The sequence below is a fragment of the Salmo salar genome, chromosome 17, assembly GCF_965601325.2.
Source record: "Salmo salar chromosome 17, fSalSal1, whole genome shotgun sequence".
In the NCBI taxonomy this organism is placed as follows: Eukaryota; Metazoa; Chordata; class Actinopteri; order Salmoniformes; family Salmonidae; genus Salmo; species Salmo salar.
In genome coordinates, this window is record NC_138307.1 from 30,446,456 (window position 1) to 30,507,403 (window position 60,948).

Genomic DNA, 60,948 nt, shown 5'->3' on the forward strand with positions numbered 1-60,948 from the left:
TCCAATATCCCTGTCCACGTGGAAATTCTGTAAGCGCTATATGGAGGCCAATTAGATGGTGGTCCGATCGCATTCGGTCTCCTATTAATACTTTTGATGCCAGCAAGAACAAGACTAGGAAGTAATCAAGACGGCTAGCTTGATTAAGCCTCCTCCATGTATAACTCACTAGGTCAGGGTTTTTCAACCTCCATATATCCACTAGTTCTAATGTATCCATGATCTTTGTAATCTCCTTAAATGCTTGAGGGTGATAGTTTGTAGAATGATTTCCTTTACGATCCATTGAGGTACTTAAAACCGTATTATAATCTCCCACCATAATAATAGATTATTTCATTGCTTGTGAGCTCAATAGATTATTACATACATTTTTGAAAAAGTGTGGATCATCATTGTTTGGCCCATATAGATTAATTAGCCAGATCTGTTTTTGGTCCAATAGCATATTTAAAATAATCTATCTTCCTTGCGGTTCTATTTGCACAATTCGGATAAAAATTTGTATTAATTAGTATAATCACCCCTTTTGAGTTTCTTTGACCATGACAAAAATATTTTTCTCCCTCCCAGTCCTTTTTACACTCAACCTCATCTATATTTGTAGAATGAGTTTCCTGTAAACAATATATATTATATTATTTCTCTTTTAGCCATGTAAAAAATACAAAAACATTTTATGAATACTTGACCAGTCTCAACGTCAAGAGTGAAGAGGCGACTCCGGGATGCTGAGACATATCTGAGACTGGCCAATAAAAATAAAAGATTAAGATGGGCAAAATAACACAGATATTGGACAGAGGAACTCTGCCTAGAAGTCCAGCATCCCGGAGTGCCTCTTCACTGTTGACATTGAGACTGGTGTTTTGCGGGTACTATTTAATGAAGCTGCCAGTTGATGACTTGTGAGGCGTCTGTTTCTCAAACTAGACCCTCTAATGTACTTGTCCTCTTGCCCATTTGTGCACTGGGGCCTCCCACTCCTCTTTCTATTCTGGATAGAGCCAGTTTGTATTGTTCTGTCAAAGGGAGTAGTACATAGCGTTGTACGAGATCTTCAGTTTCTTGGCAATTTCTCACATGGAATAGCCTTCATTTCTCAGAACAAGAATAGACTGATGAGTTTCAGAAGAAAGTTATTTGTTTCTGGCCATTTTGAGCCTGTAATCGAACCCACAAATGCTGATGCTCCAGATACTAGTCTAAAGAAGGCCAGTTTTAATGCTTCTTTAATCAGAACAACAGTTTTCAGCTGTGCTAACATAATTGCAAAAGGGTTTTCTAATGATTAATTCGCCTTTTAAAATGATAAACTTGGATTAGGTTAACACAATGTGCCATTGGAACACAGGAGTGATGGTTGCTAATGATGGGCCTCTAAGCCTATGTAGATATTCCATAAATAATCTGCTGTTTCCAGCTACAATAGTCATTTACAACATTAACAATGTCTACACTGTATTTCTGATCAATTTGATGTTTTTTAATGGACAAAAAAAGTGTTTTTCTTTAAAAAACAAGGACATTTATAAGTGACCCCAAACTGTTGAACTGTAATGTACATTCGTTGTCACTGTTGATATTGTCCTGCAACATACTAATCTCCTGGCAGGGATCAGCTGAGGAAACGTAAGAATTTTCTTAGTACCTCTGACTTTGCTAGGTTTCTGTCTATTCGGGGCTGGCTGACATAGGGGGAGTGTAAAACAATTTGTTTCCTGTGGACCCACTAACATGGTGGATTGTCGACCTTTGCTAATTTGATAAACTACAGGTGACAGTTCCACCACAATCTCTTGTGGCCCCGTCCAGTGGGGCAGGAACTTTGCCGCAATGCCCGCGGGTTTGGTGTATATGTATTACCACACATAATCCCCTACCTCGAACACCTGGTGTGAGGCCTTTTTGTCGTAATGGGTCTTGTCACCTTCTGCACTTCTTTCCAACTTTCCTTGAGCGTACGCAAAGGTAGATTGGAGGTGGGTTCGCAAGTCCGTCACGTGTTGATGAGCCGTGTAGGCGGTGGCTGCGGCGACATCTCCCGGGTGGTACAGGAGATACAGGAGATGCAGTGGAAGTGTCATTTGCCAGCCCGTCATCATCTCGATTAGTGTTATTCCCGTAGACCTGTTGCGTGTGGCTCTGATCGCAATCAGTACCAGTGGGAGTTTGAGGTCCCAATCTTTGTGGTTGGCTGCCACATATTTCCTCAGGATTCTGATGATTGTCTGGTTGCTCCTTACTACCCTGCCAGAGCTCCTAGGGTGGTACGTGATGTGGAGTTTAGCTTTGACTCCCAGGAGCCACCACAGTTCAGTCATTACAGCTGCTGAAAAGTGGGTTCCTCTGTTGCTGTCAACGGTTTCTCCTGGCAGGCTGAAACGACTGAAAATGTGGTTGAGCAAAATGATGGCCGTGCTTTCCTCTGTGTCATTGGTTTGCGGGCAGGCACTCCACCTACTTTGTGAATGTGCAAGTCACTGTGAGGAGATAATTCTCACATCTGGCCGACCTGGCAACTGGGCCGACCCAGTCGATCTGGATCAAGCACGAAAATCTAGTTGTCCGGGCTCTTAGCTGTGCTCGCAAGCTCTAGAAGTGACGAAATTGGCAAAGGGCCCGTTGGCAATGTGGGCAGTAGGGCCCAAGAAGTCAATGAAGTTGGGATACATGTTCGACAGAAACAGTTGTTTGAGCGGCAATAACTCTTCTATTCCTGTTTCAGGGAGCATGCCAAAGTAAGCTGAACAAAGCTGAACAATGATAGTAGGCTTGTGAGTGTTTATTTTGAGCTTGTTTGACATTGTTAGCCAACGAGCTATCATGTTTGGGAGTCTCAGAACCGCTGAATTCTATTTTCAAAGCCGTGGCAAGTTTAGCATAGTCGTTTTGCACGTGTTGCTGTTGTAGATGGGTGAACCTTGTCATATGTCTGTTAGACGTTAGCTTCAACAGGTAAAGCCTGTCAGTATTTGTAGCATTAGGGTAGCCATCCAAGGCGTCCTCTATGTCTGATAAGAACGTCTCAGTGTCGTTTGGCTTTCCAGGACCGGGGTCAAAGATGCGGAAGTTTGACGATTTTGTCAAGGCGAACCCTGCCTAGTGCGCGGGGAGCATCTACACCCTCTTGTGGGGAATTGTGGGCCGAAAAGCCAAGATTTGGTTGTGTTGACGAGGGGGCGCCAGGTTACTGTGGGCCGAATGGTCAAGAGGAAAAGACTGAGGGACCCCTAAGAGGTGAAGTCTGAAATCTCCTGTCATCTACATTTCTTCGTTCCCTGAGCTCCGGTTGTGAGCTAGGTTGCTCGGTTAGGTAGTCCCGCGATAGCGCGTGCCTGTTCTGGAGTTCCCCCAGATGATACCTAAGGGTGGTATTCTGCTGCGTCGCAGAATCCACCTGGGAGAGGGTGTTTATCTTAAACACGTAGGTGTCGCACTTGCTCCGCTCGGCCTCATACTTATCTGTCATTGTTTTCAGGGACAGGTCTCGAGTGAGACGCAAGAGATTAAGTTTCTCATCGTTCATTAAATCAGCGACTTCAAGGAGTTCCGCTGTTTTGTCAGTCAACTTGGTAAATGTGTTCATTAACTGATCGTCTTTGGTCTGCAGCTTTTTGGAATAGAACATTATTGCTTTGAGTGGTTTCATACAAAACTGTTTGCAGGGCATCAAATTGCTCGCCCCTGTTTTTAGCTGATTCATCTAGTTTTGTGTGGACTTCATCGTATATATTTTGGGCTAAAACGAATTGTTCCTGTAGAATATGGACTTGGTCAAGAGTTTGTTCACGTTCTCTGTTATAAGTCTTAGCCAGATCTTTCAATTAATCTGTTCTCAAATGCAGTTCCTCTGATCTTGCAATTGATCTGTTCTCAAATGTAGTTCCTCGGCTAGCAGTAGTTTGTCATTGTCGGCTTTTATTGTCAACGAGACAATGATATCCAATCAGTTGAGATTGGTTGGATACAGTACAGTGTACCTCGTTGTAACAAACGTGAGCAACAACCTCTCACTCAACTTCAACAAAACTAAGGAGATGATCGTGGACTTCAGGAAACAGCAGAGGGAGCACCCCCATCCACATCGACAGGACAGTAGTGGAAAAGGTGGAAAGTTTTTAAGTTCCTCGGCAACAGCAGGAGGTTGAAGAAAATTGGCTCGTCACCTAAAACCCTGACAAACTTTTACAGATGCACAATTGAGAGCATCCTGTTGGGCTGTATCATAGCCTGGTACGGCAACTGCACAGCCCTCAACCACAAGGCTCTCTAGCGGGTGGTGCGGTCTGCACAACACATCACCGGGGGCAAACTACCTGCCCTCCAGGACACCTACAGCACCCGATGTCACAGGAAGACCAAAAAGATCAAGGACAACAACCACCCGAGCCACTGCCTGTTAACCCATCCAGAAGGCAAGGTCAGTACGGGTGCATCAAAGCTGGGACTGAGAGACTGAAAAACCATCACTAACACAGAGATGCTGCTGCCTACATACAGACTCAAATCATTGGCCACTTTAATAAATGGATCACTAGTCACTTTAAAAAATGCCACTTTAATAATGTTTACATATCCTACAATACTCATCTTTATGTTTATACTGTATCTTATACCATCTATTGCATCTTGCCTATGCCGCTCATCCATATGTTTATATGTACATATTCTTATTCCATCCCTTTAGATTTGTCTGTATTAGGTAGTTGTGGAATTGTTAGATTACTTGTTAGATATTACTGCACTGTCTGAAGTAGAAGCACAAGCATGTCGCTACACTCGCATTTACATCTGCTAACCATGTTTATGTGACCCAATAAAAATTGATTTGAGCATATGGTTGCTGTCACAAGAAATTATAAAAATGTAATTACTTCCTATTCATCACCACCACTTATCCCTGAAAGCTGAAATCCCACTGGATTCTAGCAAAGGCGGGACTTCCAACAATACCAGATCAGTAATGTGGGAGTTGGCCCTAATGAGCTTGCAAATGTAATTGTTCAATTTAAATAATGTTATTGATGAATCATACCTGTCTAGGCTATTTGAAAATTAAACTTTAAATTAACCTGAAAACGATGCTTAATCTAAGTTTATGTAGAAAGTTGAAAATCATATCATACAGTGTAACCCGAATTATTTAAAAACAATTACTGGCGATTCTTCAGCACCAGAGGTCACTGATAGCGCAAGCTGAAATCACATGGGATTCCCGCACAGCACAGGATTTCACTTTGAACAAAGGGGAAAACAAAAATGTCTCCTCCCCCTTGTTAGCTTAGCATTTGGTGCAATGCTTAGCTTCACTTGTGCTGGAAAGTGAGACTCCGCACAACAAAAGTCCCCTCCAACAAGAGAACGGGTTTACTAAGTGACGTCTCACGTTCAACCTTTCAAAACACAAATACACCGTTGGTCTACTCGCACCAATGAAAACGCGAGACAGACAGATAATTACTAACTTGGTCAAGCCAATATCTACTCAAATTTTAATCGGCTGGCCCTATGTCCACGCTCAAGAAATTAATTATGACCAAGTCTACTCGCTCCTGAACGCGATAGACAGAAATAACACTACATTGGGCCCAACTAGTATTTTTCTCAGAATGCCTGCATCGGGTGGTACATACGCCCTAGCTCATAGCATTCAGTAAATCCCCTACACACTGATTTGTGTCAGATATACAACATGAGTCAATCTTGCTCCACTAGTATCTTGGTGAAAAAGAAAAACCACACACACCACACCACTCTCAACAATAATCCTGATTGGTGTATGAGTAACTTGCTACACAATTCCTATGGACTGAATTCAACAGTGAGGCCTAGTTTTATCTTAGATTCCTTGCACGGGGGCATCAATAAGTCGTGACGTTATCGTTAATGTGATGACATGCTATTTATCAAATAATTAACTGTTTATTATTACGTGATTAAATTAATCCTGTAACAATTAACTCAGTAACCTGGAGCACCACGGGAAAAGTTTGTTTAATGAGTTACCGTTTCCCAAATTAACTCAGAATATATAGATTTCATAACAGTCAGCAATTAATTCATTTCCTCAGTCTCATTCTGAATGTCATATAATTAGTAAATCTGCACAAACCCGGGTCCCACTAATTATTCCGTACCACACAAATTGAGTTGATTATTTATTTACTAACCAGTTAAATGATAACATAAGATAAATATACACAAACAGTCCAGGTTATTGGTTAAAACTTCATACAATGGCAACAGGACCCTAGTGGACCAACACAAGATGGAGATTTACAGAGAGAGAGAGAAAGAGAGAAATTCAACACTTGGATACATTTGTAAACTATCCTTAGTTTCAGCCCTAACACCTTGCCCTGAACTGCCCGTTATGGGTAAAAAGTGTAATGCATGTATTTACGGTCTCTGTTAGGTATCTCTTTGTGGGTCTAGTTCCGCTTAGTGGGAAAGGTTTGGCCAACGCCTTGTTCATTCGTCTTCAGGTGTAAGTCTCTGATTTTCCAAACGATGTCACAATGTCCTTTCTCTTAGTTGTCAGTTTCCTTGGACTCGTTCTGTGAGAGTGGGCTTATGAGGAGGCTAATCAGCCGTGTCGATGCTCCCGGCGTGGGTAAGAGGGCCGTGTAGACAACCGGTGACTTGAAAAGAATAGCCGGATGGTTCTGCTTAAATTCAACTTCCTAGATACAGAACTTAGAATAGCTCCACCATAAACTTGATTGTTACATTTAACATTTACATTTAAGTCATTTAGCAGACGCTCTTATCCAGAGCCACTTACAAATTGTTCAGAGATTTACTTTGTCTTCAACCTCGTGTTGCGTTTCGGGGCCACGACTAGTCGTAGACCTCGGCTGCAGCGCATGGTCAACTTAGTCTGATATGTAAATTCTTAACTCATGTTTTATACCGTAGAGTAGAAAGGGGCGTTTCCATCTTTATGACACAGTCTCTGGGTTCCCTAGGTGTAGCTAGTTACAAGGCAAGGTATTAGGATTTACTATGATCTCGTTTAGACAACTAAAATCAGTCTTATCATCACCAAAATATTCTCTTTCATCTGCATATTCTCTACACAAAGTATGTAAACATCACATATACATCATGAAAACTCTTCAAGTTAATGTTTTCGTTATAACATCCTCAACTAACTTTTAAGAACATAAAATAGACATTCATATTCCATCCATCATTGTTTACACCATTTGGCTGATCAAATATACATGTCCCAAAGTCCATTTATTTGATGTTGTGTAGTTTTGGGCTGTAAACTCTTCCTAAGGCACACAGACATTCCAGTCTCTCACATTAGAGAACAGAATGGAGTTGGGCTGTTGCCTTACGATGGGCATGAGGTCATAACCCCCCCCAATCAATCCCTCTATACTTCTCCCCCTCTTTGGGAGGGAGAGATATCTCTGTAGAACCGGAATCCACTGTAACCTGATCCTCACAGGCTAGTCATGACAGTCCCCCTCTGGTGGGTTCAACTTGGAAGGATGCTGCATTTTGCAACCCACCATAAAAATGACCATCGGATGTCAACAATTGTATATACACAGTGTAGGCCATTTGTTTGTGAGAATGTGAATGGGATCAAATTTGGTTCATATATAGACACTATTTCACTTAAAACAGTTTGTTTCACTTAAAATTATACACAAGAGAAGATGTTGCCCAGAACAAATTAATGTACAAACATTATATCAATTAACTTCAACAGTTGTTAAAATAAATTAATCAATGACTAAACTAATGAATCTAGCATTAAAATACAATTTAATAAACACTAGTCAATTCATAGCCTGTTTCTCATTAAACAAAATGTGTTTGCTAATATAAAAATAATCCACCGAAACTAATGCTGAAAACTGATCATCACATCATCTTTATCTGATACAGTGCATTCAAAAAGTATTCAAACCCCTTGACTTTTTCCACCTTTTGTTACGTTACAGCATCATTATAAAATGTATTAAATTGTTTTTTTCCTCATCAATCTACACACAACACCCCAAAATTACAACGCAAAAACAGGTATTTTGCAAACATTGTCTTAGCTGTGTGCTTAGGGTTGTTGTAATGTTGGAAGGTGGACCAGTGTGAGGTCCTGAGCACTCTGGAGCAGGTTTTCATCAAGGATTTCTCTGTGCTTTGCTCCGTTCAACTTTCCCCTCGATCCTGACTAGTCTCCCAGTCCCTGCCATTGAAAAACATACCCACAGCATGATGCTGTCACCACCATGCTTCACTATGCTCTGACATGCACTGTCAACTGTGGGACCTTATATAGGCAGGTGTGTGCCTGTTTGAATTAAATATACAAAGTGGACTCCAAATCAAGTTGTTGAAACATCACAAGGATACTTAATGGAAACAGGATGCACCTGAGAACAATTGAGTCTCCATAGTAAACAGTATGAATACTTATTTATTATTTGCCCAAAAAATCTAAAAAACGGTTTTCAATTTGTCATTATGGGCTATTGTGTGTAGATTGAGGATTTTTTGTAACAAAATGTGGAAAAAGTCCAGGTCTGAATCATTTTCTTTGGCACTGAGTGTACAAAACATTAGGAACACCTTCCTAATATTGAGTTGGAATCCCCTTTGTCCTCAGAACAGCCTCAATTCGTCAGACCATGGACTCCACCTGGTGTGGAAAGAAACCCACAGGGATGCTGGGCCACGATGACGTCAATGCTTCCCACAATTGTGTCGGGTTGGCTGGGAGTGGATATCTACTCCGAATAGCTCGTTCCATATCCTCCCACAGATGCACAATTGGATTGAGATCTGGTGACTCGGCAGGCCACTGCAGAAAGCTGAATTCCCTGTCACGGTTTCCATGGAACCATTCCTGGACAAGCCTTGTGGCATGGGGCATAATCCTGCTGAAAAAATCCATTTGCAGCTGGATACATTGCTGCCATGAAGGGATGCACCTCATTGGCAATGATGTTTAGGTATCCTGTGGCATTAAAACGTTGCTCCGCTTTTATCAAGGAGCCCAATGTGTGCCATGAAAACACACCATCACACCACCACCACCAGCCTGCAATGCTGACACACGGCATAGATGCATTCACTCATGGTTTTCTCCATACCCTAGTATCCCATCAGCATGACACAGCAGGAACTGGGATTATCTAGACCAGCGGTTCCCAAAATGTTTATAGTCCCGTACCCCTTCAAACATTCAACCTCCAGCTGCGTACCCCCTCTAGCATCAGGGTCAGCGCGCTCTCAAATATTGTTAGCCTGTCTCACACACACACACACAATACATTTATTAAACATAAGAATGAGTGTGAGTTTGTCACAACCAGGCTCGTGGGAAGTGACAAAGAGTTCTTATAGGACCAGGGCACAAATAATAATAATAATCAATTTTGCTCTTTATTTAGCCATCTTACATATAAAACCTTACTTGCTCATTGAAAATTGTTAATAACTCACCACAGGTTAATGAGAAGTGTGTGCTTGAAAGGATGCACATAACTCTGCAATGTTGGGTTGTATTGGAGAGAGTCGGTCTTAAATCCTTTTCCACACACAGTCTGTGCCTGTATTTAGTATTCATGCTAGTGAGGGCCGAGAATCCACTCTCACATAAGTACGTGGTTGCAAAGTGTATCAGTGTCTTAACAGCGCGATTTGCCAAGGCAGGATACTCTGAGCGCAGCCCAATTCAGAAATCTGGCAGTAGCTTCTGATTAAATTACATTTTCACAGAACCGCTTGTTGCAAATGTTATGAGGCTCTCTTGTTCAGATATCGTACTTACACACCAAACTCACTCAGGTGCTTCGCTAGATCACATTTGACATTGTCCGTAAGCTTGAGTTCATTTGCACACAAAAAAATCATACAATGATGGAAAGACCTGTGTGTTGTCCTTGTTAACAAAGTTAACCATTTTCACTGTAGTGTCCAAAATGTCTTTCCAGCTGTCAAGCATTCCCTTGGCAGCAAGAGCCTCTCGGTGGACGCTGCAGTGTACCCAAGTAACGTTGGGAGCAACTGCTTGCACGCACATACCAGTCCACTATGTCTCCCTGTCATGGCTTTTGCGCCATCAGTACAGATACCAACACATCTTGACCACCAAAGTCCATTTGATGTCACAAAGCTGTCCAGTACTTTAAAAAGATATCCTGTTGTCCAGGTTTCCAGTGGTTTGCAGAAGAGGATGTCTTCCTTAATTGACCCCCCAAAAACGTAACAGACATACCAGGAGCTGTGCCAGGCCCGCCACGTCTGTTGACTCATCCAGCTGAATTCACTGGCTTGTATGCAAAGCAGTAATTGTTTCAAAACATCTGCCATGTCACTGATGCGTCATGAAACGGTATAATTTTGGGGGCATTTTCCCCCAGTATTGTCCCAGCCATATCCGCGGAAGCAGGAATAATTAAGTCCTCCACAATAGTATTGAGCTTGCCTGTCCTAGCCACTCGGTAGCTCACCATATAAGACGCTTCTAGCCCCTTCTTATTAATGGTATCTGTTGCTTTTATACATGTCTTACTACTCGAAAGTAGTCTCAACTCTCGCTCAAAAAACTCCTGTGGCTTATTTTTCAAATTGGCATGTTTTGTTTCTAAATGTCTGCGCAAGAGTGAAGGTTTCATCGAGTTGTGAGATATAAACACACTGTGGCTGAGGAAAGGCACTATTCCCAATATAAGTGAATCCCAAATCAATGTAGTTCTCACCAAAATGCACCTCTTTGATGGTCCAACATCCTTCTGTTGTTCGGTGATTTCCCGGGTAAAGGGGCAGTAGCTCTTCGGCTGCATCAGAATCACAACTGTCAGTGTCCATGCTAGCTGGGCTAACAACAAATGTAGAATTACTGATGCTAGCATTGTATGTGCTCATGGAAGCAGAACAACTTGTGCCGTTGACAGGTGCAGTACTGCTGGTAGTACCAGTACTACCAGTAGAGCTGGTATGTGTCTCTATGGACGCGGGCTAAAAAAACACAGCATAACTGACAAGGTGCACACTGATCAGTAAAGAGAGGCTAACATTCTATGACGCTCCCTTTCCTCTGCATTGTTCTCTCACAGTGAGAAACAATAGGATTACAATAGTGTTCTACACTTTCTTCATTTGATCCAACTCAATGTTGCCAATTATTTTATGAGATGAGAATTAAGTGGAGTGACAAATCTTAGCTGGTGTGAGAGAACTGATAAGGCTTCTCTCAAGTGTGTAGCCGTTGGTGTGTTTTTACACTGCCCAATCGGGAGAAGTTCTTGCCACAGTAAGAGCAGAAGAAAGGCTTCTCTCCTGTGTGTGTTCTCTGATGACCGTTTAGCTCAGCTGATGATTTAAAACATTTTCCACAGTCAGAGCAGTAGTAAGGCTTCTCTCCTGTGTGTATACGTTCATGTCGTTTTAGGTGGCTCGATTGAGAGAAACTCGCCCTACAGTCAGAGCAGATGTAAGGCTTCTCTCCAGTGTGTGTTCTCTGATGAACTTTTAGCTCAGTTGATGTTGTGAAGCATTTTCCACAGTCAGAGCAGGAGCAAGGCTTCTCTCCTGTGTGTGTTCTCTGATGAACTTTTAGCTCAGTTGATGTTGTGAAGCCTTTTCCACAGTCAGAGCAGGAGTAAGGCTTCTCTCCTGTATGTATACGTTCATGTGTTTTAAAGTGGCCCAGATGAGAGAAACTATTTCCACAGTCAGAGCAGGAATAAGGCTTCTCTCCTGTGTGTGTTCTCTGGTGAACTTTTAGCTGAGATGATTGTGTAAAGCATTTTCCACAGTCAGAGCAGGAGTAAGGCTTCTCTCCTGTGTGTATACGTTCATGTTGTTTTAGGTGGCTCGAGTGAGAGAAACTCTTCCAACAGTCAGAGCAAGAGTAAGGCTTCTCTCCTGTGTGTATACGTTCATGTTGTTTTAGATGTCCCAGTCCAGAGAAACTATTTCCACAGACAGAACAGGAGTAAGGCTTCTCTCCTGTATGTATACGTTCATGTTGTTTTAGGTGGCTCGATTGAGAGAAACTCTTCCTACAGTCAGAGCAGGAGTAAGGCTTCTCTCCTGTGTGTACTCTCTGATGAACTGTCATAGCCCTTGATGTTGTGAAATTCTTCCCACAGTCAGTGCAGAAATACAGATTCTCTCCTGTATGTATTTTTAGGTGTATTTTTAGCTTTGATAGAATTGGGAAAATCTCCTCACAATGTGGGCAGTGGTGAGACCTCTTAGCTCTGTGATCTTCCTGCTGTTGCTTTCTGGATGTAGAGAATGTCTCAACATGATCTCCTGTGTGAACATCAGAAGAACCAGTCAGTTCGTGTAATATACAGTACCAGTCAAACGTTTGGACACACCTACTCATTCAAGGGTTTTTCTTTATTTTTACTATTTTCTACATTGAATAATAAGTGAAAACATCAAAACTATGGAATAACACATATGGAATCATGTAGTAACCCAAAAAAAGTGTTAAATCAAAATAGCTTGTATTTTAGATTCTTCAAAGTAGCCACCCCTTGCCTTGACAGCTTGGCACACGCTTGGCACTCTCTCAACCAGCTTCACCAGGAATGCTTTTCCAACAGTCTTGAAGTTCACACACATGCTGAGCAATTGTTGGCTGCTTTTCCTTCACTCTGCAATCCAACTCATCCTAAACTAACTCAACTGGGTTACGGTCTGGTGATTGTGGAGGCCAGGTCATCTGATGCAGCACTCCATCACTCTCCTTCTTGGTCAAATAGCCCTTACACAGCCTGGAGGTGAGTTGTGTCATTGTCCTGTTGAAAAACAAATGAGTCCCACTAAGCTCAAACCAGATGGAATGGCGTATCGCTGCAGAATGCTGTGATAGCCATGCTGGTTACGTGTGCCTTGATATCTAAGTAAATCAGACAGTGTCACCAGCAAAGCACCCCCACAACGTCACATCTCCTCCATGCTTCACGGTAGGAAATACACATGCGGAGATCATCCGGTCACCTATTCTGCGTCTCACAAAGACATGGCGGTTGGAAGCAAAAATCTGAAATTTGGACTACTCAGACCAAAGGACAGATTTCCACAGGTCTAATGTCCATTGCTCGTGTTTATTGGCCCAAGCAAATCTCTTGTTATTGGTGTGCTTTAGTAGTGGTTTCTTTGCAGCAATCCAACCATGAAGGCCTGACTCACGCAGTCTCCTCGGAACAGTTGATGTTGATGTGTCTGTTACTTGAACTCTGAAGCATTTATTTGGGCTGCAATTTCTGAGGCTGATAACTCTAATTTACTTATCCCCTGCAGCAGAGATAACTCTGGGTCTTCCATTCCTGTGGCGGTCCAAATGATAGCCAGTTTCATCATAGCGCTTGATGGTTTTGCAACTGCACTTGAAGAAACTGTCAAAGTTCTTGAAATGTTCCAGATTGACTGAGCTTCAGGTCTTAAAGTAATGATGGAATGTCATTTCTCTTTGCTTATTTGAGCTGTTCTTGCCATAATATGGTCTTGGTCTTTTACCAAATAGGGCTCTCTTCTGTATACCACCCCTACCTTGTCACAACACAACTGATTGGCTCAAACGCATTAAGGAAAGATATTCCACAAATTAACTTTTAACAAGGCACACCTGTTAATTGAAATGCATTCCAGGTGACTTCCTCATGAAGCTGGTTAAGAGAATGCCAAGAGTTTGCAAAGCTGTCAAGGCAAAGGGTGGCTACTTTGAAGAATCTCAAATATATTTTGATTTGTTTAACACTTTTTTTTTACTACACAATTCCATATATGTTATTTCATAGTTTTGATGTCCTCAATATTATTCTACAATGCAGAAAGAAAAACACTTGAATGAGTAGGTGTCCAAACTTTTGACTGGTACTGTACATGTCAACCAAATTTATTTTACGAAGACCTTTTTACATCAGCAGTTATCACAAAATGCTTTACAGAAATCCAGCCTAAAATCACAAAAGAGCAAGCAATGCAGATGTAGAAGCACACTGGCTATGAAAAACTCCCCAGAAAGTAGGAACCTAGGAAGAAACGGAGAGGAACCAGGCTCAAAGGGGTGGCCAGTCCTCTTTTGGCTGTACCGGGTGACATACACTACATTTTAAACGTTTGGGGTCACTTAGAAATGTCCTTGTTTTGAAAGAAAAGCAAAAAAAATTGTTTAATAAAATTGATCAGAAATACAGTGTAGACATTGTTAATGTTGTAAATGACTATCATAGCTGGAAATGGCAGATTTTTTTATGGAATATCTACATAGGCGTAGAGGCCCATTATCAGCAACCATCACTCCTCTGTTCCAATGGCACGTTGTGTTAGCTAATCCAAATATATCATTTTAAAAAGGATAATTGATCCTTAGAAAACAATTTTTTTAAATGATAAACTTGGATTAGCTAATACAACATTCCATTGCAACACAGGAGTGATGGTTGCTGATAATGGGCCTCTGTACACCTATGTAGATATTCCATTAAAATAATAATTTAAAAAAAAGCAGTTTCCAGCTACAATAGTCATTTGCAACATTAACAAAAAAGGGGCGTGTCATTCTCCACTCACTATCACAAGGGTTAGTAATGTTAGAGAATTTCCAGTCACCTGGTGATTTTCAGTACCTATACTGTTCTCTTTGAAGCAGAAAGAAGAATCGATATAAGGTTAAATATTAGACATGTGTAAGCAGAATGAAGGCTGAGCCCATGTGAATGTACAGAGCCTGATCAACATCGAGTTAACCATTAGACATGTAAAAAACAGAACATAAGCATAATCCGTGTGGATGAGGCAAGGTAGATCAACACAGACGTGACTGGTCTGGGCCATATCTGATCTTGTGAAGGCTACTGGACATGCACATGGGTTAATCGTACATAGACAACATCGGCCTGAACTTGTGAAGACCTTTGGACAGGAACATTAGCTAATCAGTTATAGGCACCATTAGACCTGCAGTAGGAGTGTACATGTCTGTGTGTCACGCCACCAATAGAATCTATGCCCTAATGTCTGAGACAATAAGAAAGGCAGCAAGATTAAGGTGGCCAAAGCTAGAAGGTATTCATCTTTTACATAAAGTGGAGTGACAATGTTACATTAGGGTAAAACTGTATAAAAGCTGAGTACTGAGAATGGAGAATCAGTTCTTCCATGGAATTGCTCGGCTTTGTTACTTTTGTAATAAAGTCTATTTGAATTCACAAGCTCCGGTATCTGAGAAATATTTTATTCAATATTTCCACGACAGTAAATACAGACACATTTTAAAAACACTGGCAGTTTGTCTACTTCACTTCTTTAGTCTACTCTCTGATCACTCCAGATAACCCAGTGAACAAAACAAATGTTGGCAATACTGGTGTCAAACCATGCAAGTCTGAGTAGCATGAAATAACATCTACCTTCTCATTGAAAAAGTTCATCATGAAACAGTTCTACCGCAATTTTTCATACACAGTGGGAAGTTGGAACGAACGAACAACAAACTTAGATAGAACCTGCTCTTACCATGAGAAACAGATTTCCCAATCTTCTCCTCCTCTTCTTCATCTTTAATGTTGACATTCAGCTCCAGTGTTTGACTGCAGTCTTCCAGCTTCACAGATGCCATCTCTGGATCCTGCAGTGCAAACTGGGCTCCACTGTCACAATCAGGACCCAGTGACTGTAGGTTTGGACTCACTGTGGAAGGAGAGAAGCAGGCTAAGTTTGTTCCTACTGTTCTCATACTTCATTATAGTCTGCCTGTAGTAACAATGAGAAACAGGCACCAAAAGTTAATCTTGACAGTTCCGGCACTTTCTTTATTCTCTAAAAATATATTATATTTCTTCATGTTCAATTATCTAATTCAGTGCTGGACTTGGACTGAAATAGGTGCCGATACTCATTGTGGGTGACGGTACTGTTTATATTTAGGTGCAGGAACGCCACAATACTTTTGAGCTAATATTCTATAAAAGAAACGAACAGAAGCAGTAGAAATTTGAGGTACTGGTACTCAGCTCTGGTGAGCTCCTGTCCAAGTCAAGCACTGATCTCATTTCAATAGATCTGGTAGCTAAGCATTGACGAAACATTCATTCATTCAAATTAGACAAAGTACCTGCTTTAAATTAGTCTACACAACGTAAGTGCACTTAATCTATAGTAGATTTCCCAAATTCACATAAATGCATAAATGACAACAAAGCCTTTAGTACAAGATTACAGTATGTTTATGGCAGCACTATACTATTTTCCTGAATAACCTTGTCTTCACTATTATTTCAAATAAAAAAACTAATAGTATTTCTGTTCACACCATAGTAACATTTATAGATAAATATAGAAACAACTGAATGTGTCTGAATATTAGTACACATGTAGAACATTGATAATCATTACATTCAGCTTCAAAACTGTAGTGTGACCGTGAAAATGTCTCTCTGCACCCGCACTTTAGTTCGTTGACGCAAACCGAGTGGGCGCCGCCATTTTACCAGCTCGTCAATTTTACACAAAACCAATAACATGCTAAACAAACTCAGAAATTTCAAATAAATTGATTCTTTATTAAATGACCTTGATGGAAATTATGTACATCCATTCAGACAAACCCAAAGTGTCTAGCTATATGAATATCTATGTTTATCACGTTCACTCGGTTTGACACAAAAATAACACCTTTACCAAACGTGATAATACCTTAACGGATTTGTTACCTAGCATGGTATGACATGTTCTTTCGAAATTAGAAAGTTTAAACGTGCCATTACATACCTGCAGTAATAAATAGAAACAGACACAAGGGTTATCTTCTTAACATCACAGTTCTGACGCTTTCTTTATTCTGAAGAATGCTGTGTGCCAGCCTGGAACTAACTGTTTTCCCACTACCACAGTGAAGCCACAGATTGAACAATGAGACAGATATTTCACCAGATGTATAAATGTGAAGCATCCGCTTGGCGTTTCCACTCACTACCAAACTAAAATCTGTTATGAACAGAGTGGACTACGTTTTGTAGACCTTACCCTTTGCAGAAGTTTATCTTTTATATTTTTTATAAATCGCTTTGTTTAGAAGGAACGCAAAGGTGACTTGAGTTATTACACACGAGCGCTTCAGATGTGAGGAGGAGTTCCCTAACAGAAATATGCAGATGGATGCTAGAACGCGCTAATAGGATCTCGTTACCTTGTGCTTGGCTCTGCCCACTATGCCCCAGAACAGACTATGGGAGGCGCACAGTACTACATAGAGCCATGACTACATGGAACTCTATTCCACAAGTATGCAGTAAAATGTTATTTTAAAAAACAGCAGCAGCTAATGGGGATCCATAATAAATATTCACAGAGGAGGCGTTCCCTAACAGAAATAGAGAGATGTGTGCTAGGACGTGCCAATAGGATCTCGCTAGCTTGTGCTTGGCTCTGCCCACTATGACTCATCTCTTCCCATTGGAAACGTCCGGTTTAGTTATAAAAAAAATATGGTGCAACCCTCCGTGCTTTCAGGGATTATTATGTCCCTACCCCATTATATGAGAAGGGCGGTATTTAATTTGAGCCGGATCTTCCGGCACCTCTCAGTTTTGTAGTCTTTTGCTCTGGAACTTATTTGTCAGGATCAGGTAACCAAGCTCTTGTGGCATGAAAAATAAATTTCCACTATTTGCAATGTAAAAATCCTAATAAAAGCCATCAGAGTAATTACATTTGGATTCCTCTGTAATTGTCATGCCTCCTAAAAAACGTAATGTGAAAACGTGCCTGATATTCTAAGAATTGATTCATGTTGGGCCGTCCCTGGTTTAAGGTTTGTGCAACATTGTAGCTTATTTAGACCAAGGGTGGCCATTGCTGTGGTGAGAGAGAAGCACGCCTGTATCTCTCACAGAACTAAAATGAGATTCACTTTCTATGATCTCTCTCCCTCTCTGTGCTGTTATAGACATGAGCCAGCAACTCATCTCTCCAGCATTGCACTTCATCATTTATTTCCTATTATATTTCTAATACAATCGCTAGAAAACATAGGTTGTAAAGCATATAGATCCTGCTGAATAGAACATACTAATCTGTCTGTTACCAAGTTATCAACTTCCAAATAGACCTATTGAGCAACAGCATAGTTTTACAAAGTAAAGCAACAGAGAGAAGCTTTTGGCCGGTGAGTGACCTGCACATCATTGGGTGAGTCAGTGAAACTGGAAAGCTTGTTTAGGACTATAACTTCCTCCTCATATTGTACAATGTGTTTCTCCTCACACCTGGCCTAGGCTATTGATGGATTAGAGACAAGGTTGTTTTTATTGATCTCAGATTCTCAGTTTGTCAGTGTCAAAGTAGTCGGTCATTTTGGTCATTGTGAGGTATTAAAAAAGATTCAGCAAAAGTCTCCAGCCATCTAAAATGATGTAGAACCGCAAGAAATCTGTTTATAAAAAGCAAAATTTTTCCAGGACTCTAGGCTACAATAAATGTACTCCATGTGTACAACTTCTGCAAGCGGCTCCACACCACTGCTCTTTGCCAGTACGCTAAAGCCATGATAATGCATGCAATGCTTTATTATAAAGGTATTTTATTTAATATGTTCTGGTACCTGTCGTGACGTTGTATTAGTTAATGTGACGACTGTTGCTCATCGAATGATTAAAGGTTTCTAATTGCGTGATTAAATGAATCAAGCAATTATTAACTCATTAATCTGGGGCACCATGGGAAAATTGTTTTTATTGAGTTTCTATTTCCCAAATTAACTCAAAGAATATCAGAATATTGATTTTACAACAGTCGCTAATTAATAAATTTCCTCTACAGTCTCATTCTGAATGTCGCATAATCCGGGAATCTGCACAAACCCGGGTCCCACCAATGAGTTCGTACCACACCAATCTTAGTTGATTATTTATTTACTAGAAAGCTAAAATAATGATAAAAGATACACAAAACACAGTCTAGGCTATTGATTAGAACTTAGTATAACAGGCCAACACACTATGGTGCATGTTACCAAAAATGGGGATTTAAAAGAGAGAAACAGAGAAAGTACACGAGAGAAATATACATTTGGGTGCATTTGTCAGCTATGCTTATTTTAACCCTAGCCTTGCCCCGAACTGCCGCTCTTATGGGTCAGAATATAATGATGTAATTACGTGTTGGAGGTCTCAGATGGGAAGCTCCGCGTGGGTCGTTTAGGCTTCTCAATGACGCACTTCTCCGGCGCAACTCTCTGGTTGTCCTCATGATGTCAGTGTCCTTTTTGGCTTAGTGGTCTGATTCCTCGCCCTTGCTCTGGAAGGGGTCTTCTGAGGACAGACAGCTCTGTAGCTCAGAGCTCACAGCCTAGGAATGAAACAGTGTAGATACCACGATTCGATGGAAAGTGGAGGCTAGGTGGGGTTCGGCTTGAATTCACCCACTTAGACACAGCTACTCATCCGTAGCTTGGGTAGAAAAGAGATTTCTTTGTCTTCAACCTTGTGTTGCATTTTGGGGTTTGTTGACTTTTTAGACCTCGACTGTAGCTTGGGTCACTTAGTCTGATCTGTTCATTCTTAACTCCCATGTCTTATACCCTCGGGTCAGAAGTGGGCGTAACCGCCTTTAGGGCAATTCTCTGGACGTACCAAGTTAAGAGGCAAGGTCTAGATTTTACTCAAATCCAATTTTAGACAACTAACTTCACATTGCATCTTTACCAAAACATTGATTTGGACATTTTCCACACCGTACAATGTATAAACATCAGGCATATACGGGGAAAACTCTTAAAGTTACAATGTTTTCGTAATAACGTCATCTATTAACCTTTAATAACAAAACAAAAATTACATACATTTTCATATTCCATCTATCGTCATGACCACCATTGTGGCTGACGGAAACCATTGTTCCAAAGTCCCTTCATAGCATGTTTAATGTTCGGAGGCTGGTCCTCCATAGTGAGAGGACAAAGGAACTTTGTCTGTGGCCTAAGATAAATCATGGGCGTGAGGGGTCATAAAACCCCCACATCTTCAGACCCCTAGCTCTCTCCTCCTCTGTTGGGGTGAGAGATAATCTGTAGGGTTGTGGTCTCCTGTAACCTGACCTGATCAGGACAGTCATGACATACCTCAGAGCCCCCCAGGTCACCTCCCCTCTTGGGTACACTTTTGGTTCCGGCACCTCCCAATTTACAAATGAAGCACTGGAGAAGTGGAGTTCATCAGGCTGTTGATTGTGGCCTGTGGAATGTTGTCCCACTGCTCTTCAATGGCTGTGAGAAATTCCTGGATATTGGCGGGTACTGGATCAAGCTGTCGTTCACGTTGATCCAGACCATCCAAAACATGCTCAAAGGCTGACATGTCTGGTGAGTATGCAGGCAATGGAAGAATTGGGACATACTCAGCATTTTCAATTGTGTACAGATCCTTGCAACATGGGGCTGTGCATTGTCATGCTGAAACATGAGGTGATGGCGGCGGATGAATGGCAGGACAATGGCCCTCAGGATCTTGTCATGTATTGAACACTAAACAAACGTCAGTGAGTACCAGATTGAAAGCCTCTTAAGCATGTATTGGGGGGAAACTATACATTCTACCAGTTTCAAATCAACTCAATGAAATTTAAATCAGAAAATGAGCACTGGACAGCAAAATCAGAGAATTGCAGAGGGAAGCTTTTTTGGATAACTCAGTAGAAGTAAACAAGGAATTATTTTCTCTTATAGCTCAGTATGAAGAACTTTCCACCTCAAAGGCTGCAAACAGCTTAACTAGGCTGAAACAGTCCTATGATCAAGGTGAAAAACCTGGTAAATTACTGACCTGGTGCATTAAGAGGTTAAATTCAGACTGAGCCATTAATGCAATTCATAATTAACCTCTCTAGGGTATGTGGGACGAAATCGTCCCACCTACTCAACAGCCAGTGGAATCCTGTGGCGCGATATTCAAATACCTTAGAAATGCTATTACTTCAATTTCTCAAACATATGACTATTTTACACCATTTTAAAGACAAGACTCTCGTTAATCTAACCACACTGTCCGATTTCAAAAAGGCTTAACAACGAAAGCAAAACATTAGATTATGTCAGCAGAGTACCCAGCCAGAAATAATCAGACACCTATTTTTCAAGCTAGCATATAATGTCACAAAAACCAAAACCACAGCTAAATGCAGCACTAACCTTTGATGATCTTCATCAGATGACACTCCTAGGACATTATGTTATACAATACATGCATGTTTTGTTCAATGAAGTTCATATTTATATCAAAAACCAGCTTTTTACATTAGCATGTGACGTTCAGAACTAGCATACCCACCGCAAACTTCCGGTGAATTTACTAAATTACTCACGATAAACGTTCACAAAAAACATAATTATTTTAAGAATTATAGATACAGAACTCCTTTATGCAATTGCGGTGTCCGATTTTAAAATAGCTTTTTGGCAAAAGCACATTTTGCAATATTCTGAGTAGATAGCTCGCCATCACGGGCTAGCTATTTTGACACCCACCAAGTTTGGCACTCACCAAACTCAGATTTACTATAAGAAAAATTTGATTACCTTTGCTGTTCTTCGTCAGAATGCACTCCCAGGGCTTCTACTTCATCCACAAATGTTGTTTTGGTTCAAAATAATCCATAGTTATGTTCAAATATCCTCTGTTTTGTTCTTGCGTTCAAGACACTATCCGAACGGTGACGCGTATCGTGACAATTTTTTTTCGAAATATTCCATTACCGTACTTCGAAGCATTTCAAACGCTGTTTAAAATCAATTTTTATGCAATTTTTCTCGTAAAAAAGCGATAATATTCCGACCGGGAAACCCTGTTTTCGTTCAAAGACTCAAAGTTGAAAATGGAGTCGTCTCGTGCACGCGCGCCCCCGTCTCATTGTTCTCAGATCGACCACTATCCAAATGCGCTACTGTTTTTCAGCCAGAGACTGCAAAGTCATCATTCAACGTTCTGGCGCCTTCTGAGAGCCTATGGGAGCCTTAGGAAGTGTCACGTTACAGCAGAGATCCTTTGTTTTCAATAAAGAGAGTGTAGAAGGCCAAGAAATGGTCAGAGAGGGCACTTCCTGTACAGAATCTTCTCAGGTTTTTGCCTGCCATATGAGTTCTGTTATACTCACAGACACCATTCAAACAGTTTTAGAAACTTTAGGGTGTTTTCTATCCAAATCAAACAATTATATGCATATTCTAGTTTCTGGGCAGTAGTAACAACCAGATTAAATCGGGTACGTTTTTTATCCAGATGTGAAAATACTGCCCCCTACCCTAGAGAGGTTAACAGGAAAATGATCAATGGATCCTGTAGAAATAAACCAAACATTTGCTTCCTACTACAACACACTTTACAGCTCTGAATCTCCTGAGAACTAATTAGGTCTTGATGTTCCCTCTAGTTCAGAAGACACTAAATTGGATCTGGAAAAGGAATTGGATGGTGTTGAAATATCTGATATGAAGGGAGGTAAAGACGCAGGTCCAGATGGGCTCCCAATAGATATTTAAGGACAAACTTCTAGGTCCACTTTCGGATATGTGCAGTGTATTGGGGTATGATATGCTCTAAAGCTCAGATACAGACAATAAACACCCGCCCAAGATTGGATAATGAGAACCAATATCACCCTTGTTAAGCTCCACAAATGTGACCCTAATACCCCAGACCTGTGTGTTAACCTGTTATGGCTAGGGGGCAGTATTTTCACGGCTGGATAAAAAACATACCCGATTTAATCTGGTTACCACTCCTACCCAGTAACTAGAATATGCATATACTTATTACATATGGATAGAAAACACTCCAAAGTTTCTAAAACTGTTTGAATGGTGTCTGTGAGTATAACAGAACTCATTTGGCAGGCAAAAACCTGACAAGGTTTCAGGCAGGAAGTGGCCTGTCTGACAAGGTGTCGTTCTTCTTGTCTCTGTTTATTGAAGAGTGAGGATCTTAGCTGTCCCGTGACACTTCCTACGGCTGCCATAGGGTCTCAGAAGGCGGTAAAAAGCTGAATCGTGGCTTTGCAGGCTCTGGCTGAAAAAAAGTAGCGCATTTGGGTAGTGGCTGGTTACAGTACTGTGAGACTCAGGCTCGTGCCCGCGTCGACCGAAAGCTTTGTTTACTTTCCTCAGTTTAGCTAAAAGGAGATTCCCGGTCGGAATATTATCGCTTTTTTACGAGAAAAATTGCATAAAAATGGATTTTAAATGTTACACACATTTAGGCACCTTGTATCATTGCCTGGAGGAATTTGTTGAGATACAAACATTTTGGAGCTCAGTACTGCGCTATATCTCTGAGATGACCTCTGCCCCAATACCACAAATCCCTAAACTATGCCTCCTAAATCTTTACCCAGAGAATCTCTCCTTACATAGGAGAAAATAAAATGGTTGACCTCTGTCTATTACAAGCTAGATGTTTAATAGCTCTCCACTGGAAGTATGTCAGTTCCCTCACTTGGTCGTTGGTTAAAATAATTAACGTCAAGCCTGGCTCTTGAAAAATGTACTTATATAGTGAAAAAGAAAGCCCCAGAGTGTCATAATATTTGGGATCTGTTTTGTGAGTTTTTGCAAACCGGTGATATTCTAGAAGCATTGGAACTGTAAATCCTCTATTTTTTATGTGAATATTGGCTCTAGTTCTTAAGAGTAATCTGCATTATCTGCAACTGCATATTACACTTCTTATTTGGAAATGTTTTGGTACCCTTCCCCAGATCTGTGCCTCGACATAATCCTTTCATGGAGCTCTACGGACACTTCCTTCGAACTCGTGGCTTGGTTTTCACTCTGACATGTACTGTCAAATGTGGGACCTTATATAGACTGGTGTGTGCCTTTCTAAATCATGTCCAATCAATTGAATTTACCACAGGTGGACTCTCAATCAAGTTGTAGAAACATCTCAAGGATGATCAATGGAAACAGGATGCACCTGAGCTCAATGTCGAGTCTCAGCGCAAAGAGCCTGAATACTTATGTAAATAAAGGTATTTTTGCTTTGAATTTTTAATACATGTACAAACATTTAAAAAAAACCTGTGTTTCCTTTGTGAGGAACATTGATGATCATTTTTTTGTTTAATCAATTTTAGAATAAGGCTGTAACGTAACAAAATGTGGAAAAAGCCAAGGGCTCTGAATACTTTCTGAATGCACTGTATGTATTCATATAAGAAGGTTGTGCAATACAAAAGGGGAATAAAACTATTCTAAAAGTGGGTAAGATGGGGAGTGTCATCCTCTACTCACTATCACAAGGGTTAGTATCTACACAGACTCATTTCATATAACTTTAAAACACTACTTCAATTATTTAGTGATCACTCCAGATAGCCCAGTGAATACAACTAATTCTGGCAATACAGGTGTCAAACCATGCAAGTATCAGTAGCATGAAATAACATCTACCGCTTCATTTTAACAGTTCATCTGTCACGCTCTGACCTAGGAGAGCTGTGTTTTTCTGTTTAGTTAGGTCAGGGTGTGATAGATGGGTGGGCATTCTATGTTTTTGTTTTCTATATTTTGGCCAGGTATGGTTTCCAATCAGAGGCAGCTGTCTATCGTTGTCTCTGATTCGAAGCCATACTTAGGCAGCCTGTTTTTCCTGTGTTGGTGTGGGTAGTTGTTTTGTGAGTATCACTTGACGGAACTGTTGGCTGTCGTTTTTTTTTAAGTGTTATCATTAAAGTAAAGTATGAGCACTCTACACGCCGCGCCTTCTTCCCCTTTATACGACCCGCGTTACATCATCATGAAACAGTTCTACTGCAACTTTTCATGCACAGTGGGAAGTTGGAACGAACAACAAACTTAGTTAGATAGAACCTGCTCTTACCATGAGAAACAGATGTCCCAATCTCCTCCTCCTCTTCTTCATCTTTAATGTTGACATTCAGCTCCAGTGTTTGACTGCAGTCTTCCAGCTTCACAGATGCCATCTCTGGATCCTGCAGTGCAAACTGGGCTCCACTGTCACAATCAGGACCCAGTGACTGTAGGCTTGGACTCAGTGTGGAAGGAGAGAGGCAGGCTGGGTTTGTCCTCACTGTTGATGTTACCGCCCTCATGGTTAATCTGAGTCGGCCAGTAGTAATAAAGAGAAACGGACACAAAAGTTAGTCTTGACAGTTCTGGCACTTTATTTATTCTCAAAAAAATATTGTTTATATTTAGGTGCAGGAGCTCCACAATACTGTTGAGCTAATATTCTATAAGAGGAACATGAGCTCAAACAGTAGATATTTGAGGTGCCGGTTCTCAGCTCCGGTGAGCTCCTGTCCAAGTCAAGCACTGATCTCATTTCAATAGATCTGGTAGCTAAGCATTGACAACAAAACATTCATTAATTGACATTAGACAAAGTATACACTTTAAATTAGGCTACCCAACTTAAAGGCATTTAAACTAGTAGATTTCCTGAATTCGCATAAATGACAAAAAACATTTAGTACAAGGTTGCCTTTTGTTTTAGGCAGCACTATGTACTATTTTCCTGAATAACCTTGTCTTCACTGTATTATTTCAATCAAAACCAATAGTATGTCTGTTCACACCATAGTAACATTTATAAATAAAGATAGAAACAACTTAATGTGTCTGAATATTAGTACACATGTAGAAAACTGATCATCTTTACATTCAGCTTCAAAACAGTAGTGCAACCGTAAAATTGTCTCTCTCTGCTGCACCCTCACTGCCTGGACTTTACATTTGTTCCATTGTATTCACAGGAATGTCGCTGTACTGATGTGTAATATTGTTATTATTGTTGCAATAAAAGAAAAAAGAAATCCGTTGACGCAGACCGAGTGGTGCCGCCATTTTACCAGCTCATGAATTTTACACAAAACCAATAACTTGCTAAACGAATTCAGAAATCTCAAGTAAATATATTCTTTAGAAAGTTTAAACGTGCTATTATATACCTGTAGTAATAAATAGAAACGGACACGAAGGTTATCTTCTAGACCGCATCGTTCTGGCTATTTCTTTATACTGAAGAATGGTGAGCGCCTTCCCGGAACTTCCTGTTCCCCCACTAACACCGTCCGTGCATTCCGGATCCTTGGGAAGGCCCTACCACATTACATGAGAAGGGGTCGTAGCCTCCTGCAGGACACATCTCCTTTGTATAGAGTTGATCAAGATGTTAATTGTGTAATTCTATTTCTAGAATATTTGCTGGTCTGTGATGTGTAATGAGGAACAACCAGACGCTGCACTTGACACATTTATGAAATTGATTATTCCAGTTACTAATAAGCACGCACCTATTAAGAAAATGACTGTAAAGACTTAAATCTCCTTGGATTGATGAGGAATTTAAAAATTGTATGGTAGAGAGGGATGAGGCAAAAGGTATGGCAAATAAGTCTGGCAGCACAACTGATTGGCAAACATACTGCAAATTAAGAAATCATGTGACTAAATGAAATAAAAATAAACTATACTATGAAACAAAGATAAATTATATAAAGAATGATAGTAAAAAGCGTTGGAGCACATTAAACAAAATTCTGGGGAAAAAAGCCAACTCGGCTCCTTCATACATTGAATCAGATGCTCATTTATCACAAAACCCACTGATATTGCCAAGATAAGCAAACTTAGGGATGACATGCCAGCAACAAACGCTGACACTACATATCCAAGTATATCTGACCAAATTATGAAAGACAAGAAATGTACTTTTGAATTCCGTAAAGTCGGTGTGGATGAGGTGAAAAAAAATGATTGTTGTCTTTCAACAATAAGATGCCACCGGGGTCTGACAATCTAGGGGCGGCAGGAAGCCTACTGGTTAGAGCTTGGGGCCCGTAACTGGAAGGTTGCTGGATCAAATCCCTGAGCTGACAAGGTAAAAATCTGTTGTTCTGAACAGGGTAGTTAACCCACAATGACCCCAATGGGCCGTCATTGTAAATAAGAATTTGTTCTTAACTGACTTGCCTCATCAAATAAAGGTTAAAAAAATCGAGATGGAAAATTACTGAGGATAATAGCAGATGATATAGGCACATCGTCAATTTAAGCCCACTAGAAAGTGTGTTCCCTCAGGCCTGGAGGGAAGATAAAGTCATTCCACTACCAAATAATAGTAAAGCCCCCTTCATTGGCTCAAATAGCCAACCAATCAGCTTGTCAACAAACTTCTGGAAAAAATGATGTTTGAGAAGGACACTCGACACTCAACCCTTACACAAATTACTGATGATTGGCTGAGAGAAATTGATGATCAAATGATTGTGGGGGCTGTCTTGTTAGACTTCAGTGCAGCTTTTGACAATATCGATCATAGTCTGCTGCTGGAAAAAACGTATGTGGCTCAACTACGTCTCCTTATGAATAATGTGGAAATTGAGCAAGTTGAGGTGATGAACTGCTTGGAGTAACCCTGGGTTGTAAACTGTGATGGTCAAAACATATTGATACAACAGTAGCTAAGATGAGGAGAAGTCTGTCCATAATAAAGTGTTGCTCTGCCTTCTTAACAACACTATCAACAAGGCAGGTCCCTAGTTTTATCACACCTAGACTACTGTTCAGTAGTATGGTCAGGTGCCATAAAGAGGGACTTGGGAAAATTGCAGTTGGCTCAGAACAGGGCAGCATGGCTGGCTCTTAAAAGTACACGGAGAGCTAACATTAATGACATGCACGTCAGTCTCTCATGGCTCAAAGTGGAAGAGAGATTGACTTCATCATTACTTGTTTTTGTAAGAGCTGTTGATAAGCTGAATATACCGAGCTGTCTGTTTAAAATACTAGCACACAGCTCGGAAACCCATGAATACCCCACAAGACATGCCACCAGAGGTCTCTTCACAGTCCCCAAGTCCAGAACAGACTATGGGAGGCGCACAGTACTACATAGAGCCATGACTACGTGGAACTCTATTCCACACCAGGTAACTGATGCCAGCAGGAGAATCAGATTTAAAAAGCAGGTAAAAATACCACCTTATGGAACGGGGACTGTGAAGAGACACACACAAAGGTACAGACACATGCATACGCACACATTGTGATATTGTTGTATTGTGGTATTGAACATTTTGTGTTGTGGAGATGTGGTGGTGTAGGGATGTTATGATGTACTGTTTTATCTTTAGCTCATTCAGTACAAACATAGTTCACTGTTTCATCTGTTGTTTTATATGTCATGTGGATGCTTTAGTGTGTTTGGATACCAGGAAGAGTAGCTAATGGGGATCCCTGATAAATACACAAATACAAACCCCTCCAGAAATCTTCCTCTTATACCACCTTTATATAACACCTTTATTAAACTCCACCTATAACACCTTTATATACCACCTTTATTAAACTCCACCTATAAACACCTTTATTTAACCTTTATGAAACACCTTTATTAAACTCCAGATATAACACCTTTTATACCACCTTTATATAAAATTCTGAGCATATGAGCAAAATGTTTTGCAGGTGCATGGCAACAGTTGAACAAGATGAAGGAAAAAGGAAACCACACACTGCTCTTGATAGTATCACTGATATTTAATAAGGTTACGTATCGGCCTCACGGCCTTCGTCAGAGCTTTTGTGAATTTTCTGAAATTAGCACCCTTATGTAGACCTAGCCCCACCCACATCCGTTCCACACATCGAAAGGGGTTGGAGACAAAGGAAAAACAAATAAGTACTACCAAATATAACAATATGCATTTCATAAATATTACAAAAGTGTATAAATAAGACGTATTAAACACGTCTGTAAAACTACCTGCCGCCAGATCAATTAACTTCAACACAGTTATTCAAATACATCCATCATCAATGACTAAAATAATGAATCTACTATTAAAATACAATTTAATAAACACAAGTAGATTCATAGACCGTTTATCATTAAACACAAGTTGAGTAATAGAAAATAATCCACCCAAACTAACGCTAAAACCGGATCATCACACCATCTTTATCTGATATACACTGTGTACAATATATTAGGAACTCCTTCCTAATATTGAGTTGCACCCCCCCCCCCCCCCCTTGTCCTCAGAATAAGCCCCAATTCATCAGGACATGGACTGTCCAAGGTGTTGAGAGCGTTCCACAGGGATTCTGGCCCAATTCTTCCCACAATTGTGTCAAGTCGGCTGGGAGTGGATCTCTACTCCGAATAGCTTGTTTCATCTCCTCCCACAGATGCACAATTGGATTGAGATCTGGTGACTCGGCAGGCCACTGCAGTAAGCTGAATTCACTGTCATGTTCTTTGAACCATTCCTGGACAAGCCTTGTGGCATGGGGCATAATCCTGCTGAAAAAAATCTATTTGCAGATGGATACACTGTTGCCATGAAGGGAGGCACCTGATTGGCAATGATGTTTAGATATCCTGTGGTATTCAAACTTTGTTCCACTTCTATCAAGGGGCCCAGTGTGTGCCCTGAAAACAAACTCCACACCATCACCACCAGCCTGCAAAGATGACAAGAGGCATGATGTATGTACTCGTGGTTTCCTCCATATACTAGTCCTCACATCAGTGTGAAACAGCAGGAACCAGGATTCATCAGACCAGGCAATGTTTTTCAAATTCTCCAGCGTCCAGTCTTAATTCCTTACACCACTTCAACTGCAGTCTCTTGTTTTCTGCTGAAAGCTAATGAGGATCCATAATAAATCCATAATAAAAACTACATCATTAAGGATTATAGCTTTCGCCTGGGTTCACCTGGTCAGTCTATGTCATGGAAAGAGCAGGCATCCTTCATGTTTTGTACACTCTGTACATGTTGTGTCAATCAGCTCTTTCCCACAGAAAACTACAGAGAGAAGCAGTACCACCCAGTCAACAACTCCATTGTGAGAGGCCTCACAGAGGATACTCAACCCTAAGGGCAAATCCAAGGTCATCTCAATATCTTTACAGTAGAAGCTAACAAAACACACCAAAACTGACAAGGTGCATACTGATTAGCGAAGTAAAGAGAGGCTAACATACTATAACGCTCCCTTTCCTCTGCACAGTTCTCTCACAGTGAGAAACTATAGGATTACAATAGAGTGTTCTACGCTTTCTTCATTTGATCCAATTCAACGTTGCCAATTATTTAATGATATGAGAATTAAGTGGAGTGTCTAATCTTAGCTGGTCTGAGAGAACTGATGAGGCTTCTCTCCTTTATGTACACATTGGTGTCCTTTTAAATGGCTCAATCTGTAGAATCTCTTCTCACAGTCAGTGCGTGTGTGTACACGTTCAAGTCATTTTAAGGGGCACAGAAGAAACTTGATGCACAGTCAGAGCAGATGTAAGGCTTCTCTCCTATGTGTGTTCTCTGATGACCTTTTAGCTCAGCTGTTGTTTTAAAACATTTTCCACAGTCAGATCAGTGGTCCTTTATGTTTACCTTGGTGTCTTTTTAAGGTGCTTAGTCGAGAAAAACTCTTTCCACAGTCAGAGCAGGAGTAAGGCTTCTCTCCCGTGTGTGTTCTCTGATGACGATTTAGCTCAGTTGATGTTGTGAAGGATTTTACACAGTCAGAGCATAAGTAAGGCTTCTCTCCTTTATGCATACGTTCATGTGATTTTAAGTTGCTCAGTAGAGAGAAACTCTTCCCACAATCAGAACAGGAGTAAGGATTCTCTCCTGTATGTATACGTACATGTGCTTTTAAGTTGCTCAGTTGAGAGAAACTCTTTCCACAGTCAGAGCAGGAGTAAGGCTTCTCTCCCGTGTGTGTTCTTTGATGACGTTTTAGCTCAGTTGATGTTGTGAAGCATTTTACACAGTCAGAGCATAAGTAAGGCTTCTCTCCTGTATGTATGCGTTCATGTCGTTTTAAGTTGCTCAGTAGAGAGAAACTCTTTCCACAGTCAGAGCAGGAGTAAGGCTTTTCTCCTGTGTGTATCCGTTCATGCACTCTCTGATGAATGATCAGAACCTTTAATGTTGTGAAATTCTTCCCACAGTCTGTACAGGAATACAGATTCTCTCCTGTGTGTATTTTTAGGTGTATTTTCAGCTTTGATAGAAATGGGAAAATCTCCTCACAATGTGGGCAGTGATGAGACCTCTTAGCTCTATGATCTTCCTGCTGTTGCTCTCTGGATGTAGAGAATGTGTCAACATGGTTTCCTGTGTGAACAACATCAGAAGAAACAGTCAGTTGGTGTGATATACAGTACCAGTCCAACGTTTGGACAAACTTACTCATTCAAGGGTTTTTCTTTATTTTTACTATTTTCTACATTGTAGAATAAGTGAAGACATCAAAACTATGAAATAACACATATGGAATCATGTAGTAACCAAAAAAAGTGTGAAAACAAATCAAAATATATTTTAGATTCTTCAAAGTAGCCACCCTTTGCCTTGATGACAGCTTTGCACACTTGGCATTCTCTCAACCAGCTTCACCTGGAAGGCTTTTCCAACAGTCTTGAAGGAGCTCCCACATACGCTGAGCACTTGTTGGCTGCTTTTCCTTTACTCTGCAGTCCAACTCATCCCAAACCATCTCAATTGGGTTGAGATCGGGGGATTGTGGAGGCCAGGTCATCTGATGCAGCACTCCATCACTCTCATTCTAAGTCAAATAGCCCTTACACAGCCTGGAGGGGTGTTTTGGGTCATTGTCCTGTTGAAAAACAAATGAGTCCCACTAAGCCCATACCAGATGGGATGGCATATTGCTGCAGACTGATGTGGTAGCCATGCTGGTTAAGTGTGCCTTGAATTCTAAATAAATCACTGAGTGTTACCAGCGAAGCACCCCACCATCACACATCCATGCTTCACGGTGGGAACCACACATGCAGAGATCATCCATTCACCTACTCTGCGTCTCACAAAGACACAGCAGTTGGAACCAAAAATCTGAAATTTGGACTAATCGCACCAAATTACAGATTTCCCCCGGTCTAATGTCCATTGCTCGTGTTTCTTGGCCCAAGCAAATTTCTTCTTCTTATTGGTATCCTTTAGTAGTGGTTTATTTGCATCAATTTGACCATGAAGGCCTGATTCACGCAGTCTCCTCTGAACAGTTGATGTTGAGATGTGTCTGTTACTTGAACTCTGTGAAGCATTTATTTGGGATGAAATTTCTAAGGCTGGTAACTCTAATGAACTTCTCCTCTGCAGTAGAGGTAACTCTGGGTCTTCCTTTCCTGTGGCAGTCCTTGTGAGAGTCAGTTTCATTATAGTGCTTGATGGTTTTTGCAACTGCGCTTCAAGAAACTTTCAAAGTTCTATAAAATGTTCCGCATTGATTGACCTTCATGTCTTAAAGTAATGGACTGTCATTTCTCTTTGCTTATTTGAGCTGTTCTTGACATAATATGGCCTTGCTCTTTTTTCAAATTGGGCTATCTTCTGTATACCACCCCTACCATGTCACAATACAACTGATTGGCTAAAACGCATTATGAAGGAAAGAAATTCCACAAATTAACTTTCAACAAGGCACACCTTTTATTTGAAATGCATTCCAGGTGACTTACTCATGAAGCTGGTTGAGAGAATGCCAAGAGTGTGCAAAGCTGTCATCAAGGCAAAGGGTGGCTACTGTCATGATGCTGCCCTCTCTGGGAACAGAGAACACAGTTGAACCCCCTCTCTCTGCATCAGGCCTTTTCTATGCACCATCCCCCGACCTCTATACTTCTGACACTGCTGTGGTGAGAGGGGTCGTAAAATTCTAAAGGAGAATGTCCTGCCGCATGGCCCAGTTTTGAGACAGAGAGGGGATTCATAGAGACAAAGGAAATCCTTCCAACTCACAGAATTGGGGAACCGAATGACATTTATGTTCTGGAGAAGGTATAAAAGATCGGTGAAGAATCCAGCTACGAACTGATCCGCTTGATACAATTTTGTGATACTCATTAGAGACAATAGTGCCATATTACCATACTAAGGTTTATATAATAGCCTCAGCTATGGGACTTGCATCTAAATGGTTGTATACAATGATTTAATAAGATTAAAGCTATTTGGAATATGTTGAAAGGCTATGTACTGATGTTAATGTGATAGAATTGTATTTCTGTTCAAAGCTTAACTCAGTCATCGGCACGCCCCCAGGGACACAGACAAGACCTGGCGTCATGAGACAGCCTTTTTCTGTCATTCCGAATAAAACCCCCACCCAGGGTTACTTTCTTTTGACCAGGCCTCCACTCCATTACGAGTTGGCCAATAGGTTTGACCATGCATCCCTCTACTGAACTTTAACCATACCACGTGGTTAAACTTTAGACTATCGATACCGACAGAATAATAACAAGTCTTTGATATTAATTCATAGTCTGCAGCTAGAAATTTGATATCATCGAACGCGAAGACCGACGAAACATCCATTCTATAACGACATTAATGAATGTCGCTTTGAAAGATCCATTCCAACCGAGAGAGAGAACGCGGACAAAAACTCTCCAACAAGGATCCCGACGACACACTGAGCATAAATATATATTGATTGCAGTTGTTCCCGAATGAGTGAGCGTTCATGTGCAAAGGATTAGCATATCAATTGTTAATATTTATCAACTCTGTAGGGTCTTCTCAGCTGACCCGCCCTTGTTGGTTTAACAAGCCGCCATGCCGGTTTAGCCCACTAGGGCACATTACCAATTCTTTGTGACGATAATTACTGTTTCTATGTTTTCTGTGAATGACGTTGTTTAGTAAATAAATGATTTTAAGACAGTTGATGCATGGATGACTTAGTAAAGACTGGATTCGTGCAGATACAACAATTTACGACGTTTGGAATGAGAATGACGCAAGGTAAAATACACCATTTAAACCAGAAGATAATCGGCCTATACTATAATGTTATAATATAGGAAAGTTATATTAGGAAAATTATAACTTTGTAATCTGAATATTTTCCTTGGTGCCCCGATCTCCTAGTTAATTACAGATAAACGATTAATCTGTTTAATCGCGTAATAATAATAACAGGGAGTTATTTTTATAAACATGTCTTCAGTTAATGGTGCCCAAAGACACGACACTACTTTGAAGAATCTCACTTTTTTGGTTACGACATGATTACATATGTGTTACTTAAAGTTTGTTTTCACTTATATTACAATGTAGAAAATAGTAAAAATAAAGAAAACCCTGGAATAAGTAGGTGTCCAAACCTTTGACTGGTACTGTCAATGTCAATCAAATTTATTTTATAAACCCTTTTTACATCAGCAGTTGTCACAAAATGCTTTTCAGAAAACCAGCCTAAAACACCAATGAGCAAGCAATGCAGATGTTGAAGCACAGTGGCTAGGAAAAACTCCCTAAAAGGCAGGAAGTTAGAAAGAAACACAGAGAAGAACCAGGCCCAAGGGGTGGCCAGTCCTCTTCTGGCTGTACCGGGTGACATATGTATTCATATCAGTAGGCTGCACAATACAAAAGGGAATAAAACTATTCGAAAAGTGAGTAAAAGTCATAAATGAGCCATATGAGCCTCCACTCACTATACAGACTCATTTCATAGAACTTTAAAACACTGGCAGTTTGTCTACTTCACTTCTTTAGTCTACTCTCTGAGCACTCCAGATAACCCAGTGAATAAAACAAATGTTGGCAAAACTGGTGTCAAACCATGCAAGTCTGAGTAGAATGAAATAACATCTACCTTCTCATTGAAACAGTTCATCATGAAACAGGTCTACTGCAACTTTTCATACACAGTGGGAAGTTGGAATGAAAAACAAACTTAGTTAGATAGAACCTGCCTTACCATGAGAAACAGATTTCCCAATCTTCTCCTCCTCTTCTTCTTCATCTTTAATGATGACATTCAGCTCCAGTGTTTGACTGCAGTCTTCCAGCTTCACTGATGCCATCTCTGGATCCTGCAGTGCAAACTGGGCTCCACCGTCACAATCAGGACCCAGTGAATGAATGTAGGTTTGGACATAGCCTGGAATGAGAGAGGTAGGCTAGGTTTGTCCTCACTATTGGTGTAACCGGCCTCAGACCTAAATCTAGTCGTCCTGTAGTAACAATGAGAAACAGACAAAAGTTATTGTCTTGACAGTTCTGGCACTTTCTTTATTCTCTAAAAATATATTATATTTCTTCTTGTTCAATTATCTAATTCAGTGCTTGACTCGGACTGAAACAGGTGCCGGTACTGTTTATATTTAGGTGCAGGAGCTCCACAATACTGTTGAGCTAATATTCTATAAGAGGAACATGAGCTCAAACAGTAGAAATTTGAGGTGCCGGTACTCAGCTCCGGTGAGCTCCTGTCCAAGTCAAGCACTGATCTCATTTCAATAGATCTGGTAGCTAAGCATTGACAACAAAACATTAATTAATTCAAATTAGACAAAGTACCTGCTTTAAATTAGTCTACACAACGTAAGTGCACTTAAACTATAGTAGACACCACAAATTCACATAAATGCCGAAATGACTCAAACATTTAGTACAATGTTGCAGTATTTTTAGGCAGCACTATGTACTATTTTCCTGAATAACCTTGTCTTCACTGTATTATTCCAATCAAAAACCAATAGTATTTCCATTCACACCATAGTAACATTTATAAAGATGGAAGAAACAACTGAATGTGTCTGAATATTACAACACATGATCATCATTACATTCAGCTTCAAACCTGTAGTGCGACCATGAAATTGTCTCTCTGCACCTGCACTGAAGCCCATTGGCGCAAACAGAGTGGACAGCGCCATTTTACCAGCTCGTGAATTTTACACAAAACCAATAACATGCTAAACAAACTCAGAAATCTCAAATAAATGTATTCTTTATTCAAATTACCTTGAGGAAATGATGTACATCCATTCAGACAAACCCAAAGCTTCTAGCTATGTGACTTGTAAAATAGTTGATCACAATCACCTGGTTTTACTAAAAAATAAAACATCAACCCTTTACCAAATGTGATGATACCTTAATGGATGTTACCTAGCATGGTATGACATGTTCTTTCGACATTAGATAGTTTAAACGCGCTATTACATACCTGCAGTAATAAATAGAAACGGACACAAAGGTTATCTTCTTAACATAGCATTCTTCAGAATAAAGAAAACGCCGGAACTGTTGTGTGCCTGCCTGGAACTTCCTGTTCCCCCACTACCACAGTGAAGCCACAGATTGAACAATGAGACAGATATTTCACCAGATGTATAAATGTGAAGCATGCGCTTAGCGTTTCCACTCACTGCCAAATATGGTAGTGAGAGGAAGCCCGCTGGCCGGCAGTGGAAGAAGATGGAACTAGATGGATTTTGGCCGACATTCTGCAATTGTTCTAATCTATGAAACACCTGATCTTACTACAGTTTTCTGTTCCCAAAACTAAAATCTGTTATGAACAGAGTGGACTAAGTTTTGTAGACTTTACCCTTTGCAAAAGTTAAATAATTGCGTTATTTAGAAGGAACGTAAAGGTGAATTGAGTTATTGCACACGAGTGCTTCACAGAGGAGTTCCCTAACAGAAATATGCAGATGTGTTGTATAACACACCAATAGGATCTCGCTGACTCGTGCTTGGCTCTGCCCATTATGACTGATCTGTTCCCACTGGAAACGACCGGCTGTGGTCTAATCTTGGATTAGTTATAAAAAAAAACTTTGGTGCAATCGTCCATGCATTCAGGGACCCTTGGGATGGCCCTACCTCATTATATGAGAAGGGAGGTGCTTCATTTGAGCCAGATCCTCCAGCACCTCTCAGTTTTGTAGTCTTTCGTTCCAGAACCCATTTGCCAGGATCAGGTAGCCTACCACTTTTTCTGTCCACTGTTTGCAATGTAAAAATCCTAATAAAAGTAATCAGAGTAATTACATTTGGATTCCTCTGTAATTGTCATGAAACCCCAAAAACACGTAATGTGAAAACGTGCCTGATACAGTGGGGGGAAAAAGTATTTGATCCCCTGCTGATTTTGTACGTTTGCCCACTTACAAAGAAATGATCAGTCTATAATTTTAATGGTAGGTTTATATGAACAGTGAGAGACAGAATAACAACAAAAAAATCCAGAAAAACACATGTCAAAAATGTTATAAATTGATTTGCATTTTAATGAGGGAAATAAGTATTCCCAATACTGCACCAGGAGCAAGCCTATAATTTATCCACAGAGGATCAATAGCAAAAACATTTTTTAAATCGACTAGTTGTGGATTGTGTGTAGCCAAATCACAAGGCATGTCTACAGTCAGGAACGTGTGGCAAATCTGTCAGTGAACAGCATGCAGCCAAAACAGGCCTTTAGCAATATTTCTAATACAGTCACTGGAAAACACAGGTTGTAAAGCAAATGGATCCTGCTGAAAATAAAATACTAATCTGTCTGTATGTTACCAAGTTATAAACTTCCAAATAGGTCTATTGTAAAAAAATGCTGTTTGCTCAAAGTAAAGCAAGAGAGAGAAGCTTTTGGCCGGTGAGTGAGCTGCACATCATTGGGTGAGTCAGTGAAACTGGAAAGCTTGTTAAGGACTATAACTTCCTCCTCATATTGTACAATGTGTTTCTCCTCACACCTGGCCTAGGCTATTGATGGATTAGAGACAAGGTCATTTTTATTAATCTCAGATTCTCTGTTTGTCAGTGTCAAAGCAGCCTGTCATTTTGGTTATTTGTGAGGTATTAAACCTGGAGGACGTGGCGCACAATTGGCCCAGCGTCGTCCGGGTTTGGCCGGGGGTAGGCCGTCAATGTAAATAAGAATTTGTTCTTAGCCGACTTGCCTAGCTAAATAAACAATTTAAAAATCCCTTTCAAAATTCTGCGAAAGTATCCAGTCATCTAAAATGTAGAATTGCATGAAGTCCGTTTATAAAAGGCCACAATGTTCCTGAACTCTAGGCTACAAAAAATGAACAACTTCTGCAAGTGTCTCCACACCACTGCTCTATGCCAGTACGCTAAAGCCATGATAATGCATGCAATGCTTTATTATAAAGGTATTTTATTTAATGTGTTCTGATACCTCAGAACCTCAGGATTATCTTGGCAAAGGAGAAATGCTCACTAACAGGGATGTAAACAAATGTGTGCACAAAATTTGTAAGAAATAAGTTTGTGTGTACATTTCTGGGATCTTTTATTTCACCTCATGAAGCATGGGACCAACACTTTACATGTTGAGTTTATGTTTGTTCAGGGTAAAGAGTATATATATTTTTTTAAATCATACAAAAACTATCAATAACGAAATGTAAATTAAACTAAATCAGCCTGATTTTCTGTTCTAATCAGGTGCCTACACAGACTGAGAATGATCCTGTAAGAGCGGAACATTATCTGGTGACAGTAGTCCTTGCTGTCTTGGAGGCCCAAAAACTTATCAGCTGCAGATATGTCCAGCTTCTTGGACCTCTTGTGCAAATAATTAATAACTGTGGTTATAAATACTAAAATATCCACTTTCACAATAAGTGTATGCAGATCACTTGATTGACGTACAACATTTGCAACTGGTTGCGGTGCATCCACCACCATATCTTCAGAACTGTGGCCTCTTGCCCCTATAACTCTCTTAAATACACTTAGGTTGGAGTCACTAAAACTCCTTTTTCAACCACTCCACAAACTTCTTGTTAACAAACTATAGATTTGGCAAGTCGGTTAGGACATCTACTTTGTGCATGACAAGTAATTTTTCCAACAATTGTTTACAGACAGATTATTTCACTTATAATTCACTATATCACAATTCTAGTGGGTCAGAAGTTTACATACACTAAGTTAACTGTGCCTTTAAACTGCTTGGAAAATTCCAGAAAATGATGACATGGCTTTAGAGGCTTCTGATAGGCTAATTGACATTTGAGTCAATTGGAGATGTACCTGTGGATGCATTTCAAGGCCTACAAACTCAGTGCCTCTTTGCTTGACATCATGGGAAAATAAAAAGAAATCAGCCAAGACGTCAGAAAAAAAATTGTAGACCTCCACAAGTCTGGTTCATCCTTGGGAGCAATTTACAAAAAATAGTACGCAAGTATAAACCCCATGGGACCACGCAGCCATCATACCGCTCAGGAAGGGGACGCGTTCTGTCTCCTAGAGATGAACGTACTTTGGTGCGTAAAGTGCAAATCAATCCCAGAACAACAGCAGAGGACCTTGTGAAGATGCTGGAGGAAACAGGTACAAAAGTATCTATATCCACAGTAAAACGAGTCTACATAACCTGAAAGGCCGCTCAGCAAGGAAGAAGCCACTGCTCCAAAATCGCCATTAAAAAAATCCAGATTACGGTTTGCAACTGCACATGGGGACAAAGATCGTACTTTTTGGAGAAATGTCCTTTGGTCTGATGAAACAAAAATAGAACTGTTTGGCCATAATGAACATCGTTATGTTTGGAGGAAAAAGGAGGGAGCTTGCGAGCCAAAGAACACCATCCCAACCGTGAAGCACGGGGGGTGGCAGCATCACGTTGTGGGGGTGCTTTGCTGCAGGAGGGACTGGTGCACTTCACAAAATAGATGGCATCATGAGGTAGGAAAATGATGTGGATATATTGAAGCAACATCTCAAGACATCAGTCAGGAAGTTAACTTCTCTAGAGCCAGTGGGACGATTTCGTCCCACCTACATAACAGTCAGTGGAATCCCGTGGCGCGTTATTCAAATACCTTAGAAATGCTATTACTTCCATTTCTGAAACATATGACTATTTTACACCATTTTAAAGACAAGACTCTCGTTAATCTAACCACACTGTCCGATTTCAAAAAGGCTTTACAACAAAAACAAAACATTAGATTATGTCAGCAGAGTACCCAGCCAGAAATAATCAGACACCCATTTTTCAAGCTAGCATATAATGTCACATAAACCCAAACCACAGCTAAATGCAGCACTAACCTTTGATTATCTTCATCAGATGACAATCTTAGGACATTATGTTATACAATACATGCATGTTTTGTTCAATCAAGTTCATATTTATATCAAAAACCAGCTTTTTACATTAGCATGTGACGTTCAGAACTAGCATACTTCCGGTGAATTTACTAAATTACTCACGATAAACGTTCACAAAAAACATAACAATTATTTTAAGAATTATAGATACAGAACTCCTCTATGCACTCGCTATGTCCGATTTTAAAATAGCTTTTCGGTGAAAGCACATTTTTCAATATTCTAAGTAGATAGCCCGGCATCACAGGGCTAGCTATTTAGACACCCACCAAGTTTAGCCCTCACCAAAGTCAGATATACTATAAGAAAAATGTTATTACCTTTGCTGTTCTTCGTCAGAATGCACTCCCAGGACTTCTACTTCAATAACAAATGTTGGTTTGGTTCAAAATAATCCATAGTTATATCCAAATAGCGGCGTTTTGTTCGTGTGTTCAAGACACTATCCGAAAGGGTAAAGAAGGGTGACGCGCCCGACGCGTTTCGTGACAAAAAAAATCGAAATATTCTATTACCGTACTTCGAAGCATGTCAACCGCTGTTTACAATCAATTTTTATGCCATTTTTCTCGTAAAAAAGCGATAATATTCCGACCGGGAATCTGTGTTTTAGTACAAAGAGAGAGTAAATAAAAACATGGGGTCGCCTCGTGCACTCGCCTCAGTCTCATTGTCCTCTGATAGACCACTTACCAAAGGCGCTAATGTTTTTCAGCCAGGGGCTGGAATTACATCATTCAGCTTTTTCCCGGGTTCTGAGAGCCTATGGGAGCCATAGGAAGTGTCACGTTACAGCAAAGATCCTCAGTTTTCAATAAAGAGAGTTAAGAAGAACAAGAACTTGTCAGACAGGCCACTTCCTGTAAGGAATCTTCTCAGGTTTTTGCCTGCCATATGAGTTCTGTTATACTCACAGACACCATTCAAACAGTTTTAGAAACTTTAGGGTGTTTTCTATCCAAAGCCAATAATTATATGCATATTCTAGTTTCTGGGCAGTAGTAATAACCAGATTAAATCGGGTACGTTTTTTATCCGGCCGTGTAAATACTGCCCCCTAGCCCTAACAGGTTAAAGCTTGGTCGCAAATGGGTCTTCCAAATGGACAATGACCCCAAGCATACTTCCAAAGTTGTGGCAAAATGGCTTAAGGACAACAAAGACAAGGTATTGGAGTGGCCATCACAAAGCCCTGACCTCAATCCTATAGGACATTTGTGGGCAGAACTGAAAAAGTGTGTGCGAGCAAGGAGGCCTACAAACCTGACTCAGTTACACCAGCTGTCAGGAGGAATGGGCCAAAATTCACCCAACTTATTGTGGGAAGCTTGCGGAAAGCTACCCGAAACGTTTGACCCAAGTTAAACAATTTAAAAGGCAACGCTACCAACTACTAATTGAGTGCATGTAAACTTCTGACCCACTGGGAATGTGATGAAAAATAAATGCTGAAATAAATCACTCTACTATTATTCTGACATTTCCCATTCTTAAAATAAAGTGGTGATCCTAACTGACCTAAGACAGGGAATTATTACTAGGATTAAATGTCAGGAATTGTGAAAAACTGAGTTTAAACATATTTGACTAAGGTGTATGTAAACTTTCGACTTCAACTGTAGGAGATTTGCTGTACAGTCCTGATCCTTGACACCGCAACCTCTTTCACCCTAAAAGGGCACTCTGGGAATTTGAAAATGACCCCCACCACAGTTGCATAATTTTACAATCACATACTCAACAATAACATATTCCTTCCGCCTGCAAACACTTGACATGTGGCCAAACTTTATACATTTCTTGCGTTGCATCGGGTTTTACACCAACTCTCTTATGGGGTATCTTATATATCCCAGCTTTACATAGGGTGGTAGATACTCTTCATCAAACATCAATAATAGATATGAACTTTGCTCCTTTTTCACATTCTCCATACGGGTCAAGCGACGTGCATTTGCGTCCTTCTTCTTTGGGATTTGGTTGGCGGATCGCATTCAACTCTTAGGTGCATACACCACCTACTGTACTGGTGTGAGGCCATGCATAGTCTACATACATTAAATTCATTGTAACGCTAATTAATACAAAATTGCCCTGCCAACTATTTGCCCTGTAAAAATGTGAGGACATTTTTTCTTGGTTCGTACAGGAGACTGTGACCTCCTCCTCAGCCCAATTGGCAGTACGCCAAGAACATTGTTCTAGGAACATATCAGTTTCAAGGTCTCAGCACATGCAACAACAAAATGTTAATAATTAATTAATAAGCTAAATCATGTAAATATAGCTTGTCTGTGTAAGCAGTATAAAGGAGAACTACCAGGACTGCCCCGGCAGAGCTCCCGACCGACGTGTACTATGGTTCTTTAAGTTTCTTGGAACCTCTCTAGCTTGCTGACAATAAAGAATGATTCATTTAAGTTTGACTGAGTCCGTTTGTGGTGATTTTCTATAAATGCTAAAAAGCCCACCCCAGACCATGATGGACCCTCCACCTCACTCTGAAAAACACCAAAAGAAAGATGCCCAGGGTCCCTGCTCATCTGCGTGAACATGCCTTAGGCATGCTGCAAGGAGGCATGAGGACTGCAGATGTGGCCAGGGCAATAAATTGCAATGTCCGTACTGTGAGACGCCTAAGACAGCGCTACAGGGAGACAGGATGGACAGCTGATCTTCCTCGCAGTGGCAGACCACGTGTAACAACACCTGCACAGGATCAGTACATCCGAACATCACACCTGTGGGACAGGTAGAGGATGGCAACAACTGCCCAAGTTACATCAGGAATGCACAATCCTCCATCAGTGCTCAGACTGTCCGTAATAGCCTGAGAGAGGCTGGACTGAGGGCTTGTAGGCCTGTTGTCAGGCAGGTCCTTACCAGACATCACCGGCAAAAACTTCACCTATGGGCACAAACTCAACGCCGCTGGACCATACAAGACTGGCAAAAAGTGCTCTTCACTGACGAGTCGCGGTTTTGTCTCACCAGGGGTGATGGTCAGATTCAAATTTATCGTCGAAGGAATGAGCGTTACACCGAGGCCTGTACTCTGGAGCGGGATCGATTTGGAGGTGGAGGGTCCGTCATGATCTGGGGGCGGTGTGTCACAGCATCATCGGACTGAGCTTGTTGTCATTGCAGGAAGTCTCAACACTGTGCGTTACATGGAAGACATCCTCCTCCCTCATGTGGTACCCTCCCTACAGGCTCATCCTGACATGACCCTCCAGCATGACAATGCCACCAGCCATACTGCTTGTTCTGTGCTTGATTTCATGCAAGACAGGAATGTCAGTGTTCTGCCATGGACAGCGAAGAGCCCGGATCTCAATCCCATTGAGCACGTCTGGGACCTGTTGGATTGGAGGGTGAGGGCTAGGGCCATTCCCCCCCAGAAATGTCTGGGAACTTGCAGGTGCCTTAGTGGAAGAGTGTGGTAACGTCTCGCAGCAAGAACTGGCAAATCTGGTGCAGTCCATGAGGAGATGCACTGCAGTACGTAATACAGCTGGTGGCCACACCAGATACTGACTGTTTTGACCACCCCTTTGTTCAGGGACACATTATTCAATTTCTGTTGGTCACATGGCTGTGGAACTTGTTCAGCATATGTCTCAGTTGTTGAATCTTATGTTCATACAAATATTTACACATGTTAAGTTTGCTGAAAATAAACGCAGTTGACAGTAAGAGGACATTTCTTTTTTTGCTGAGTTTATTTTTACCTTGTCAGCTCAGGGATTCGATCCAGCAACCTTTCGTTTACTGGCTCAACGCTCTAACCACTAGGATACCTGTGCGTATTCATATAAGTAGGCTGTGCAATACAAAAGGAGAATGAAACTATTCTAAAAGTATCTCATAAGTCAAGAAAATTATGACCTATATCATCCTCCTCTCACTATCACAAGGGTTAGTAACTACACAGACTCATTTCATATCATCCTCTTCTCACTATCACAAGGGTTAGAAACTACAGACTCATTTCATATCATCCTCCACTCACTATCACAAGGGTTAGTAACTACACAGACTCATTTCATATCATCCTCCACTCACTATCACAAGGGTTAGTAACTACACAGACTCACTTCATATCATCCTCCTCTCACTATCACAAGGGTTAGTAACTACACAGACTCATTTCATATCATCCTCCTCTCACTATCACAAGGGTTAGTAACTACACAGACTCACTTCATATCATCCTCCACTCACTATCACAAGGGTTAGAAACTACACACTCATTTCATAGAACTTTAAAACATTGGCAGTTGGTCGAATTCACTTCTTTAGTCTACTCTCTGATCACTCCAGATAACCCAGTGAATAAAACAAATGCTGGTAACACTGGTGTCAAACCATGCAAGTCTCAGTAGTATGAAATAACATCTACCTTCTCATTAAAACAGTTCATCATGAAACAGTTCTACTGTAACATTTCATGCACAGTGGGGAGTTGGAACGAACAACAAAATTAGATAGAACCTGCTCTTACCATGAGAAACAGATGTCCCAATCTCCTCCTGCTCTTCTTCATCTTTAATGTTGACATTCAGCTCCAGTGTTTGACTGCAGTCTTCCAGCTTCACTGATGCCATCTCTGGATCCTGCAGTGCAAACTGGGCTCCACTGTCACAATCAGGACCCAGTGACTGAAGGTTTCTACTCAGTGTGGAAGGAGAGAGGCAGGCTGGGTTTGTCCTCACTGTTGATGTTACCGGCCTCATACCTGAGTCGGCAAGTAGTACAAGAGAAACAGACACAAAAGTTATTATCTTGAAAGTTCTGGCAATGTCATTATTCTCTATTAAATATATTCTATTTTTTCTTGTTCAAATATCTAATTCAGTGCTTGACTTGGACTGAAATAGTTGCCGATAAACATTTTGGGTGCCGGTATGGTTTATATTTAGGTGCAGGAGCTCCACAATACTTTTGAGCTAATAATTAACCTATAGTAGATAAATGCATAAATTACTCAAAAACCATTAAGTTCAAGGTTACAGTTTGTTTTAGGCAGCACTATGTGCTATTTTCCTTAATAACCTTGTATTCACTGTTTTACTTCAAAAAACAATAACATTTCCTGTTCACATCATTGTAACGTTTATAGATAAAGACAAACTTAATGTGTCAATATTATTACACATGTAGAAAACCAATAATCATTACATTTAGCATTTAAACAGTAGAGCAACCGTAAAATGGTCTCCCTCTGCTGCATCCACACTGCCTGTACTGAAGTCCGTTGACGCAGACCGAGTGGGTGCCGCCATTTTACCAGCTTGTGAATTTTTCCTTTCATGGAGCTCTACGGACAACTCCTTCGACCTCGTGACTTGGTTTTTGCTCTGACATGCACTGTCAAATGTGGGACCTTATACAGACAGGTGTGTGCCTTTCCAAATCATGTCCAATCGATTTCATTTACCACAGGTTGACAACAATCCAGTTATAGAAATATCTCAAGGATGATCAATGGAAACAAGATGCACCTGAGCTCAGTATCGATTCTCATAGCAAAGGATCTGAATACTTTGTAAATAAGGTATCCGTTTTTAATTTTCTATAAATGTGTAAACATTTCTAAAAACCTGCGTTTGCTTTGCCATTATGGGGTACTGTGTGTAGATTGATAAAGAACGTTTTCATATTGAATTCATTTTAGAATAAGGTTGTAACCTAACAGAACGTGGAAAAAGTCACAGGGTGTGAATACTTTCCGAATGCACTGTATGTATTCATACAAGTAGGCTGTGCAATGTAAAGGGGGAATAAAATTATTCTAAAAGAAACTCATAAGTCATGAAAATTATGAGCTATATCATCCTCCATTCACTATCACAAGGGTTAGTAACTACACGGGCTCATTTCATAGAACTTAATAACACTGGCAGTTTGTCTACTTCACTTCTTTAGTCTACTCTCTGATCACTCCAGATAACCCAGTGAATAAAACAAATGCTGGCAATTCTGACATCAAACCATGCAAGTGTCAGTAGCATGAAATAACATCTACCTTCTCATTGAAACAGTTCATCATGAAATCCTGCACCGGCTTTCTAAAGTCTTCTAAAAGCCAAGATGACAAACAGATCTCGGACAAGTTTTGAATCCCACCATACCTTCTCCGCTATGCAATCTGGTTTCCGACCTTGTCATGGGTGCACCTCAGCCACGCTCAAGGTACTAAACGATATCATAACCGCCATCGATAAAAGACAGTCCTGTGCAGCAGTCTTCATCGACCTGGCCAAGGCTTTCAACTCTGTCAATCACCGCATTCTTATTGGCAGACTCAACAGCCTTGGATTCTGAAATGACTGCCTCGCCTGGTCCACCAACTACATATCAGACAGAGTTCAGTGTGTCAAATCGGAGGGCCTGTTGTCCGGACCTCTGGCAGTCTCTATGGGGGTGCCACAGGGTTAAATTCTCGGGCCGACATTTCTCTGTATATATCAATGAGGTCGCTCTTGCTGCTGGTGATTCTCTGATCCACCTCTACGCAGACGACACCATTCTGTATACATCTGGCCCTTCTTTGGACACTGTTAATCTCTCTAGGGTATGTGGGACGAAATCGCCCCACCTAGTCAACAACCAGTGGAATCGAGTGGCGCGATATTCAAATACCTTAGAAATTATATTACTTCAATTTCTCAAACATATGACTATTTTACACCATTTTAAAGACAAGACTCTCGTTAATCTAACCACATTGTCCGATTTCAAAAAGGCTTTACAACGAAAGCAAAACATTAGATTATGTCAGGAGAGTACCCAGCCAGAAATAATCACCCAACAATTTTTCAAGCTAGCATATAATGTCACAAAAACTAAAACCACAGCTAAATGCAGCACTAACCTTTGATCTTCATCAGATGACACTCCTAGGACATTATGTTATACAATACATGCATGTTTTGTTCAATCAAGTTCATATTTATATCAAAAACCAGCTTTTTACATTAGCATGTGATGTTCAGAACTAGCAAACATACCGAAAACTTCCGGTGAATTTACTAAATTACTCACGATAAACGTTTACAAAAAACATAACAATTATTTTAAGAATTATAGATACAGAACTCCTTTATGCAATTGCGGTGTCAGATTTGAAAATAGCTTTTCGGCAAAAGCACATTTTGCAATATTCTGAGTAGATAGCTCGCCATCACGGGCTAGCTAATTTGACACCCACCAAGTTTGGCGTTCACTAAACTCAGAATTACTATAAGAAAAGTTGGATTACCTTTGCTGTTCTTCGTCAGAATGCACTCCCAGGATTTCTACTTCATCCACAAATGTTGTTTTGGTTTAAAATAATCCATAGTTATGTTCAAATATCCTCTGTTTTGTTCTTGCGTTCAAGACACTATCTGAACGGTGACGCGCAGACGCATGTCGTGCCAAAAAAAATTCAAAATATTCCATTACCGTACTTCGAAGCATGTCAAACGCTGTTTAAAATCAATTTTTATGCGATTTTTCTCGTAAAATAGCGATAATATTCCGACCGGGAGACGTCTTTTTCATTCAAAGACTGAAAATGGAAAATGGACTCTTCACGTGCGTGCGCCCGTCTCATTGTTCTCAGATCGACCACTATCCAAATGCGCTACTGTTTTTCAGCCAGGGGCTGCAAAGTCATCATTCAACGTTCTGGTGCCTTCTGAGAGCCTATGGGAGCCTTAGAAAATGTCACGTTACAGCAGAGATCCTCTGTTTTCGATAAAGATGGTATAGAAGGCCAAGAAATGGTCAGAGAGGGCACTTCCTGTACAGAATCTTCTCAGGTTTTGGCCTGCCATATGAGTTCTGTTATACTCACAGACACCATTCAAACAGTTTTAGAAACTGTAGGGTGTTTTCTATCCAAATCAAACAATTATATGCATATTCTAGTTTCTGGGCAGTAGTAACAACCAGATTAAATCAGGTACGTTTTTTATCCAGATGTGAAAATACTGCCCCCTACACGAGAGAGGTTAACAAACCTCCAGACGAGCTTAAATGCCATACAACACTCCTTCCTGTGGCCTCCAACTGCTCTTAAATGCTAGTAAAACTAAATGCATGCTCTTCAACCGATCGCTGCCTGTACCCGCCCGCCCGACTAGCATCAATACTCTGGACGGTTCTGACTTAGGTATTTGTAGTTGTCCACATATTCTAAGTGTCTGGTTAAACTGTAAACTCTCTTTCCAGACTCACATTAAGCATCTCCAATCCGAAATTAAATCTAGAATCGGTTTCCTATTTCACAACAACGCCTCCTTCTCTCATGCTGCTAAATATACCCTCGTAAAACTGACTATCCTACCAAATCCTTGACTTTGGCGATGTCATTTACAAAATAGCCTCCAACACTCTACTCAGCAAATTGGATGTAGTCTATCACAGTGCCATCCGTTTTGTCACCAAAGCCCCATTTACGACCCACCACTACGATCTGTATGCTCTCATTGGCTGGCCCTCGCTTCATATTCGTCGGCAAACCCACTGGCTCCAGGTCATCTATAAGTCTTTGCTTGGTAAAGCCCCACCTTATCTCAGCTCACTGTTCACCATAGCAACACCCACCCGTAGCACGCGCTCCAGCAGGTATATTTCACTGGTCATCCCTAAAGCCAACTCCCCCTTTGGCCACCTGTCCTTCCAGTTCTCTGCTGCCAATGACTGGAACGAATTGCAAAAATCACTGAAGCTGGAGACATATCTCCCTCACTAACTTTAAGCATCAGCTGTCAGAGCAGCTTACCGATCACTGCACCTGTACACAGCCCATCTGTAAATAGCCCACCCAACTACCTCATCACCATATTGTTATTTATTTTTGCTCTTTTGCACCCCAGTATCTCTACTTGCACATCATCTGCACATCTATCACTCCAGTGTTAATGCTAAATTGTAATTATTTCGCCATTATGGCCTATTTATTGCCTTACCTCCATAATCTTACTACATTTGCACACACTGCATATAGATCTCTCTATTGTGTTATTGACTGTACGTTTGTTTACTCCATGTGTAACTCTGTGTTGTTGTTTTTGTCACACTGTTTTGCTTTATCTTGGCCAGGTCGCAGTTGTAAATGAGAACTTGTTCTCAACTGGCGTACCTGGTTAAATAAAGGTGAAATAAAATAAATAAAATAGTTCTACAGCAACTTTTCATGCACAGTGGGAAGTTGGAATGAAAAACACAAACTTAGTTAGATAGAACCTGTTCTTACCATGAGAAACAGATGTCCCAATCTTCTCCTCCTCTTCTTCATCTTTAATGTTGGCATTCAGTTCCAGTGTTTGACTGCAGTCTTCCAGCTTCACTGATGCCATCTCTGGACCCTGCAGTGCAAACTGGGCTCCACTGTCACAATCAGAACCCAATGACTGTAGGTTTGGTCTCACTGTGGAAGGAGAGAGGCAGGCTGGGTTTGTCCTCACTTGATGTTACCGGCCTCAGACTTAATCTGAGTTGGCCAGTAGTTACAAAGAGAAACGGACACAAAAGTTAGTGCCAGAACTGTCAAGACTTTCTTTATTCTCAAAAAAAATGGTTTATTTTTAGGTGCAGGAGCTCCACAATACTGTTGAGCTAATATTCTATAAGAGGAACATGAGCTCAAACAGAAATTTGAGGTGACAGTTCTCAGCTCCGGTGAGCTCCTGTCCAAGTCAAGCACTGATCTCATTTCAATAGATCTGGTAGCTAAGCATTGACAACAAAACATTAATTAATTCACATTAGCCAAAGTATACACTTTAAATTAGGCTACACAACTCAATGCACTTAATCTATAGTAGATAACCTGAATTCACATAAATGCCTCAAAAAACATTTAGTACAAGGTTGCAGTATGTTTAAGGCAGCACAATGTACTATTTTGCCGGAATAACCTCGCCTTCACTGTATTATTTCATTCAAAAACCAATAGTATTTCTGTTCACACCATAGTAACATGTATAGATAGACAGAAGCAACTGAATGTCTCTGAATATTATTACACATGTAGAAAATTGATAAGCATTACATTCAGCTCCAAAACAGTAGTGCAGCCGTAAAATTGTCTCTCTGCTGCACCCTCACTGCCTGCACTGAAGTACGTTGACGCAGACCGAGGGGGAACCGCCATTTTACCATCTCGTGAATTTTACACAAAACCAAAAACGACATGTAAAACGAACCCAGAAAATCTCAAATAAATTGATCCTTAATGAAATGATATACATCCACTCAGACTAACCCCAAGTCTCTATGTGACTTGTAAATAAAAGGTATCACGTTCACTCACGCGGTTTGACACAAAAATAGCACATACAACCTTTACCAAACGTGATAATATTTTGACGTATTTGTTACCTAGCATGTTATGACATGTTCTTTCGGTATTAGAACGTGCTATTACATACCAGTAGTAATACATTTGAAATGGCCACAGAAGTTGTAGTCTCGACTCCACAATTCTGAAATGTCCTTTATTCTGAAGAATGATGCGCGCCTGCGCGGAACTCCCTGTTCTCCCCACTACCAGTTTCTAAACCCAGAGACGTAACAACGCGAGACTTCAGAGAACGCCTGTGAAGCAGACCAAGCCGTTGTTTGAACAATTCTGATACTTTTGCAGCGGCTAATGGGGATCCTAATAAATACCACACTTGAAACATGGCCATTATTTTATCAATGTCATAACTGCTGTGGTTTATTCACAATAGCTCTCACTGCGTATTTTACATATCGCAGCATCACATGAGTAGGCAGACACTCTTCACTCCTCCAACGAAACTCCAGATAACAAATTTTATCGGTGCCCTGCTCCGAAAAACAATGCTCTCTCCTTCTACTCTTCTGAGACGCATGAAATCAAATCAAAACCACTACTGGTCACTCTGACTGACTCAACCTTTGCTCATGCCTCCTTTACCATCTTCCTGACCTCAAATTATCTCCCAAAATACACAATTGTTGATGAATCGCGCTCCAAAAGAAACCAATGTTTGTTTACAACTTTTGGTCGGTTTGCTCAATTTTTCGTTGTCTCCGTCTTCCATTCATTCTTACTAACTTTACTCAACTGGGAGCCATAAGACTCGAACAGCACTTCCGCTTCGCTATATGTCCTACCTAAAACCAGACACCCCCGCTACGGACTAACTCCTGCATGTAGAATCCTGCATTGAATAAAGCCAACAACTACAGGTTAAAGGGGAATTTCACGCTGGTTTTGCCATGGCATCAGTGGCGACGTTCATCATAGACTTTATTTCGCCCAAAATTGTCCGTCTGTTTTGATCCAAATATAGCCGAAAGTCAGCCTGATCAGCTTGTACTCATTGAAATGCATGAGATACACGAATACAATTATACAGTATACGTTTGAATCTTTTTTTGATATACACAATCAAATATATTGATTTAAAATAAAAAATACATCGAATAGCTTGTTCGATGTTCTGATATAGACAGAATGACTGAAAATTACCTGTAATTTCAAATCTTTAGTTTACAATATCACAATGGAATTTATTACAATGTATAACCGTCATGCCTCAAAACTGGGAGAAGCAGAAAGAGCGAGTCATTCACCCGACGTTTGTTCCTCAAGACTGTAACACAACGACACGCGGATAATTGTAAGTTCAACATTTCTGAAAACGTTTGTAATCTGATAAGGTTGTTATATTAATTATCCGTTTCTGTTAATGTCGCAAACTATTATTGTCTCTATGCTAACATAAGAAACTCTGCCTGGATACTTGCATGCTAGCTAGCTAACGTTAACACTAACTTAGTTGCTAGCTAACTAGTTAATTAGATAGGAAAGCAGGGATAACATATTTGATAGTTGTACTGTTAGCTAGCTTACTGTATCGGTCTAGCTAACTACGGTTAGCTATTTTTTCTGGTAACCGGTGTGGAGTCATTGTTTTTTGACAGACATTTTTTTAAATTAACTAGCTAGAGTCCAACATCAATGTTACTCTCTGGGTACCTACCGTGAAGCTGGTTGGCTTGCTAACTAACTGTAGTATGGGTTAGCTAGCTAGCTAGCTAAGAACGTTAGCTCACAGGAGAGAGGGCGTGAATATGTTACAAATAAGACAAGGAGAATGAGTGCAAAATGCATTGACCAAAATTAACTAGCTAAGAAGCCTGTCAAACTTGCTCTCACTATATTTATTACTACAGTTTGTTTACTATTTACCTTTTTATTAACTTTTTTTCAGAAAAATAAAAAGTGAAGATCATAATTATACATTCACAACTGATCACTGCCTGCTCTTCAACCGATCACTGCCTGCACCTGCCCGCCCGTCCAGCATCACTACTCTGGGCGGTTCTGACTTAGAATATGTGGACAACTACCTAGGTATCTGTTTAGACCGTAAACCTTCCTTCCAGACTCACATTAAGCATCTCCAAACCAAAATTAAATCTAGAATCGGCTTCCTATTTCGCAACAAAGCATCCTTCACTCATGCTGCCAAACATACCCTCGTAAAACTGACCATCCTACCAAATCCTTGACTTTGGCGATGTCATTTACAAAATAGCCTCCAACACTCTACTCAACAAATTGGATGCACTCTATCACAGTGCCATCCATTTTGTTACCAAAGCCCCATATACTACCCACCACTGCGACCTGTAAGCTCTCGTTGGCTGGCCATTGCTTCATACTCGTTGCCAAACCCACTGGCTCCAGGTCATCTACAAGTCTCTGCTAGGTAAAGCCCCGCCTTATCTCAGCTCACTGTTCACCATAGCAGCACCCACCCGTAGCACGCGCTCCAGCAGGTATATCTCACTAGTCACCCCCAAAGCCAATTCCTCCTTTGGCCGACTTTCCTTCCAGTTCTCTGCTGCCAATGACTGGAAAGAACTGCAAAAATCACTGAAGCTGGAGACTCATATCTCCCTCACTAGCTTTAAGCACCAGCTGTCAGAGCAGCTCACAGATCACTATACCTGTACATAGCCCATCTGTACATAGCCCATCTGTAAACAGCCCATCCAACTACCTCATCCCCATACTGTATTTATTTATCTTGCTCCTTTGCACCCCAGTATCTCTACTTGAACATTCATCTTCTGCACATCTACCATTCCAGTGTTTAATTGCTATATTGTAATTACTTCGCCACCATGGCCTATTTATTGCCTTACCTCCCTTATCTTGCCTCATTTGCACTCACAGTATATAGAATTTTCTTATTTCTACTGTATTATTGACTGTATGTTTGTTTATTCCATGTGTAACTCTGTGTTGTTGTATGTGTCGAACTGCTGTGCTTTATCTTGGCCAGGTCGCAGTTGTAAATGAGAACTTGTTCTCAACCAGCCTACCTGGTTAAATAAAGATGAAATAAATAAAATAAAAATAAGTAACTTCCAGGGTTTCAAACAAAGTCTCTTGACACAGATTGGAAGGTTAAGCAAAATTGGTGGTAAGGACACAAAGGACTGTGCCCACAAGGTCATGGACAGGTATGTCATATCTTTAGAATGGATCCAATAAGAAAGTAATTTTAAAGGTATCGTTAGTGATACAAACTGTCTGCAACAAAGACAGTAAATCCAAGAGCCTTATCTCCTCAGCAGTTTGAAAGTGTTCAATTCACAAAGAACATCCTATGTGTGCTTGACTTTTAGGCTCTTTACCAATGGCCTGATGTCCTTGTTCAACTTCAACGGCCATCACGCAAAGCAGGGACTAAGGAAACACAACTGTGTACTCTGTTGTCAACGGTACCTACAAACATGTCATTATTCTATAGTATATTTTGTATTAATAACTGGGTGGTTTGAGCCCTGAAAGCTGATTGGCTAACAGCCATGGTATATTTAAGCAATAATACATGAGAGCCCATGTGTTATGATGACATTTATTATGGCTGTGAGTGTCATAGCCATAAAAGCAAAGTCCTCTGGTTTTTGTGGTACTGTAACCACACAATACATGGTTACAGTCTGTATCCAGGCACGCTGAGTTGTGTTGTGCATAAGAAAGGCCTTTACTACACCCTCCCATTGCTTAAAGGGTCACTAAGGTCACACAATCAAAATGACCTGCTCTTTCTGTTTTAATAGGCTAGATTCTTATTTTGTCTTCTAAACCAATTATTCATTTGAATGGTGGTAATTTGTGTGGTCCCTTTTTGAGAAGAATGGTTTAGGAGCTTGGCAATTTTGAATGAGGTGATCATGTGACCTCAATGGCCTTTTAACCTATTGACTAGCAAGTTCTAAAAATGTATAATGGTCTGCCCAACGTGACATTTTCTCAAATTCAGTTTTTATTTATTTTGCTATGCTTTAGCCCTAATAAATGCTTTACCATATTTTTTTCTTCGTTAGACTCTAGTATGTCATTATGCTGGTTTTGTTCAGCTTTCTGGCCTGTTATCAATTAGTCCTTATTATTACTTCATTTCATCACACAGCCTACTGGTCCTGCATTTAAATGCAGTCAAGCATTCTCTTGAATAATTAGCCTACAGTATACAATGGCCTAAATAATAATAAAGGCTTTATCATTTTTTTAATTAGTACAGATCAACTCTCTGGAACAGCTATCATTTATTTTGTGTTGTTTACACTGTTCCAAGCAATCTGAAAAAAAAAATATATATAGCAGAATACAGCACTTGTTTGGCACATGTACGCAGCGCTGGCTCCTTCCTCTTTCTATGAGCTCAAGCCAAATGTCTTCCATACATCTGATATTGACTTTGTCTCCTGAGCGACCAGTCGGCTAAACATTCCCCCATTTCAAGTAAAAAAAATTGACTTGCGATCTCCGCATACTGACAAATATATCAGGCTACAGTGTTCAGTTAACCAATGAATGTGATTATAATAGTCTATTAGGGAGGAGTGAAAGAGACAACTTGCGCCATTCAAACAGGCCCTCGTCTTTTCTACACTGCGTGCAAGTTTGAGCCCGGCCCTAATCAATTGTCAGCCCCTGAGAAGGACAACTTTGCCCAAACTTATCTTGTAAATTGCATTTTGTCTTTGATAGACACGGAGAAGCAAACACATTAATCGATTTCTAAAATATTCTGAATAAATGTAAAATTACCATTATTACTGCACAACAGAAAATAGTGATAAACCGGTGGTTTGAGCCCTGAATGCTGATTTAGGTGCCGTGGGGAACCTGTAAGATGCTCCATATCTATTAGTCTTTTCTGTAACTTTCTGTGTTTATTTGGTGTTACAGCTACAGTGAAGAAATGGAACAGCAAGGCCACTGACCATGACGTTCAGAGAGCTGTGGCAGACCACCTTAAGCATGCTCCTGGTAGAGCCTGAGGTGATGGTTTCCACGTCACCATCACATAGGGTCGTTGCTAACGCAGCGAAATATATCTATAATTTTGATGGATATAATTAATTATATTCATTTGAACTTAACTGTATTTTGTCTGTTATCACTGTACTAGATAGTATTCTTTGACTGAATGTTATGTGCAAATAGTGGAGTAATGTAATGAGTAGTGTGATTGACAATTTTTGGGTTACTGCGTCCATGTGTATAGGCTACAAGTACATTTAAATTATGTTCTTTGCAAGTCGTTAAAAGAACGACCTGAAAAACACTTATTTTCAACTTTCAACCAAAACGGGCCTAGATGGACGTCTTTTCAACGACATGAAAAATTCATCTTTTCAACTTTCAACCTTCACTTTCAACCAAAACCGAACGGGCATAGTCGTCTTTTCAACGTCTTTTTAAAGACAGTTTGCTGGGTGAGCTGCTTGCTCCGATTCTAAATGTGTGTCTCTTTGTTTTGTTCTGTTTCATCTGCTGCTGGCTTGATAACGTTTTTCCACATGCAATTGATTAAATGAGATTTGTATTCTTTAAAGATTGTAATTGTGTCCATATCTGATTAATATTTTAGAAAAATCCTCACAGCCGTTTTCCACAGCAAAATGTTAACAACAATTTGGTGCGCACCATTTTACTATGTACAGTAGGCAGTAAGCTCCCCAGGTGTCATCAAAATTACGAGCTTGTGTTAGTGGTTTATATATGCGGGGAGCATAAATTGTACAAGCGTAAACGAATAAATAATGGTTCAAGTTAGAACCCATGTATATTAGTTAATATACTGCACCAACTACATAAATATATGATCGGTCCATTGTCTTCTATTTGGACTTTAAAACGCAGACAGCGGGCGCCGCCATTTTACCAGCTCGTGATACTTTTTTAAAATACACAAAACCAATAACATAAAACGAACTCAGAAATCTCAAATAAATTGAATATTTTTAAATTACCTTGACGAAACGGTGTACATTAAGTCAAACAAACCCAAAATCTCAAGCTATATAACTTGTAAAATCGTTTTCATCACGACACAAATTTAACATAATAAACCTGGCAATCCCTTGACGGATTTGTAACCTATCATGTTATGACATGTTCTTTCGATTTTAGATAGCACGTTTAAACTATTATCTACTTGTAGTAATGAATAGAAACGGAGACAAAAAGCATCGTCTTCACATCACAGATTCTGAACGATGGTGCGCAGCCATAGAGATAGATAGAGGACTCATATTTGTGTCTGTGACAGAATGCGCAGCGGCATTGAGGGGATTCGATTAATCTGGCCTGGGCTCCCGGATAGGCGTGTTTTGCACGGGGTGAAAGTTGATGGCATTCGTTTTGTTTTTGGCCAGGTGCCACATTCAAAGCCCACAGCTAAGTTGGCTCCAAACAAAAGTGATGTAATTTAGCACTTGGAGTAATGAGAAGGATTCTGTATTTTCACATGAAAAAGTTATTGATTTTGATTTAAAACAAATAAAGCTTTATCAGCATTCCCAATGAAACCTGGTTTAAAAAATTCAAACAAATATTTTATGGAAAATATATGTTTCTGGATGATGCACCATGCTGCCTTGTTGACAAAATGACCGAAAGGCGCAGATTACTGTTGCTATTTGAGAAGGGCGCTAATCCCTTGCCACATTTGTCTGTTCACCGTTTACATCATGGGCCATAGACCGGTGCCCCATAGCTCAGCAGTAATCCCTACTGATGAGCCAGCTGGAGATGACTCCAACAGGGTCAGGAGGGATCAGCCAATGTAGATGGAAGTACCACCCAGTTGACTACATTAAAATGGTGGAAGCCAGCAATGCATTGAGTTATAATAAGAATGAGAGACAGCCTCCAAGATGGCCGACCGTTGTTTTGAACGTAATCTACTCACGGTCAGATATGCCTATCCAAGGAGGCTGACATCTTGCTAGTTCCAGTTTCAGGAGCCCATTAGTAAATGCCAGTGGCGGTCTGTGCCGTTTAAGATAAGGGAGGACAGTTATTTTTTTTTTATGAGCATGGCCTTATTTCTATAACAGCACCCAGCTCAATGTAACATCGACAGGTTTAGGCTACTACATGATACTCTAATTTTCTTATTTACCCATCATGAGGTTGCTACAACCTAGCCTATGTATGAAAGTTTACAACGTAGGTGCACAGGTCGAGAGAAACTTGAGTAATCAAGGTGACATTGACACATTCAATACCGCCTTGCACACTCTTGCCTGTATCTATCTGATCTAGGGTGTAATCATTAGTCCAACAGTTGCAAACAAGAGTTTCTATTGGACAAATTCCGGTATGTTTATCTTCGTTTCGTTTGCTTCGATTTAAGGAACGTTTTTCAACAGAATCGGCGGAATGAATACACCCCTGATCACACACAAACACAGTTCACTTTCAAAGCAGCCACATACAAACAGCAGATCCTGGACTATCCATTCACTTCAGTCAGTCTGTCTCATCTTCCAATGTCAGGAATCCATCACATTGAATGAGCAGGTCCTGGATGAGAGCGCGTGAGTGATTTCCATTGTTTTTCCTTCTGCGTGCGGCACAAGCTCTTCCATGTAATAGCATGAATATAAAACGTTAATAACTTTAGCTGTGATTTGTGGGGGGGTCAGTCTTGAAGACAATTCATGGACAAATTCCATTGATATGCTTGACACAAAGGTGATAACGAAACTGTCTTTTTTGGAATTTTGAAAATTGCCTTCTCTATGGGGCGTCTATTGGAATTATCTTTCTGGAAGGGTGGCATCCTATGACGGTGCCACGTTGAATGTCTCTGAGCTCTTCAATAAGGCCATTCTACTGCCTATGTTTGTCTATGGAGATTGCATGGGTGTGTACCTCGATTTTATACACCTGTCAGCAACGGGTCTGGCTAAAATAGCTGAATCCACTCATTTGAAGGGGTGTCCACATACTTTTGGCAATGTAGTGTGTAAACGGGAACCTATAGACCTATTTCAATGTTGAAATACATTTAATTGTCAATCAAGTGAGATCTGTTTTGCTACTTGTAGGCTACTGTCTGTAATGTGTCTCAATAGACACTGAGTGTACAAAACATTAGAAACACCTTAATACTGAGTTGCACCCCCTTTGCCCTCAGAACAGCCTCAATTCATCAGGGCATGTACTCTACAAGGTGTCCACAGTGTTCTACAGGGATGCTGGACCCTGTTGACTACAATGCCTCCCACACTTGTGTCAATTTGGCTGGTAGTTGGCTGAATTCACTGTCATGTTCATGGAACCATTCCTGGACAACCCCAGCCTTGTGGCATGGGGCATTATCCTGCTGAAAAAAATAACATTTTGCAGATGGATAAACTGTTGCCATGAAGGGATGCACCTGATTGGCAATGATGTTTAGGTATCCTGTGGCATTCAAACGTTGCTCCACTTTTATGAAGGGGCCCAATATGTGCCATGAAAACACACTCCACACCAATTATATGTTGATTCATTCTATTTTTATTAATTGTTTAAACTTGTTTTAATTGTAAAGTAAAAACATTATTCAAGATGAACTAGTGTCAATGTTCATTAATTACAGACCACAATTCTACAATAAAAAGGTGTGAAGGGGATTTGACTCTAATTTGTCTGTGTTTCTGTCTCAAATGAATATGACCTTTTAGTCCAGTTGTAATCTCTCTCTGAGCGGTTTTATTTGATTGTCACTCTGTCTCAGGATATCATCCATTTAGCTGCTTATCATAATGGCATGCATTACCAATGCAGCCATATGTCTACAGTATGATGGCATTACTGGCCTAATGGACATGTGCAATCAATGTGCCCCTTGTCATTATACATCAGCAGCAGACAATAGCTAAACTCACATCATTTTCTTATTGTTGAGCTAGCTGTATGTTCTACATTTTAAATAGATAATGTATATGAGGCTAACCATAAGCCAGATTTGTTACATGATTTATCTGACATTATATTGTTTAGTGCAAATCCAACCCTTGTATTCTAGGTTAAGTATCTTTTATTTCAGCTCATGAAACATGGGACCAACACTTTATATCTTGCATTTATATATTTTTTTCAGTGTATGTACACTGAGTGTACAAAACATTAAAGACACCTTCATAATATTGAGTTGAGCAGATATTCAGAGATGCAGAGAATGAAGTTGAGTTACTTCTAAGTAACTTTGGCTGACTCGTATGTCATCATCTCCAACATGTGTCCTTCTATTATTGAGCTTAGCTTTGGTGTGGACTGAGGCCTATACATTCATATCAGTTGTATTCAGCTTAACTTATTTCTATTGTGGATTGTGTTTCTGTACGCCAATGGAAAGTCTACAAAACTATGAGCAAACCAGCCTATTGAATACATGGAATTGGATTATGATGATACCGATGAATGAATCATGCACACAATATGCAAATATTTGTTTTTTTCATTTATCAGTAATCAAGTTTGATGTGTATGAAATTGTTTGGTGAAATATGCATAAAAGCAGAGTAGTTGCCCATAATTCTGCACCTTTGTATAGTTGTACTTCCAGTTTTGGTCATCATGATTTAGTGACTGCAAAGAACATTTATGGACTAACTTTATGTTTTGTCTGCTTGCACTACAGAAATAAGTATAGTTGTGTCAATCTTTTTGCAGGCAGTCGTGTTCTTTTGATGAACGTATTTGCAATTTTGATGGTATTATATTTTTTATGAATGTTATGTTTTTTTAAAAGACAACTACATTTTCTAAAAGCATTTACTGTTTTGCGAAAGTTGTGTGTTTTGTGCACTGTTTTGAAAATCAGCTTACTGCACCTGGTATTCCCAGGCAGCGAACCATACAAGTACTAACCAGGCCCGACCCTACTTAGCTTCCGAGACTGTATTGTGTTTATATGATATGTAATAATGCAGTAAGCGAAGGAATAACTCTTGGTACACTATATCAAGTTTATGTCACATGAAAAAGTGCAGTGTGAAATCAGAAATGGAATCAATGGGATAAACAGACATAGTTACTTTAACACAGGCAGATAGATGAGTTACAAACCTTGTATACATTTAACGAAATATATTTGAGTCTTGTGAAAATAGCAGGCCTGTAAAATAACGACTTCAGACAAATACATCAGATAAAGTTACCGATACATGACTTTAGCACATTTCATAGTTTATACTGTATATTCTTCTTGTGTATTTATTTCCAATCATAACAATTTTTTTAACTACTTTATTACTTAGCTATTTGTGTATATTTTTTTATCATGTGTATTGCACTGTTGAGGAGAGCTTGCAAGTAAGCATTTCACTGTACCGTTTACACCCTGTATCCCGTGCACGTGACGAAAAGTTTTTTTTTAAGATTAACGCACCATTCACATCAGCTATCAGTCAATATAACGGTGACCGACTTGACCAGCATTATCTAGCCATCACTGACACTAAGATGAACTTGCTCAATGTGAAAATACAATATAGATCATGTTCCTAACAAATTCAAATGAAGCAATGCCTGTATACCACCCTGCATCCCACTGCTGGCTTGCTTCTGAAGCTAAGCAGAGTTGGTCCTGGTCAGTCCCTGGTTGGGAGACCAGATGCTGCTGGAAGTGGTGTTGGAGGGCCAGTAGGAGGCACTTTTTCCTCTGGTCTAAAAAATATCCCAATCCCCCA

General features: G+C 40.4%; 2 protein-coding genes and 1 long non-coding RNA gene across 7 annotated transcripts; 1 reads left to right on the plus strand and 2 right to left on the minus strand.

Moving 5' to 3' along the window:
* Positions 1-6,148: 6,148 nt before the first annotated feature.
* On the minus strand, positions 6,149-26,054 carry LOC106574955 (uncharacterized). Its single transcript, XM_045698550.2, has 4 exons — positions 25,945-26,054; positions 24,855-25,093; positions 15,502-15,675; positions 6,149-12,285 (listed from the first exon to the last, which is right to left on the minus strand). The coding sequence occupies exons 2-4, from the start codon at positions 25,084-25,086 to the stop codon at positions 11,219-11,221; spliced, it is 1,473 nt and encodes a 490-aa protein (XP_045554506.1). The 5' UTR covers positions 25,087-25,093; positions 25,945-26,054; the 3' UTR covers positions 6,149-11,218.
* Positions 26,055-28,516: 2,462 nt separating this feature from the next.
* Positions 28,517-51,301, minus strand: LOC123723892 (uncharacterized). Of its 5 annotated transcripts, none has more exons than XM_045698568.2 (5): positions 50,352-51,301; positions 49,175-49,348; positions 44,432-44,665; positions 34,745-34,927; positions 28,517-31,128 (listed from the first exon to the last, which is right to left on the minus strand). In XM_045698568.2, exons 2-5 carry the CDS (start codon positions 49,275-49,277, stop codon positions 30,374-30,376), a joined length of 1,275 nt encoding a protein of 424 aa, XP_045554524.1. In that variant the 5' UTR covers positions 49,278-49,348; positions 50,352-51,301; the 3' UTR covers positions 28,517-30,373. The 5 variants fall into 5 exon arrangements, with proteins under 5 accessions (XP_045554524.1, XP_045554525.1, XP_082820546.1 ...); XM_045698569.2 differs by having other exon boundaries at positions 49,175-49,411; XM_082964421.1 differs by lacking the exon at positions 28,517-31,128 and having other exon boundaries at positions 34,156-34,927.
* A 131-nt stretch (positions 51,302-51,432) lies between these two features.
* LOC145861472 (uncharacterized) lies at positions 51,433-55,773 on the plus strand. Its single transcript, XR_014381287.1, has 4 exons — positions 51,433-51,572; positions 52,167-52,309; positions 53,593-53,688; positions 55,166-55,773. It is a non-coding gene; the product is annotated as an uncharacterized LOC145861472 (long non-coding RNA).
* Positions 55,774-60,948: the final 5,175 nt, after the last annotated feature.

Coding starts and splice junctions, on each gene's coding strand:
- LOC106574955 (XM_045698550.2), bottom strand. CDS start 25,086: ATGAGGGCGGTAACATCAACAGTGAGGACAAACCCAGCCTGCCTCTCT. Junction 15,676..24,854: donor TGGGACATCTGTTTCTCATG/GTAAGAGCAGGT, acceptor CTCCTTCCACAG/TGAGTCCAAACCTACAGTCA. Junction 12,286..15,501: donor TGGGAAATCTGTTTCTCATG/GTAAGAGCAGGT, acceptor ATGTTCACACAG/GAGATCATGTTGAGACATTC.
- LOC123723892 (XM_045698568.2), bottom strand. CDS start 49,277: ATGGCATCAGTGAAGCTGGAAGACTGCAGTCAAACACTGGAACTGAAT. Junction 44,666..49,174: donor TGGGACATCTGTTTCTCATG/GTAAGAACAGGT, acceptor TTGCCGACTCAG/GTATGAGGCCGGTAACATCA. Junction 34,928..44,431: donor TGGGACATCTGTTTCTCATG/GTAAGAGCAGGT, acceptor CTCTCATTCCAG/GCTATGTCCAAACCTACATT.